The following is a 72,089-nucleotide window of genomic DNA, read 5'->3' as shown; positions in this document are numbered from 1 at the left end:
CAGGAGCTGACAGAGGAGGAAACTGTTTTGTTTACAAGTAGTTTTCCCTCCCCGTCGGAGATCACCGGGCGCCGGCGAATAATCACCGGCCGGGACCCGGTGATTGATAGCCGAGGCTGCGAATGGCGGCGCGGGTAGGGCGTGCGCCAACCAACCTGGAAATGAAAATACACGTGTATACAGTGAGGAACAGAAGTATTTGAACACCCTGCAATTTTTCAAGTTCTCCCACTTAGAAATCATGGAGGGGTCTGAAATTCACATTGTAGGTGCATTCCCACTTTGAGAGAGAGAATTTTAAAAAAAATTCTGAAAATCCCATTGTATGATTTTTAAAGAATTTATTTGTCTTGCACTGCTGAACATAAGTATTTGAACACCTAAGAAACAGCAAGAATTCTGGCTCTCAAAGACCTGTTACTGTGCCTTTAAAAAGTCCACCTCTACTCCACTCATTAATCTAACTTAGATGCACCTGTCTAAGCTCTTTAAAGACACCCCACAGTCAGTCAGACTCCAACTACTACCATGGGCAAGACCGAAGAGCTGTCAAAAGACACCAGAGACAAAATTGTGGACCTCCACAAGGCTGGAAAGGGCTACGGGGCAATTGCCATGCAGCTTGGTGAAAATAGATCAACCGTTGGAGCAATTGTTAGAAAATGGAAGAGGCTAAAGATGACCGTCAGTCTCCCTCGGACTGGGGCTCCATGCAAGATCTCACCTTGTGGGGTATCACTGATGATAAAAAAGGTGAGGAATCAGCCCAGAACTACAAGGGAGGAGCTGGTCTATGACATGAAGAGAGCTGGGACCACAGTTTCAAAGGTCACTGTCGGTACAACACTACGCCGTCATGGTTTCAAATCATGCATTGCACAGAAGGTTCCCCTGCTCAAGTCATCACATGTCCAGGCCCGTCTGAAGTTTGCCAGTGACCATCTGGATGATCCAGAGGAGGCATGGGAGAAAGTCATGTGGTCATATGAGACCAAAGTAGAACTTTTTGGTCTAAACTTCACTCGTCGTGTTTGGAGGAAAAAGGATGAGTTGCATCCCAAGAACACCATCCCTACTGTGAAGCATGGGGGTGGTAGCATCATGCTTTGGGGGTGCTTTTCTACAAAGGGGACAGGACGACTGCACTGTATTAAGGTAAAGATGAATGGGGCCATTTATTGTGAGATTTTGAGCAACAACCTCCTTCCCTCAGTCAGAGCATTGAAGATGGGCCGTGGCTGGGTCTTCCAACATGACAACGACCCAAAGCACACAGCCAGGATAACCAAGGAGTGGCTCCGTAAGAAGCATATCAAGGTTCTGGAGTGGCCTAGCCAATCTCCAGACCTAAATCCAATAGAACATCTTTGGAGGGAGCTGAAACTCTATGTTGCTCAGCGAAAGCCCCAAAACCTGACAGATCTAGAGGAGATCTGTGTGGAGGAGTGGGCAAAAATCCCTGTTGCAGTGCGTGAAAACCTGGTCAAGAACTACAGTAAATGTTTGACCTCTGTGATTGCAAACAAAGAATTCTGTACCAAATATTAACACTGATTTTCTCAGGTGTCCAAATACTTATGTTCAGCAGCGCGAGACAAATAAATTCTTTAAAAATCATACAATGTGATTTCCTGATTTTTTTTTTAAATTCTGTCTCTCAGAGTATGAATGTACCTACAATGTGAATTTCAGACCCCTATATGATTTCTAAGTGGGAAAACTTGCAAAATCGCAGGGTGTTCAAATACTTCTGTTCCTCACTGTATATAAGTGATTTTGCGAACCGCTGCCGCCCTGTAGCAGTATTTCTGCTGGTTAACAAATGGAATAAAAACAAGCAAAATTGCACTCACAAATAGGTAATTGCATCAGGCACATCATCCATCTGAGACCTAAGTGGTCCTTCCACTGCCTCAATAAACAGTCCCAGGCTGTCCATTTATTAATGGTTACTGCACCAGAGCGCTCTCTCTTTTGAGTTTACAGTTACTGGTACCCGCTGGTTTAGAGAGCAGCAAGGCTGTGGGGATCTATGTGTTGACTTTTCCAAGGCTGAACTGTGCACTCATTATGGCAGGTTATCCATGGCACTAGCTCAAGTACTGTACATTCCTGACTTCGTTCTTGAGTCTTCCATACTGTAATCTACTTTCTTCTACCTTGGGTCTGCTAACATCACTCTACTAACAGAGGGTAAAGTTGCATGTATTAAGTCTTGGGCAACTAAGTAGGCCTATTATATTAAATGGAAGCAGTGCTAATAAAGGTGGTGCTACATTTTCCACATGTTTACTCTGACTGGTGTGTCTGTGTTTGGACCTTACACACAGCTGCTACAGTTGTAGGACTGCCAGGGGTGGCATATAGTCACAGAAACATCATGTTACCAAGCAAGCAACAAATTCCTTTCTGGGTTGCAGTCACGGGTGTTTTTAGGTCATTTGGCCACAGTTGTTTTTCCAAATGTTCCCCAAGCCTAGATTTCTTCTGCTTCTGAGCCTCCCTGTGACTCTGCGTACAGATATGCTCCACCTGTATCTCCTGGCTGCTGGCATTGTTCCTGATATGTACTACCTGTCACTCTTAGTTGCAGGAACTGTTTTGTATGCTCCATCTGTCACTCTCGGACATATGCACTCTTCCTGGTTCACTCTACATGTCTCTCCTGGCTGTAGTCACTGCTCCTGGTAGTCTTTGTTTGCCAAACTCTGCCCCTCTAAGCCTTTGAAGATGGGCACTGCTACTCTAGGTACAATCCATTTACTGTGCTGTGCTTCTTTGAGCCTATGCAGCTGAGCACAGTCACTCCTTGTAGGCTTTGTTTGCCAAACTCTACTTTCTAAGCCTCTGTAGCTGGACACAGTTGCTCTACTAAGCCCTTGCAGCTGGGCACATCTGAATATCTCTCTTTGATGCTCTCACCAGCTTCTTCTGTTTCCTCATTAGTCTCCAGGACAGTTTTCTTCTCTGTTTATGCCATGGCACCTCTACCATCAGCCAGTTTGAGCTACATTTCTGTACCCTTTCCTCAGTGCTGGCCTAGAAAAAAATGGCCAGAAGGTCTTTGCCTTCCAACGCTGATGATCTAATTTCTCTCAGTATGCAGTTCGATACCTGCCTCTGGGAGAGGCCCTTTTAATGTTCTTAGCAATAGAGACTGACTACTTCTTACCACTCCTTGGAATCCTGTCAGGTCATAATAATCCAGGTCCCTCTACCAATCAACAGGAACAAATGCAGCTGTGCAAAAACTGCCTCACACCAATGGAACATTTACAAAGAAATTTGAAGTTAACGATAATTGATGATGTCATCCTACCCTCTGGCCCTATCCTCTAGCAGGCTTCTCTGGCTAAGCTAACTATTGGTTGGCTTACATCAAAATGGGTAGAGATGAGTCGAACTGTGCTGAGTTCAGTTCAAGCAGAGTTCAGCAAACTTCAAAGTTCAAATGTGGAACCCAAACTCCACTGAAATAAATGGGAGCCAAATCTGTCTAATTAAAAAATGCCTGATTTCAGGGTTAATAGGCAAAGGGCTATCAAAAAATAGCTAAATACACAAATGTGTGCAGCGCTAAAAAGAACATCTTGAATAATGCATATAAACATTTATAGATAGTAAAGTGCTCAATTAGTATTTCCCTCAGCGTGTTCAATAATCGCTGAGACTGTACATAACACACAATAGTGCAGATAATAAAGTGCAAAGCTTATAGTCCACATATATATCCGTGTCACTATGCCGTGACTAGTCAACAATGAGTGTAAAAAATATCGTCCACAATATCCCAGTGGGTTAGGTGCATAAATGATCTCAAAGATCCCAGTAATATGGTGAAAGGTGATTGTGTATCCAAATTGATAAAAGACTGCACACTCACCAGATGCGCAGACAGTATGCGCATGTAAAAGATTACTCCTCTTAAGGTTAGCCAGGATTCCCTCTGGTGTGTGGTCTGTTCTGCTGCCGATCTCTGCTCATTCAGCTAATCAGCATGGCTCTAACCTTCTTATACGTGGCTCTGTGGGTAGTGGGAAGCTGCTGATCAACAAGCCCTCCCGCAACACAAGCCGAGCTGCGCTGTAGACAAAAAATAGCGTACGGGTTGGGACTGCCCTGGGGAACATGTGTGCCAATGAAATTTTTTTTTAAATGCTTAAAATGAAGCATTAAAAATTCCACATTTCTATAAATAATATGCCTTGGGAACGCTCTAATCCTGCATGTGAATAGGCACATCTCTATGATTCTCAGAAAGCTCTGCAGCAGCACTGACATTTACAAAAGAAGAACATCTCAGATTACTGGAAAATTATATTTTATTGCTGGATTCATTAAAAAACACACACACACCACACACACAGACTCCTTCAAGGGGCTGCTATGCATTTTTGGAGACCATTGGAGTGGTCTTTTTGGGGAGGCAGCAATGAAATGTTTTTAGCTTGCAATTTAAATTATACCTTTTTTTTTCGTAAATGTCACTTTTTCTCTAGGAAGAAAACAAAATGAAGTCTAGATTTTAGTATGGATTTGAAGAGGGTACCCTTAATCCTGGCTGGCCAGGAAAGGGAGAACAAGCATACGTCTACCTCCTGAATCATACCAGACCACATGCCCTTAACAGAGGAGGGAAAATGTTATAAATGATGATGACATTGATTCAGATGTCTCATCACATGTCTCTAATTTGTTTCAATAGCAGTCACAAGGAAATGGTTTGGATTTTGTAAAGCACAGTTGTAAAAGACGTAAGGGTTATGGATATAATTCATGTTTGGGTGATATGTCTGATTAGTTCTATGAACAAATTGCACACATGGGTGTCACTATGCTTGGTCTTTCACATGAAGTATTTCTAATGCACCTCTAACACAAGGAAATCAGGACTGTACACAGTCTAAAATGTAATGTACACAAATCCACAATGATAGAAATACAGTGGTCAAACTACTGAGTGTGGCCCACTTGATTTAACTAACTTGGCATCAAACATCAAATACAACATCCATTTCTTTAAGGGCCACTCAATTACATCACATTAAAGCACAAATGAGTTTGAACCAATTTGCTGCTCACACTTAGTTGGACAACACTGCTCCAATTTTAATAGTGTAACTAGTTTCATGCTATTTTTGTAACCTATGGAATTGAAAATTATTGGATGTTCTTGTGGTCAAAATAATGTGGTGTCATAGACAGCTTGCTTACAATAAATGATTTGCTGTTACTAAATGATCTTTCAGAGTGATATTTATACATTAAAATATTTTGTATTACTTAGAAGCTGTATGATCGCTGTACATGTGAATAATTTCTATATAAGAATTATTTTAAAATTTGTTGCATGTTTTGTCATATGCTTGTTGCAGAATGGTGTTCCTGGTGGTGTTCCCATTGCCCAGTATTACCCAGCATTTGCCGTATTGTTCCCTATTTCTCAGTAGCAGGGAGTAACATTCCATCTGCAGAGGGGCATCTCTGTGGATAATTTCCATGAAGAGTGGGTTATTGAGCCCTAATACTCGAGTTTTATTGAGCTATGGTGGTTGGTTCCAGATCTGGAATATGACGTCACAATGTTTTACATTAGTGCATCAATGTCATGACATATATATGTATGTTGTGACATCATTATTTCAAGTTTTTTGATAGGACCAGACCCAGAAGTAGGGGGGCTCAGACCAATCAAGGGGGCTATAAATGGTGTATTGTTACAATATTGCATATCATCATGGCAGCTTGGAGTTCATTACAGATTTGAGGAGTCTTTATCATCCACATAATTTTGAAAGATATGTTATGATCTTTTTCAATTGATTGCAATAGTTTTTTTTATTGAGCTTTACCTTTATAGAGTAACAAAATTGACACCTCATTTCTTAGATGGACTTTTTGAAAACAATTTTGCCATTGTTACCTTTAGATTATCCCAAACCTAATGTTATTCATATTGATAATTCTGAAGTTTTGTTTGGGTTCTTTTTTAAAAAATTGAAGCATTATCCAATGTATAGTTTGGAGGGCCAAACAGTATATGCCTACTTGACAGTTTAGTAATTTATATGATATTTTATTTGAGAAGTTTATGTGACCTCATGTGGGACTTGAACATTTTACCACCAAGCCTTAAAATAAATACTTTCTATGTTTATAGTGCTATAACCTGGTCTATATTGCTGCCCAATTGGCTGGTTGATGAGGTCCCTCCTCTGTGGTTAACATGCTGGATGACTGGATATATTGACCGTTGGGAATGTTGTCCCGTTTTTACCAGTATGTAAGTGTAATTATTGGGTTATTGCTGTATTGCTGCAGGTAACTCTTGGGCACCCTATACATTATTGTATGCTGCTATTGATGCTTTATTATATAAACATGTTGTGATTTGCATTACAGTATACTATCCCCCAATTTGTCCCGAAGAAGCAAGCTATTTGATATCCTTGTACTTCAATTAAGCAATGGCATGTTGTATTGTGAAATAACCAAATGTAGTTAATCATATGCATTGGGGTATCTAGGGTGAAATGTTATATATGAAGCTCTCATGTACAAGGAACACCATTTAACATATGTTTACCTTTAATACTTTTAATGATAAAAAATAAAAATATGTTGCTATGAATTGGTACCTTTAAAATCCTTTAGTTTTTTTGTCAGTGTTTTCACATACACTATATTCCTTAGTCTAGGATGTGATACCTTGAACAATATTGCAGACATAGACTTGCTTGATGGTGGATGTACATAATGGATTATTTTTTTAATTAAAGGACTTGTCGATTTTTTTTTTATACTGTTTGTAAATTAGTAGGGGTCATACTCATCCACATGGGGGCATCAGGCTGCCCCCTATTGTTAAAGTGGCTTTCAGATTATATTAAACCTTCTACCTGACGAATCCCACAAACACTGGGCCAGGGATGTGGGGAAAAGCCCTTGTCCTGATCAGCATAGGCAATGTATGTTGATGGCACTTACCCTGGTATGGTTCAGGAAAGAAGACCTCATGTTCACTCTGCCTTTCCTCCTTATTGGAGGGACCTCTCATTTTTGCATGGGGTTCCCTCTTAAAGTTCAGAGTTTGGAGGGGAATGTCCATAACAGGCATTGACAGTGGTAAGCTGTCATGTTTATTAGCAGAAGTAATACTGCTATTATGCATAATCTTCAGGTCCTGCTGAACAGATAATTGGTCCAGTGTTTATCCAAATGTCCATACAACCAATGTTTGGTACGAAAGCAACCTGGCTTATCACGAGGAAATTTACCTCCTGATTTTTCCTAAGTCTTCAATCACCCTAGTTCTGGGACTCCTATCATCAACATATCCTTTCATCAACTAGAAAGAGGATAAGTTGATTTAAATGGCTGTCTCTTGTCCATTCTACTCCTTCTGACTGAAGACACACCTACCCTTTGGTTCCTGGCTCCACATTGCCCATTGGATGCACGTAACTTCTCTTTTTGTATTTCAATGGTTTTTATTAATTTTTAACAGTTTAACACAGGAGCAACAAATCATGCCCACTCAGGGGCTATCGATTGCACATAAAAAGCACTTTTGTCCAATTTGTCCCCAAGTCTAAAACCAAGGAGGAGTACATTGCTGAATTTAAAAAAAATCCTCTGCCCCCCTCCATCCCTAGCAGCTGCAGGGTTTTTTTTATCATAAAGAAGAAGGACAGGTTCCTTTATCTTTGTATCAGTTATCAAGGACTCATCACATCACTGTAAAGAACAGATATTGTTTCTGACTCATCTGCAAACGTTTAGACCAATGGGGTCAAAGTTTTTTTTGTGAAGGTCTACTTTTAACACCAGAGATAGGCACTATGAATATATGGCGATGCCCTTAAGGCTATGCAATGCCCTGGTGATCTTTCAACATTTTGTTAATAATGTCTTTAGAGATCTGTTCTAGAAGTGCACACACCTAGTGCATTATCCAAGGTTTATTCAAAGGTATAAAGGATAAAAACATACTCACAGATGAAGCATATATCTAAAGAGAATTTGCATTAGGAAGATGGCCACAATGGCAAGCAAGGTGTTCCAACTGTCAGTGCGGTCAAATGCTGATGCGTTTCGGGGACGAGCCCCTTTCCTCAGAGCTACTGACCAGCCTGTATGAAGGTAAAGCGGTAAATAACCATGGCTAAAAATGCTATTAATGTCTTTCACTAACTAAATAAAGTGTCCTACCTTATCCAGATCTGACCCCAATCACTTTGCCTTCTTGAAGTTGATTTGTCTTTCTTTGGGGCTGGGGGGAGCTCTTTCAAGTTTTGGCTGGCAAAAAAGACCATGTGCCTGTTTTTCAAAAAAATGCTCACCATCCAAATACAACTATTCTGTTGATTGTTGGGGCTTTTAAAGGGGTAGGAGCAATTGCTCTATGCATCATACAACAATTTTTACTGAACCAGAAAAATTTACACAATACTTACAAACTGCCCACGGGTTAAACTTCAGACAAGCCCTATTCAAGATTTAATTTTATTATCAAACACAACTTATTGACTTTACCTCTGAATTCTTGGGCTGATGCACTTTCCAGATATTTGCATGTCGCAAACTCTGTTAGTTTGACCAAGATCTCTACACCACCTCATCCTCACCACTACGTATTTTTAACAAATCAAAGATGCACCTGACCCTTTTTTTTACCTCCTAGTCTGCAGGAAAAAGCAATCCACTATGCCCATGTCTCTAAGTTTGCTGGACACCTGAGCTTCCAATACACGTATCACCTCACTGAAAAATGATTTGCCAATCATAGCCAACAGCTTAATTCTGATAAGGTTGAGCTCACTGAAAAGTCTCTGCCTTAAAATTCCCTCCATCAAGCTTGAGCCTCAGCTTGTTGGTGCTTATGAAGTCTTTCAGAACCAATCCAATTATTTACAAATGTTGGCTCCCTTGTCACCTTCATATTCCCAATTATTTTCATGTTTCATTATTGAAACCTCTGGTACTTAATCTATTCTCTAGATGCATCCAGACGTCCTTTCCTTCTACTGAATCCACAGAAGAATTTGAGGTCCATAACATCCTGCATTAAAATCTCAAATTCAAATATCAAGCTGTACTACTTAATTGATTGGAAGGGCTTTGGCCCATAAGAAAAGTTTTGGGTTCTGGAAATTGACATCTGCACGCCATGCACCAAGCAAAATAGTTTGATTTTAATTCACTTTATTCATGACAAAGAGCTGTCCTATAGTAGTCTTCATTGTTGCTACCCCTGCATAGTTTGTGCATTTCTTTTTCTGGTATAGTGTGCTGTGTAATTATAGTTTACTCCTTTTTGTACTATACACCTGAAACAGAACTGCAAGTAATATATAAAGACTAGTGATGGGCTGAACATATTGAAACACATTATTTCAAATTTGCTGTCATGTAGATTTTAAATACTGAAATAAAAAAATGCTTGGTTTCTTTTGACATACAATTGCTTGACAGCTGTAATTTCTTTCAAGGCAGCTGAGTATGAAAATGAGAATCTGGTTGCATTTTACCAGTTTTACAAATGTTGAGCAGATATATGTGGGTAACCCACTACACGCAAATGCCTAAATGTGTATGAACGATATCCAACTTTGGGTGCACAGTGGTTTTTAGTGCGTCGCTCTACTCTGTTTGTTGTTCTGTGACTGTATGCCAGACAAATCCTTTATTAAAAATGAAAAATTAGTTGAATGTTGAACAGAGAAAACATTGCTTGTGCGAGATTCCTCAGCATTGTGTGTGTGATGTCATGCATCATGACAGTAGTGCACCAGTGTGAAAGAATCCAGTGCTGGTGAAGGGCTCATGCTCAGCCCCAGTATTTCTGTACCACAGCGACGTTATCTGGATAGAGTTCATATGTTTTGCCTGCATGTACTGTACTTCCATGATCCAAAACTATTCTGGCATAGTATTTGCCTTTTACTTATAGAACCTACAAATCGTGTGGCTGTGGGACTGTTGTAGGGAGAGTAGACAGAAAGCTCCATGTGGGCTATGTAAATAGAGGCAATAAATACATGTGGGTATATATTACCATCTATGCATCTGCCAAGTAAAAGCTCTGCTATCTTACAGCAAACACACAATACTGTTTTGTTTATTCCACAGTTTACCAAAGATGACATTTTGCCTTAAGAGCTTTCCCAGCTTTTTCTTTAAACTGCCTATCACAGTGAAACAACTATAGCCATCATCTGTCATGTCTGACTGTTTGATGACATCTAAGTGCCCAACAACAAGATCAGTGTTTCTGAGTATGCCGATGGCTGAACAGGGAAGCATTGTATGAATAAATATGCACTGCAAACCATTTAAAGATGAAAGAAGATATTTCCGCTCAATGAGAACATCTTGGTAGGGGAGATTGTGTAAAATATGGTTTCTTACATTAACATTTGAAAAAACTATCAATCTGACAGATGTGTGAATTGCAGTATGAAAGAAAAGTTGTTAGTATTAGATATTGAGGTTATATTACTACAAACTGGGTTACACTTGTGATTAAGAAGTAGTCTTGATTATTCTCTATTTGGGAGTAGTAAATTAGTGGATGTGGAGCTATGTACCCTTTAATATCTGATTGATTTAAGACTCTATTAAGTCTATCATGTTTCAGTAGAACAAGTGTTAAGAGAATTGACAGTATTCATTTATGATTTTTTGATACACACACGAATGTTGTCAGCTTAAAATGAACTTATCAGTGAACCTGTCAAATATAGCAGTCACAACATGTTCCAAAAGTGCAAAGTTCCCAAAGTGGTGTGCAGAGGTTCCATACACCATACTTTAATTTGTTTCTACGTACTTATCTGGAGGGACCCTTCTGTTGTACAGAGGGTCTAATCTTCTTCACTCAGAAGAGAGGAATCCAATGTGGGAACCTCACATGGTTGCTAAGGCTCTGGCATTGAACTGTTAAGTTATTAAAGTGGGGCTTTGCTCAGGGAGAAACATGTTTAGCTACTGGTCAAGCTAAAGTTGAAGTCCTCTGCATATCTTAAGGTACTCACAGAAAAGAGAATTAAAGCTGAACTTCAGGCACATATAAAAGACATGAATTAATGTAGCGTGATATTCATTAATACATCATTAAATATATTTTTTAAATACCAGCAGTGTATGTATGTATGTATGTGAATGTGGCTTGTTATCAGCTTCTAATCTACTGTGTTGCATTAGTTTTCTTTACAAGTCTTTACAAGTATGCATTTATGCTGGTTGGTGAAATTACCATATGTTTCAATAAACAGTATACAATCTATAGTAACTGACAAAGGAATTAACTTTTCATATTACATTTGACCTTGAATAGAGATAGATAGAGAGATAGAGAGATAGAGAGATAGACAGACAGACAGACAGATAGATAGATAGATAGATAGATAGATAGATAGATAGATAGATAGATAGATAGATAGTGGACAGCACCTGCCCTGCCCTTTATAGTTACCAACCTGCACCATGTAGTATAAATGGAGAAATTAATGCTCAAGTCCAAATAGCTTCATATATTCATGTAGCACTACCCCCTTATGAGTTATTTTCGGGCTCCCTGTCATTCTGGACCCCTTTCTGGAAGCCCAACCCCTGCTGACACCACAGTACTCTTTTGACCAGAGTGAATTACCACCAGAAAGTAGACTCACAGACAGATTGAAGTAAACTAATATAATGTTTATATTAAAGGATAAGTTCACCCTCCCCCCCATCTGTGTCAGGGCCTGGACTTGAACCGGGGACTTCTACTGTGTCAGGCAGTAACTCTTCTCACTGAGCTACCTGGGATGCTGTACAACACTCTGCCTGATCTATTGGACAATCCTGCCTGGTGCCTTGTTTTCTGATGAACCTTGGACTCCTAGCTCCTCCCATGAACTTCCTAATAAAAGCCATGTCCATGCACTTCCTCCTTGCCAGATTATTGTGCCTTCCAGCCAATATCTCGCTTATCCTTACTGCTGCCGTCTATATCGTTTGTGACCGACCCTTGGCTTGTGAGTGACTCCGCTTCTGTCTGATTCCTAAACTGTTTGATCCGCTATTGGTTTCCAGCTTGCCCTTTCCCTGGTGGGGTGATCCTGAGATCTGCAACCTGGTATTCACATGCAGCCAAATCCATCTCCACCATTAGCAGCTCTGGTGAAGACCGGTTAATACTTAGACCCCGCACCTCAGGTGAGCCTGCGTCATTCCCAGGGTGACCCGCTGGTGTACCTATCCTGCTAGTTTCAGGTAAGCCTTACACAGCTGTAGCAACTAGTCTGTGAACCTGACCTCACACCATGACAATCTGACAGATAATACGGGGAGAAGTTTCCCTGTATTATCTGTCAGATTTGAAAACAGCGTGGCTGTGCGGGACTCCACCCACACAGCCACATCACTCATTCACAGAATTCAACTTCAATGTAAGCTTTGTTAAACCACATAAAGTGGGATAGGTGTGTGTAATGGCAATTGTCACTCTTAGCAATTCTAAGAGAAGAAACAATACTGTACATACAGCAGAATCTCAGCCAGTGTTAGCAGGCCTACTTTTCAGAAGTTAACCCAATACCTCCAACCTAAGGTGTTTCTAGTCCTCAGTGAGCAAGGAAACTATCATTGGTTGAACTAGCTCACTTTGGGCCCTCAGAATCTAATGCCAAGATTTAAATTTGAGATAGGAAAAAGATCTATAACTAGGGAAGTCAATGTCCATTTAAGTGCAGTGAGGAATCTTCTGCACACTTTTTGGGGCCCAGTTGGTGCACAATTAGAAAGAGATGAAGGTGATAGTCCCTCAAAGGATTAATGCAAGGAAAGGAAGAAGGAAGGACACTCATTATCCCTTTAAGTGGCACTTGATGTGGGTAGCGTCCCTTTAATACACTGAGTAGGTTACAAACTTTGTGCAGAAAGGTGTCAGAAGTTGGCAGAAGCACTTTCTGGCAAAAGGGCAGCTCCACTCTGGGCTGCAGTAACCAATGGCAATGGTGTCAGAGGTTCCTTTAAGAGGGTAAGCCAATGGTTAAGGGAGCACCAATGTGGTTTTGCTTGCAGAAGGCATGAACTACGTTCAGCTTTGATGATTAGACAATGCTGTAATTGTGTTTAATAGTAACTGTCCGGGAAATAGGCCGCAACACGTGTTATGCAATGTCCGCAACTATATGCAATGTCCGCAACTGTGTGCAGTAAAGTGACTGATTGGAAAGGAATGTCAGTGTTCACTTGTTTGGCTGTTGTATGGGACTCTCTCACCCAATCAGTGGCTTCCAGCAGATCCTGGCAGTCTCTCTCTCTCAGCAGCTGAGGGCCCTCAGTGGTTCTCCAATCCCCACTGCAGCTATTGGTCCAATCACAGCACTCTGAGTCTCTTGCCGATAGGATGTCTGTCTCTTTCTAGGCTGGAGATGCTGGTGGTCAGTGATCCCTCCTTCCTCCTCTCTCCCTCTGTTGCCTTGTCCAGTACTCTGATGGCCCACACACCTCTCTCTCTCTCTCTCTCTCTCTCCACTTCTGCTCTCCAGCTCTCTCCCCCTCTCTTCCTGTTCCTTTTCCTGGGCTTCCACATTTATATGCCTCCGCCCACACGTCAGCTCTTCTGGGAAAAATGTAGTCCCCCAATTAGCAGCCTTCTAACAAAGTCCTGCAGTTCGGCCTATAAGATCCATAAAGCTTCTACCTGAGTGTGGATCACTGAGTTGCAGGACACTGCCATCCTGTGTCTGTTTCAACATACTGCAACTGCCATTGCAGCAGGGTGTTACATACAACACATGAGAACTTGCTAACCCTCTTCTATAGCAAAGTGGTTCTTATATAATGGAGCTTCTTAGTTACCATTTGCAAAATAATTAATGGAACAGAGCATTAAAAATCAGAGTTATTAGTATTCACAATCCTTATTATGAAAGCGATTCTAAACTTTGTGCTTTAAAAAAAAAATAATAAACATGTTATACTTGCTTGGTCTGTGCAATGGTTTTGCACAAAGTAGCCCTGATTTTCCTATTCCCAAGTTTTCTGCCAGCACTTCTGGTTTCTCCTCTTCAGTGCATGCCCCCATAGGAAGCTACTTCCTATGGGGCACTTGTGCAGGCTCGCTCTAAAGCCCTGCTGCCTGGGTCCATAGACACAGAAGAGGAAGGAGAGAGCTTTGCCCTTACAATTATTTAGTTGTGCCCCTGCAGATGGATAAGTTTCCTGTGATGGGACTGGATGTGATATATGTGCTATGTAGTGCACCTTTGTGAGTACATTGAAATTGGTTTTATCTATTAGAGAATTATTATGGCATTCAACCTTCTTTTGCTTTGTAACTATATGGGAGCTGCTTTACAAAGCCCCCTTACACAAACAGTCACGTGATTGACACCACTTGCAGTTATGGTATACAGTGGTGCCTTCTGTCGACCCCCTGTCTGCTGACCGAACAGTAAAAGAGCAGCAACAGACTATGTCATCCCTTTGCTCTCTTTTCTACCAGCATGGTACTTATCAGCATATTCACCTGCTTCAAACCTGATTAATTTCCAGTCCTGCCCTCCCTGCCCCAGTTTGAGTGCTGTTGAAGAGGGAATTGGAAGAAGTTGATACCAAGTCATATACAGGCAATTACACATTCAAAAAACACATTTATTTATTAACCACTTGCCCGCCAGAGGATTTACCCCCCCTTCCTGACCAGACCACTTTTTGTGATACGGTGCTGCGTTATTTTAACTGACCATTGCGCAGTCATACAATGCTGTACATAAATTAAACTTATGTCATTTTTTTTCCCAGAAATAGAGCTTTCTTTTGCTGGTATTTCTTCACCTCTACATTTTTTATTTTTTGCACTATAAACAAAAAAAGACTGACCAATTTGAAAGAAAAAAATTTTTTTTTTTTACTTTTTGCTATAAAACATATCCAACCAAAAAATGTTAAAAATCTAATTTCTTCATAAATTTAGGCCAAAATGTATTCTGCTACATGTCTTTGCTTAAAAAAACCCAATACGTGTAAATTAATTGGTTTATAGCGTTTACAAAAAGCGGTATATACTGTATACTGGAATTTTTTGTTTTTATACTAGTAATGGCGGTGATCAGTGACTTATAGCAGGAATGCAGCAGGCATTCTGACACTGGGGGGAACTGACTAACTGCCACTGACATCCCCAGTGACATTAATACAGTCATCAGTACTAATAAGCAACACTGACACTGAGCAGGAAGGGGTTAACATCTGGGGTGATCAAAGGGTTAAATGTGTGCTGTGCGTGTTTTTACTGTGTGCTGTGTTTTACTAGAGAGACATGCTGTATTGTATCTCTCTGCTGTGCAGAGAGATACAAAACAACATGTCCATTCTGACAGGAGAGATACCTGTGTTGTTTAAACACAGGTCTCTCCCCTCTCAGCTTTACCCAACGATCGCCAATTGCTGGACGGAAATCGCTGGCCGTGACCTGGTGATTGATATCCCTAGCCACCAATAGTGGCACTGGAAGGGCGGCATGCTCATGCGTGCCCCCCTAATTGGAAATGCAAATCACGTGCATATATGTGATTTTGCGCAGCCCTGCCACCCTGTAGCAGTACTTCTGCTATAGGGCGGCGGGAAAGTGGTTAATATATACTGAGCTGTATTAATGTGTGTGTTTATATCTGCTCAGATAATCTATGAATATGCTTTTTGGACAAAGTGACAAAACCCTTTCAAATTCATGTAATGCCATGCAGATAGATCCTTAACCAGGGAGTCAACCATCAGGGTAGTTATGACCATGAAAATTTTAATTTACATCCTATTTAAAAGGTTATTAACCCTTGCAGGCAATGTTAGTTGGCAGTCATTTAGCTTTAGCCAAAGATGACTCAGACCATAGAGGTTTGAGAGGAAACTGCACATAACGATTGCTAAATAATACATACGATAATAATGGAAACACTTCACCCAATTTCAGCCAGTGATGTGAACATCTCTAGAGATAATCAGTATACAAATCCTGGGATCTAGTGTTTGAAACAATAAACCTCCTGCAGCTTTAGTTATTGCAATGTTCTGGTATGCTTAGAAATTTCTGCAATTACAATTTCATTATTAAAGTTAACATCCTTCCTCAGAGAAAGGAAAATCAGCCAGTACCTTGATAAAAATGGAAAGAAATGTTGGGCGCACCTTGATATCATAATGAGTTCACAACCTGTGGCAACCCTATACCTTTCTGAAGCACAGTATTTATAAATGAACATAAAAAAAAAATACAATGCTAAAAAAAAAGCAATAATGGACCATATTTTTAGAGTTGTTATTATTATAGTTCAATTATTTTTATCCAATGACCAAATCAAAGTGCTTATAATTCTTTATTTGGGTTTTGCACTGCAAAACAGAATATTCTTGACCCATGGGCAGCTCAGTGGCTAAATGGTTAGCACTTCCGTCTGGCAGTACTAGGGTTGTTGGTTCAAATCTTAACCATGGCACCACCTGCCTGGAGTTTGCATGTTCTCCCTGTGCCTGCATGGGTTTCCTCCGGGTACTCCAGTTTCCTCCCACTCTCCAAAGACATGCTGGTAGGTTAATTGGCTCCTGTCTAAATTGGCCCTAGTATGTGTATGTATGAATGTGAGTTAGGGACCTTAGATTGTACACCCCTTGAGGGTTAGGGACTGATGTGAATGTACAATATATATGTAAAGCGCTGCATAAATTGATGGCGCTATATAAGTACCTGAAATACATTTTTTTTTAAATAAATTAGATGGTTTGCAAACAAAAATAATTGGCAAAAAGTCAGGGTGCCAACAATGTTTAATTTTTATTTGCCAATGTGAGTCACATAGCCATTGTATTTTGGAGCTTACCAGCCCCCCTTCATCAGGGCATATAGGGGAAAAAAAAACTTTATAGCACACTGGACCAGGATTAAATGGTTTAAAATAATCTATTGTCATGTGTTGGAGGGGTTGTTCAGGGCACCAGTCAGACAGCTGCATGTTAACAATGTTTTACTTATTTTTGCATCAGTGCTACAGTGACCTCTGCTTGGTTCATTTGTTGACAGAGAGCTGGCCTCAGTGTATATGTGTAAATTATTCTTTATACTAGTCCCAGCACTCCACCAATTTCTGGAACTATATGTATGGTTTGGTCATGGCTCACAACATAATCACATTCTTTGTAAAGAAAGATATTGTTGTTACCCATGCAGGGGTGGACTGACAACTCATAGGGCCCCGGGCAATAGGGGATCATGGGGCCCCTGTGTCCTCCCCACACCCAAAAAAGCCAATGAAAGGTACCAGGGGCATCTCATGGGGCCCCCTACTGACCCCGGGCCCTCGGGCAGTGCCTGAGTGCTTGAATGGTCAGTCCACCCCTGTACCCATGGTGTTGGTATAGTCTTACTAGGGTCATACAATATATGTGATTGCACCAGTGTAGGGTGTGTATATAGCCTAATACAGCTGCTGCCTCTGTTGAAATCAGTTAATATGAAACCAATAATCTTCTTGTCACTTCTACAGAAAAGTGATGCTCTGCTGCTGGTGTTAAAGAATTAAAGTAAAATTAGTATTTTATGTTGCGCATTTTATTTTTAAGGCTGTCTTGCAGATGTTAATGTAATTTAATTTTCATTTCCTCTGTAAAAACACGCTGAGCGCTTTTTTATTTTCCCCCACCATACTGTACCTCAGTATCTCAATAGAAATCAGCCATGTATCTGTAAATCCCTTTATTATAGGTCATGGTTTTACTTTGTCAAATTGATCATACTAATCATTCTCTTTGATGCTTTTTATACATTCACAATGTAATCCTCTTTTTTCATCTTGGGAAGCTGATTTTGATTTCCTTTGTGCCTACTTACAACTGCTTTAAAGTCTCACAAATGACATCATCCCAGGTGTTTTAACTAAAAACAATAGGAAGCAGTAAAACTATTATGATTAAACAGTTTCAGGCAAAGATGCATCAGGGTAATAAGACCAGATCAAAATATTTTACTTTTTATGAGAATATAGGAAAAAAAACACTTATATAGTCTGTTTATGCTCTCTGGAAAGAAACATGTTAAAACAAAAACAAAAAACAAAGAGACAGAAAAAACCCCCCAAAAAATTATATATATATATATATATATATATATATATATATACATACATACATACATATATATATATATATGTGTGTGTATACACACATATACACTCACTGGCCACTTTATTAGGTACACCTTTTCAATTGCTTGGCAACACAAATTACTAATCAGCCAATCACATAGCAGCAACTCAATGCAATTAGGCATCTGGACATATTGAAGACGACTTGCTGAAGTTCAAACCGAGCATCAGAATGGGGAAGAAAAGGGATTTAAGTGACTTTGAAAGTGGCATGGTTGTTGGTGCCAGATGGACTGGTCTAAGTATTTCAAAAACTGCTGATCTACTGGGATTTCCATGCACAACCATCTCTAGGATTTGAGAATGGTCCGAAAAAGATATAATATCCAGTGAACGGCAGTGGTAAATGTCTTGTTGATGACAGAGGTCAGAGGAGAATAGGCAGACTGGTTCAAGATTATAGCAAGGCAACAGAAACTCAAATAACCACTCGTTATAACCAAGGTATGCAGAACATCATCTCTGAACGCACAACACATAGAACCTTGAATCAGATGGGCTACAGCAGCAGAAGACAACATTGGGTAGCAAGGTGTACCTAATAAAGTGGCCGGTGAGTGTATATATATATGTATATATATATATATATATATATATATGCTGTTTATGAGTTCATTAAAGCACATTTAAGGTTAAATAAAAAGTCATAGAGTGTTAGGAAAAAGAGATAGATAGATAGATAGATAGATAGATAGATAGATAGATAGATAGATAGACAGGTATAGAGAGATACTTTCTATGGGCGTGTGTATTATATGTATGTGTATATGTGAGTGTTTCCTCCCTGTACATAATCCTTTTGTGTGTCACACCTGCAGAAGCTAGTGACTATGCAGAGTGTCAGCCTTGCTGTTTTGGTCTGAAACCAAGTCAAGCTATGCTATTTGCTATAATGGGTTGACACCTTTCCCTTTACTTAAAGTTTCTGTAAACTTAAAATAATTTTTTTTAGTAAATAAGGGGGCATGTGTAATTATATTCTTCATTTTTTCTTTTTTTTTTTTTTTTTTTTTTTTTTTTTTGTGAATTGCAAAGTTTCTTATCTAAAGATCCAGCTAGTAACAATACGTCCTGTTTGAGGCTGACAAGGCCACTGCATTGAATTTAGCAACAAAGTTTTCAGCTGGTATCCATGCTCCTTCAGGTGGAAGTTGGGCTCATTATTTCTTCACCTGTCTCCTGCAGACCTAATAGGCAGCCCTAAAGACAATTGAGGTCAGGGGCGGACTGACAACTCATGGGGCCCCCGGGCAATAGGGGATCATGGGGCCCCTGTGTCCTTGCCCAAACTCAAAAAAGCCTATGAAAAAGGTACCGGGGCATCTCATTCGGCCCCCTACTGACCCCGGGCCCTCGGGCAGTGCCCGAGTTTCCAAATGGTCAGTCCGCCCCTGATTGAGGTAGTGAACACTGCAAGCTGACAACACTGCTGCTAATTGAGCAGCGTTGTCAGACTGAAACAGGAAGCGCTATTATTGGCAGGATTTCTAGGTAAAACATTTTCACAACAGATTCACAACCATAACATTGTATACAGACATGCTGCCAAATATACTTAAAAAAGTGTCTGGGTTTACATATATTTTAATGATTTAAATAAATAACTCCTCTTTGTGAGACTAAAAATCCAGGTAATATATTGACTGAATTCAACAGACCACGTAAACTTATTAACTTAGGGGTTAATGGGGGTTATTTACTAAGACTGCATGGTGCAAAATCTGGTGCAGCTCTGCATAGAAACCAATCAGCTTTCAGGTTTTAATTGAACAAGCTGAAGTTAGAAGCTGATTGGCTACCATGCACAACTGCTCCAGATTCAGAGTGCTCCATTTTTAGTAAATCTTCCCCTATATATCTGTAATAAAAAACAAAAAGGGTAAGCTGGCAATTCCATTGTGACAAACAGTAGAATCCATAGTTTAAAGTTCATCCAGTTGGTAAATGTTGTAAGGAAGTTCTAATAATGTCAAAATAAAATACAAAGATTTTTTTCTGAAATCTGAAAGTGTTGGACATCTGTCCACTTTACTTTTCACATATTTATGCGATGGAGTTTCAGCACCACCCAACAATGATGGGACTGCATGCTTTTTTCAGGGCTGGTTTCCAAGTGGTCACAATAGTGGGCCATGTCTGCATAGTGTTGCAGTAGGCACTTGCAGTCTTCATTTGAAATCAGTGTGACAGGGTGATAAAAGAGCACAATTAGGAGGCCTTTAAAATGAAGAATAATAATATGCTAAAGCTTTTATGAGATTTTAGCTATCGCCTGTACATGTATGTTTAATTATTAAAAATAAAAAATAACATTCATTTTTATTATACACATTATGTAGGTTTTAATTTTTCTACCTAATATACATTTTTACCTAATTACACAACATCATAATTTCAGTTGGTTTACTAATCAAACTATGGAGAAAGGATATACTTTTACAATTTATCCAAGCCAGAGGGAATAAAGATTTGCTGCCAGATTATATTAGTCTGCGTACAAAATGACCCACTACAACATAACCAAACTAATTCCCATGGGCTGCAAGCAAGATGTGCGAGTCTTAAACCTTGACCTTGTAATAAGGCTTTGTTTGCCAATACCACCCTAATGTCTTATAAATTGTATATTCGCTAATCTGTTATCATTGCCAGAAAATGCTGTTCATAAAATAATTGCATATTAATGAGCCAATCAGTATTTTACAATCATTAACAGAAAAGTGTCTGAGATATTATTATGAAAACATTCAAGAAGAAAAAACTGCCATGTGTAATATTAGTAGGTCGTTCATCCCAAGGCATGACATTTGAGATGTGATGTGAAACTGATACCTTAGGGCCTGATTTACTAAAGGCAAATAGATTATCATTTTGCAAGAGAAGTTGCACATTGCATTGAATTTTCCCCAGAGCTTAGTGAATGAGGCGAAGCTCTGCTGACTTCCATCATCCAATCATGTGCAAGAAAAAATACTGGTTTTTTTTATTTATTTTTTTTTACTTTGCATGATTGGTCATTTTTTGCAAAGTAAACCTTCACCACATTCACTAAGCTCTAGGGAAAATTAATTTGCAAAGTGTGACTTACTGTCAGGAATCTCTTGTTGGCGGTGCTCATTTTCATGCACATGCACAGAGATGTGAGCATAGGTGTGTAACAGGGCATGCAAGGACAATAACAGGTGCACCCATGCATATGCACACATACATCCTGGCGCACATTTGGATGCATGCGCACGCCCACAAATCCTGGCATCTGGCAGCCTGAGGCCTGCCAAGAGTTCTCACTGGATGGTCTTCAGCTCTATTCACTGTGGTCTGTGTTTTGAAATACCTGTTGATCCTGTTACTGGCCTGCCTACATCTGACTCTTCTCTGGATTTCCCTTACTTGCTCATGCTTGCTGCTCATCTGTGTTATAGTCCCCAGCCTAGACTTTTGACTCTGCCTTCTTATTTAGTACTTCACTGCCAGCACATTACCAACCCTTGCATGTTTCTGGCCTAGAAGCTGATATTGATCCTCTACCTATCTGCCTAGCTGTTACCAAACCTGGCTTGTAACCTGATTCCAAGCTTCTGCTCATTGGACCGCAACATTTCCAATCTCAAGTTCACTGATCCAACGTCTTGGCTCCTGCACTCTATCACTGCCCTAGCAGTCCTTGTCTTCACTGTCATGGGTGTTTGGACTGGAATTTCGCAAGAAGCTACCCTCATCATCGCAAACTCTACGGTAAATTAAGTCACACTTATCATGCAAACTGAACAACCCTTACATCTATTTTCTTGTTTCTGTGGACAATATAGCTGTAGCAGAGTATTACACCACAGCATTGGACTTTAAGTTGAAAAAAAATGGTTCCAAAAACCACATATTAATACTCTATATAGAGTAACAAAAAGAAATAGTGAAATACAGCAATTAATAAATTGCAACTATTGCTTATTGACACGACTATTATTTGAGGGTTAAGGGTTATAAATATTAAGCAGGTCCTAAAGGATAACTTCACCCCCATAAGGCGGCACTGCAACCCCCTTCATTCCTATGGGTAACCTGCACTCATGGTGGACTTCAGTGGTCCCTTGGAATATAGTTTAGGAATAAATTGGGTCATTATAAGCACTATCAAGAGGAGCAGGCTGGGAGAAGGTTGTCCTTTTATAAGTGTTATAGGGTTCAACTGCACAAGTACATTGTTTGTTTTGTTTGTTTGTTTTATTGTTTTTATGTACCATTTCTATATTAGAAAAAAGTGTATTGATAATTCAGAATATGCTTAACTAACTTATTATACAAAAGAAAGTGTATTACTGGGTTAATTGCCACATGTGTATGAGGAAGGTTAGAGATCATACTAACAATGTAGCCATATGAAACCGAGATAGAGACCTTTAGTACAGGAGATATAAAAATATGACAGTGGCTCTAACCTTTCAAACACTTTGTCCAAAAATAAAAAAATATATATATAATCATTGGAGTTTGCCTAACTTAACACTAAAGGGAACAGCAGCCTATGCATTTTGGTCTGTGACAAATTTATGGTAAAGTCCATATTCAGTGTTGTGCGAGATTAATTATTTCATTCATCGCAATCAGAAAAAAACACACAAGAAAGAAGAGGTCTTAATTAGGGTAACATGAAAATCTGAACTGTGCACTAACTGGCTTTCTTATTTTTCATAAAAAGAGGGTCAAGGGGAATTGCATAAATCTATAATTAAACTAGATATGCCATATATATATATATATATATATATATATATATGAAATGTTTAACTTTTAAATACTTTCATTATCATCATATTAAGGTTTGAAATGATCCAAAACCTATTTATGTTTGTTAAAATGAACAGTCAGCTCAGAAACATTTGATATTGTTGCAAACTTTACTCCTAATTGACACTGATTATTATGGTGTTGAAACCAGTAAACAACTTAATGAATATTCTGATGACCAGGTCTGACCCCGAGGTCAGATTTCCCTGTAAGTGCATGACCTACTAAATAGCTTAGGATTCCCTTCAGGCATTATCCGAGCCAGCCTTTCACAAAAATAATTATCCAAATGGCGGCTATAATTTACTCCTAAAGACATTAAACAAACTTAAGCTAAACACTGATTTTTAGAATTTATAGTTACTGCAAATTTGCGATGGCAGAACTATATCAATTATTTTGAAAAACAGAGAACTTTCAGTAACAAGTATGCTATGCAAATATATATGAAAGAACTGAATGCACTGGAAGGTAATGTCTTTTCTTTTTTCTGAGTTCATGCTAATCCTCAGACATTACCAGCACAGCTTTAAAGTGCCCTTCTGGTAATTTTTTTTTTTCAGTTTTTGTTAACAAAGTCAGGATGCCATTTCCTATGATTTAATACAGCGGCGGTGACATCTAGTGGCGGTCATGACTTTGTAATACATTGGAAATGCAGGCAAAGTACATACAGTTGGGTTTTTAAAGGTCTTTTAATGGCATATCATGCTTAAAAATACTGTTATAAAATGTGTGCCGTATGTCTATTTTTTGTGCAATTGTAAGTTTGGTCAAAAATATCTTGGCAGTGTTATAATATAATTTAGTTTAATTAAGATGACCTTATAATCTGCAGAACAATTATATATTACCACAATTGTTGTAGTAGATATTTTCTCAAGGGTTCAGCTATAAGGAGAGATCACTAATTACACTACTGTTAATATAATTGGAGCTATTAATGTATATTCAAGCAGTCACAGTTTCTTTATATAAATGTTCTTGCATATATATATGCCATACATAAGACAAAGAATTCAGGTGAAAATACGGTTTACAATCTGGCTTAGAGGTTTTTTCAAAGACAGTCCCCATCTTTACCCTGCTGCTATTCTCTGAATAAGCCAATATCAGATGTATCCTGCCGAAACCTATAGTTTTTAGGTGCCCGTATGGTGGCTTTACTCATGTACTGGTTATCAAAAAATTGGTGGCAAGCACCTTTAGTTGTCAGCAGTGAAAATTCTTTAAACTTGGATTTTCTGATCTGTTAGAAAGTCTCTCTAGGACTCATAAATGACTTTTTGCTTACATGGCAAGAACAGGGTAAACATATGCTAAGCATGTGCTGCAGGTCTCAAATTATGCACATTTAGCACAGAGATAATCATATGTTTCTCTCAAAATCGGTTGGCTGATGGTCAGGGCTTTTTTTTCTCAGGGAATAGGTGCAGGAACTCCCCTCTTCTGAGTCACTTCTTGTCTCTGCCCCCCCCAACACACACCCACTTATGAGTACATTCCCTTGGTTCTACCCCTTACCCACCTCCCAGTAGTGCTTCTTATAGAGAATACAGAGTCAAGTATCAATTTGTGGCACTAAATAACATGTATGGAATTTGTTAATGATAACAATAAAAGCAATAAACCCCCCAGGAACAATGGACCCCCACAACAAAATACCACCCAAGCAACAACAGATCTCCCAGCAGTCAGCATCAATAGACTTCCCTCAGCAGTAGAACCCTACCAGCAACAATAGGCTGCCACACAACAATAGATCGCCTCCAGTGACAATAGATCCCCTAGCAGCCAGCAGAACAGATCTTCTAGCACATCCCAGCACACCTTGCTATTACATACATTTAGTTCTAGAGGCGCGTTCCCTGCTGGTGGTCTTGGCTGAGGACCATACACCACCAATTGCCACTGAATCCACAAGAAAATAGCTAAGGGCAAGCCAAGGGACTCAATTATAAAAAACTAGAGAAAGGCAAGGTGGGGGTGATTATCATAGAAATCAACCAGATTCCATATTTTAGTCCCAGAGAAGATTACAAGCCTAATGTAAAAACTGGGTGAATTCTATGGGCAAAAACCTACAAATAAGCAATTAAAAACAGTGGCTGAAATTGTTGGTGATCTAAAATGGTCAAAACAACTGTTTGGTGCTAATAGTAGTACTAGTATTATGGGATACTGCACCTCTTTATATTATAAACACATTTTGACTCACTAAGGGCCAATACACATTACAAAAACACATTTCGAATGCATTTTTGCTTACACCACACTCTGTTCTGATACAATTTTGATGTGTTTTGCTATGTTCCAGTACAGTTCTATGCAGAAAAAAAGTTCTTTTTTTTTTCTGTACCTGAACGCACTCAAACTGACTGCTCTGGTGTGAACTAGGACCATTGGAATATATGGAAAACACTGTGCATGCATTTTTGATGCAGAATGAAAAAGCACTGGACTGCATCTGGTGTAAACCAGCCCTAAGGAATGGCTAAGGATATTTGGCTCAGTGGCCATACAAATTCACAAGGCTGCAGGACAAATGTATTGATAGAGGACTAGGGGCGGACTGACAACTCATGGGGCCCCCAGGCAATAGGGGACCATGGGGCCCCTGTGTCCTTGCCCAAACTCAAAAAAGCCTATGAAAAAGGTACCAGGGGCATCTCATGGGGCCCCCTACTGACCCCGGACCCTCGGGCAGTGCTCTAGTTTCCAAATGGCAGTCCACCCCTGTAGAGGACAGAACTGTGAAATGCATCCTGATTATAGAAAAAAAATTATTACTTTTTTTTAAATATCAAAGCTAACATACAGACTGAGACAGAAGGATTCCACAAAACACTGTCCCTTTTCAAATGCCTGGCTAAGGTGTAGAGATCATACTGTGGCAATAGGTGGGGCTTAATTTAAATAACAGTACATTTATGGCTGCAACATTTTTAAAATTCTGTACTATACTATTATTAGATCTGTATATCATTTATAAACAACAGATAGAAAACAGTCTGTATTTTTCTATCTAAAATAATGCGTCTAAAGAGTGATTGTTTTTTCTCATAATAGCTAAAAGGCGCTTTCCTAACCAGGAATCATATCAAATCTGCTACACCACTAAAAATGGTGGTGGTAGCATCATGCTTTGGGGCTGTTTTTCTTCAGCTGGAACTGGGACCTTAGTCAAGGTAGAGGGAATTGTGAACAGTTCCAAATACCAGTCAATATTGGCACAAAATCTTCAGGCTTCTGCTAGAAAGCTGAACATGAAGAAGAACTTCATCTTTCAGCATGACAACAACCCAAACATACATCCAAATCAACAAATGAATGGCTGCACCAGAAGAAGATTAAAGTTTTGGAATGGCCTAGCCAGAGCCCAGACCTGAATCTGATTGAAATGCTGTGGGGTGATCTGAAGAGGGCTGTGCAGAGGAGATGCAATCACAATCTGACAGATTTGGAGTGTTTTTGCAAGGAAGAGTGGGCAAATATTGCCAAGTAAAGATGTGCCATTCTGATAGACTCATACCCAAAAAGACTGAGTGCTGGAATCAAATCAAAATGTGCTTCAACAAAGTATTAGTTTAAGGGTGTGCACACTTATGCAACCATATTATTTTAGTTTTTTATTTTTACTTCCCTCCACCTAAAAGATTTCAGTTTGATATTCAACTGAGTTGTACAGTTTATAGGTTACATTAAAAGTGGAAAAAGTTCTGAAGTTATTTATCTTTGTCTCATTTTTTTACATCACAGAAACCTGACATTTTAACAGGGGTGTGTTTTTATATCCACTGTATTTATAACAATAGCCACTTTTTGTAGAACAATCATGTGTTTTAAACACTGCATAAGGGAGGACAGAAGTTTTTCCTTTACTTTTCATATACTTCGGAAATATTTTCTTACATGGAAAAAAATGTGGCTGGTTTTTGAAAACGTATTATCCTTATTGTCCTTTTTTTTCTGGGTTAAATGTGACATTTAAATATTTACCTGTTGTGTTTCATCCACTTTAGCACGTATCTTATATATGTCATTGCAGCTAAAGAGGTCAAACTTTGTCTTAGCAAGTTGTCAAGTAAAGATGGAGTAAACAAAACATTGCGTAGTCATTTACTGGAGCTGTCATACTTTTTTTTTTTTTTTTTAAGTCTCAGAAGGTCTGAATCACACTGAGACCTGTTGCTAGGATAACAGTAATTTGTTTAGTAAATATCTGTATGTGCAATATCACAGGTCAGGAAAGCCATAGATTTGCCTAATGACCCTTATAAAAGATGAAAATGTATTTTCCATAAGAAAAACATTTTATCATGCATGAATGTTAGGAACGTGTGCTTAAAATAAGGTAACTACTTGTTATTTACTATCAGCCATATTTGCTTTCTGAATGTGAATTGCTGCATGGTTATTCACAACAAATTTCACATTTTTACACTGCAGGTTATTGTAGGGGTAAAGTGTTTTATTATGGAAAGGCAATGAGAGAAATTATAGATACTGAGTTTCCAGAGCTGCCTTTTTAAAATATTATTAATAATTTTAAGTGGTGCAACATCAAGGCAGCTACAGCATCATGAATTGATCAGACATTGAGGGATCATAGCTGGGTATATGTAAAATCTCATATAAGCCTTACCATGTTAACATAATTTCAAAAGTAATTTTTTTTATATTTTCAAATTGTTCATAATAATATTATTATTATTGTTATTATTTTTCAGGATTTATATAGCAGTAACAGTTTTCACAGCACTTTACAAAATGGAAAGACACTGTACAGTAACAATACAATTCAATATCAGAGGAATCAGAGGGTCCTGCTTTTTAGAGCTTACAATCTAAAAGGAAGGTTCAAGTGACACAAAAGGTAATAACTGTGGGGGAATGAGCTGCTGAAGAAAGTAAAAGTTCAGTTTATTAATTAGTGGCGGGACTTGCCTCTCTAAAGAGATGGGTTTTCAGGGATCGCCTAAAGGTGGATAGAATAGACAAATTGGGGTATGAAATTCCAGAGGATGGGAGGCACTCTGAAGAAGTCCTGGAGGTGAGTATAAGAGTAGGTGGGAAGAGCGAAGAGGATGATTTGGTTGGTATTTTGATACAAGGTTAACACTATAGCTGGGGGCAGAGTCATGGATGGCTTTATTTTATTTGTTGGGTGAGCAGATGCCAATAGAGGGATTGGCAGGGGGAGTAGCAGACAGTAAACAGATGGTAAGGTGGATGGGTTTGGCAGCAGCATTCATGCTGGACTGAAGGGGGTAGCTTAAGTAAAGGTAGGCCAAAGAGGAGGAAGTTGAGGAAGTGAATTTGTAGCTTAGTGGTGTTGTTTGTTAAAAAAGGACATATTTTGGAAATGTTATGGTGGTTGAGGTAGCAAGATTTGGACAGTGATTTGATTCGGGTCCAAAAGGGAAGTTTGGGGTTAGACCTAACATCTTGCCTTGACATAGATGGGAAAGAAAATATTATGGGGAAAGAAAATATTATGAGCTCAGTTTTGGATAGATTGAATTTGAGGAAGTGGTGTGACATCCATAATAATATGTCCATTAGTAAATTAGTGCTGAGGAGAAGAATGATATGGTGAGCTGATGGGTAGAAAGATAAATAAGGGTGTTGTCACAATAGAAATGGTATTGGAGGCCATCAGCTGACCCAAGGAGGAGGTGTAGAGAGAAAATAGAAGAGGTCCAAGGATGGAACATTGGGAATATAGACAGAAAGAAGAAAAGTAGGGGGTAGAGTTTTAAGTGACATTGAAAGTGCAGTGAGTTAGAAAAAAAGAGAACCAAAAAAAGCAGTCATGGATGTCAAGGGAATCAACTTTTTTGAGAAGGAGGGGGCGGTCAATTGTAACAAACCAGCAGAGAGTTCCACGAGAAAGCTTACATAATAGTGACCATTGGTTTTAGCAGTTAGTAAGGTGTTAGTGAGTTTAAGGAGTGACATTTTTGTAGAGTGTAGCAGACAAAATTCTGAGTGAAAGGGGTCAGGAAGGATACTAGGAGTTTGGAGGAAATTGCAGCAGGGAGATGGGTGTTAGGTTATTAGAAGTGGTGGGTTCTAGCTAGGGCTTTTTTAAGCATGGGAGTGACAAGTGTATGTTTTAGAGGGTTTGCCAGTGGGGATGGAGGGAAAGGGAGAGGGAGAGGGAGAGGGAGAGGGAGAGGGAGAGGGAGAGGGAGAGAGAGAGAGAGAGAGAGAGAGAGATTAAAGACATGAGTTAGAAAGTGTAGAATACAGCAAGAGGGTGACCATAGAAGTTGAGAGGGAACAGGGTCCAGGGGGCAGTTGGTTGGGTGAGCATTAGAAAAAAAGTTTAGTAACCTTCTATACAGTAGCAGGGTTAAAAAAAAGGGAAGTATTGACTGTGCAGGTGGACAAGAGGGATATTATTAAGAGGGATAGACAACTGCACAGTGGAGATCTCATCACAAACTGCATCAATCTTATTTGTGAAGTAATCGGAAACCTCCTGGGCAGTAAGTTAGTAGCTAATTTTTACATAAACAAAAACAACTGCACACTCTTGACTCCCCCTGTGTACAATGGCTGCTGTAATAGACACAATAATGTGTCAAAGCAAGTATAACCCATAATATGCATGAATATAAAGTGCAAAATAAATAAAGTACAAAACAACATATATCCACATGTGAGTCCTATTTATATAAACTTGGAATTGGTGGAATTGCATGAAGTACTTTATTTCACAAAGGAAAATGTATATATTATTGCACTTTATTGTGTAAGAACTGTTGCACTCAATGGATAATGGACTAATTTGAAAGATATACATGAAGCTTTTTATAACTCAAGAAGTCACAAGTTTATATAAATAGTGGCTATTTTTTGCCTACTTTTTAGGCTCACTTATGACACCAGTAGCATTGCAGTGGTTAAATATAACTTAATATGTGGTTTTAGCATTATTATAAATAAGTATTAATTATTGATTATGTGGGATAGATTATATGTTATTTCAATATAATTTAATTAATATATTTTCATATAATTTAGTAATAATATATTGCTGAAGAACAGAAACTGGGAGTAGCTTCCTCTTCTGCCCGTTTACTGGTCTTTATAATGTTCTCCACAGTAGTTAGAGTCTGTGTTCGGGATCTGGGACTTTTGTCAAAAGTCCGTTTTGACAAAACGGATAGGTTGGGGCATGTGATCTGATGTCACCATGCACACATGCTGAGCATCATGCTAGGATGTGCAGTACATGCTGTTGTTTTGCATTTCTTTGTGAGTATCTTTGCAGTATTAAGCTATATGTGGTTTATTTCTCTTCTGACTCAGTTGTGGTACATATTGATGCCCTGGAGCCATTTTTACGAGTAAAGAGCCTTCCTGTGGCATCTACTGCTTTTTTTTTTTTTTACCTTGTGATAAGGGGCATGCACAGTTGACCTCATATAATTGGGGGGTTACATTTTCTGGTAAGCCGCACCTGATCTAAAGGTTTGGAAAATAAGAGTGTCACCTGGCTGCATCTTACATGGTGTCTGTGAAACTGTTGCACATATTAATTTCTTCACTATTTTGGTGGACTTTTTATGTATAAAGGACTTTTCGTTAGACTGTGTTGCTCTTCTCTTAAAAAGACCTTACACCCTTTAGGCCATAACATTGAGGTGGATGTTAACTGCTTCATTGCTAACAGTTGATGGGTTCATGTCTCTTCCCATTGCCATTTTATGAATATGGAGTTCGTTTTAATTTTATTTTGTTATGTATTAATGAGTATTTTTACATCCTGCATAAGGTTGCATTTTTAATGCGTTTTTCTTCATGTGTATGACATTCGTTGATTTTTTATTCGAATATCCATCCATCTTGATTGGATATTACTCACCAGTCCTATGATTATTATTTAAAGTTTCCTTCTGTCCCGTTTTTACCTCCCAATATATGAGTCGGGGAGAGGAAAAATCATGATGATTTTTAATGAATTAATTCTAGAGCTTTTTATCTCTTTTTACTCTCTTTGTTCTGAATGTATATTTGGGATATGTATCTCTATTTTATATGATCTGGCAGTATAATACTAGATAGGTTATTCACTGCCAAGATCTTATATTTTATAATGTTAATTTTTGTGTGTTTTTATTCAAAGTCCTTTATGACTTAATTTTGTGTTACTTATGCTGGGGTATCCTTCATCTTGCCGTGGTCCGTTACTACTACTATACACCAACCACTGAGGGGATCTTTGTACCCTATATATGCGCACAGTTGTTGCTAAGTTATTTGCACCATCACTATATTTAGGGAAATAGTGTTTGCAAACAATCCCCTGGGGTCTGTGGCATAGTCAACAAACGGTACTAGGGATCTGTGTCATGAGACTTCTCTGTCTCTTCCCTGTCTTGTGTCTGATCGCGGATCCACGGAAAAATGGCGCTGCCGTGTGCACGCATGCGCAGTGCTCTCTTTCTCCGGGAAAATGGCCGCGGGTTACTGCGCATGTGCCGATTTCCCTACTTCTAGCACTGACGTCGGTCACGCTCCTGTGCAGCCTCCCCTCTGATGATGTGCCTCTAGCACGAAAGGCCTAAGGAGGAGCTGCGCAGAGCGTGACGTCATTCCACCGCCGGAGCCACGAGGAGGCCCGGCGGCCATCATTACTAAGGGGTCAGTACTGCTGTTTACTGTATTACATGGTGTTTGACATGCATACTGCCCTGCTATATGTTTTAAACGAATAAATACTTTTGGACATACTACACTATCTTTGGCATTTGTGTTCTGGGGCTCCTGTTTGGAGCTATCATCCCCACAGAAATAACACCCTTGCCATCCTGAGAGGAAGTTCTTTCACAAGGAACGCCTGGCTGATCTTAAAGGGATCCCTGTACCTGAGCTAAGAGCCTGTGAGGACCCACCGTGAGGGAGATGCTTGGCTGCCTGACCTCTGATGTACCCATTGCTTGTGATGCATGATCACACATGCGCATAACCCATGCGTTTCCGGTGAGTGCGCATTTCTGTTATTTGACAGAGTGGTAGCCGTGGGAATTCGCATTTGTACAGTGAACTACTGTGGACACTTATTTAGTGACTTTTTTACTTTACTAAGCGCTGCACTCTGTTGTTTTATAGTTATTGATATATTTTGAGGCATTGTGGTTGCCTAAAGTGTTCTAGCTGCTGACATTGAAGAGAGCGCTCACTATCCTTTTTACTATCTCTTAAAAAGATATCGTTACACATTTTTTATGTATAGTGCACTTAATTTTATCTATGTTGGATTTTCTGTTTTCACAAAGTATTAGTTGTGATGTGTCCCATATATTTTGGTTTGATTAATTTTAAAGAGATAGCACTACACATTTTTAATATATTCCTGCCAATTCACCTTCATCAAAAATGTCATACTGTTGGCCAATTTTTACACTGCTTTATCATCTATGGTTTCTTAGTTCCTAATAAGAATTTGATCCAAATTAGCCAGCAATAGAATAGTTTAGCATAAAAAAGAATACGAACAGACTGTTAGCTGTTGTCCCCATTGGACAGATTCCCTGCTCTATTTGTACTGATGACCACTGACACTGAAAAACAAAGTAAGAAAGAAATCTATAATTTTACAATTGTCCACAATACAAGCGGTAAGAAGATATCTTCCAATGGAGACTCCCTATGCTTTGGGAGATTTTTTCTAAGTGTTGTGTGTCTTGGACAGGAAGTGAAAAGAAATTTCTCCATTGATACATAGACAGTAAAAAAAAAAAGCTCCAGCAGGGGTTTTACCCTTCCATATTCTATCCAAAACAAACAAAAATATGTTGGTTATACTAGTGTTGGTTATACTTACACTTTAGGGTAACTGAAGACCCTCAGTGTGTGACTGTACCAAATCCAAAAAAGCAAGAGAAAGGGCAGCTGCTTAGAAACCTACAGCTAACAAAACGTAAATACACTTGGGTGGGGCAATATACATAACAATATTAACATTCCTGCCACTGGCTAGCAAAAATATCTAATCAAACATTTTTAAGATGCAGGCTGAAGACAGAGGTTGTTTAGAGTTTTGAGTTAGAGACCATGGTTTATGTAGGTTCACTGATGCAGCATTGTGGCTTCACATGTATTTTAAGTGTATGTGTTAAAAACCTCTGCTTTTAAGCTATTATAAATGTTAAAAAAGTTGAATTCAATATCAGCTGGACTGAGTACAAGGGAATTTTGTATTCTTTAGTGTATTGTCCTACCCATGTGCAGATTTCGCTAGTTAAGTCATATGAACAGTTGGCATCTATCTATCTATCTATCTATCTATCTATCTATCTATCTATCTATCTATCTATCGTATATAATGTTTATGCAGTATATATACATTTTCCCATTAAATCTCAATTGTTTTAATTAAATATGTAACTTTATTTTGAAATGTAAATGCTTCATTAAGCATACATTGGACATGAAAATTTCCAGAATACATGAAGGGGTGAGAAGATATGGGAAGAAGGAAATAATTGGCAGGTGTCTGTTACACTGGAAAATTGTGTTGGAAGTGTGCTGTCTCTTTTCCAAGAGGCATTAAAAGAGTTCCAAGGTAATGGTGTTTACCAATCCTGTGATCTCTCCCCAGACATAGTCACAATTTTAGCTAATTACGAGAACGATTAGGAAAAAGCTGATCTGTCAGCTACATAGATCCAAGTCATCCTCTGTTTGCACTGATGCTGTGTTACTTCTCCATGGGGCAAAACCTCATTGTTTCTTTCAGGAAAAAATCACTAGAAGCTAAGAGATATCTGAAGATCAGCAATCACACAATTCACTATATAACATTTCTGTTCTTTAAATCAACACTGATTTGCCAGAAAATAGGGTGGAAATCCTTTGCAGTGTATAAAAGGTTCATCTCTGTTTTTGACTTCATGTTTCCAGCTAATGAGAAGTTGTGCTTTGACACTAGAACATGTCCTGGATGGTTCAGATGAGTTTCCCTAATCCTCAAAAGCCAGTCAGGGCCCACTGCACCCTAATTTCATTTTTGCTATTGACACCAATGCATTTAGCCAAAAATACGTTTCTCATGACAAATTATACTTTTATGTCCTGGAATGTGGTCTCACTACCTTTACTATCTGACTTTTAATAAACCAGCAAGATTGGGTTATTTAAATAAATTATAACACAGAGAATTTGGAAACAACAGGAGAAAATAGTATTTTGTGGGTGGCCTTTGTTTAAAGTTTCCAGCCCTTAGTTTCAGGTGGGCATCTTCAGGTCTGGATGGATGATGTAGTCAGCTGTCTTTCAGTCCAGGTAATGAGGCCAGAAATGGCAGCAATCATATTCTTCTCTGGCTGATTGTGCTTACTTTCATTCCAGTACTCTAATCTTCAGTGCTGCAGAGTAGGTACTTCTGGCAGTATTGAAAGCCGGCCATAGATTATTCGAATCTCGGCCAGTTCCTGGATTTGAACCATATATGAGCAGGCTGAATGTACCCAAGTTCACTGATCTATCAAGTTTGCGATTATTGCTAGTGGCTGTTATAGCCTCTAGCAATAATCACTGTGTTCGGGGGATGGCCCCTGACCCGTGGTTTCAAGAAAGGAATTTGCACCGTCTATTGCCTCCCTGACCCAAGTTTCCCTCTGACCTCTTAACACAACTAACTTAACTCCAAAACTGGATATTTACCTTATTGATATGTAAAACATTGAGCCCTGACTAAGAGAACACAATGGCTCCGAGGTAGGGATTCACACAGACAGTGTTGATGAGGGAATCAAACAAAAAGAAATTTGCTCCTTCTAAGTCCTATCCTGACCTGAATTCACTTGCTCCTTTGCTTGCCTGATTACAGAGAATGTGAGTTGACATCAACATGAGGGAGCTGCAACGACAATAATTAGTTATATAAATGCGAAATACGGTATCTAATATTCTAATAAACTAACCCAATATTCATAAGAAACTTTCACCCTTGAAAGTGCCAGTAATCATATAATAATATGAATAAATCCCCAACTTATAAATCCCCACCCTACGACTAGTATCAAACAAATCCTAGGCAATATTCATCCAAAAACGCAAATACAAAAATTATAAATAATATACTATATAAATAAAGTCTCTCAAAAATTTGATGAAATTAATACCCAGTGTCACTAAAGTCCAAAATTATAAGCGCATAAATAAATGTCCAGACTCCAACTTGATAATTCTTAAAGGTGTTGAGCCCTTCCTCTGGCTCCCAGGAAGTTGGAGAATACCTCAAAACAAAAAAAACTCACAATAATGTATTACCTCAATACCTTATATGCATCAAATCAAATATCACTCTTTCTTGTGCAAAAAAAACAAAAAGTGCAAAAATTGTGAAAGGTAAACCAACACTGTGCAAAATCAGTGATGTGCTTCACTCTGTGCAAACAACTCCAGTGGTGTGTCACCTCTGCTGAACACAGCAAATATACCCTTACCAGAAGTCATAAGAGAACACGCCTTGTAAAACACTGTATACCTGGCTGTGGGGTCTCTATACAGAAATTGGAAAATCGTTTTTATATGAAAAAAAGATCGTTTTGCTTCAATAAAATGCTGGTTAATATCTACTAAAATGTGAGTGGTCTGGTTAAAATTCTTCTGAGATTGGAATTTATAACGGTATCACGCTATAGTCTTTTTTTTCTTCTTCCTGATTTTTGGTGGATTCGGTGAGAGGAGTAACCGGAGGAGGTTTCTATGTCTTAGAGGAGGCAATATTTGGAGGTTATAAAAAGGGGGTCCAGGAGCCCTTAATATCCCTGAAAGGCGTTTTACTCACCAAATATCTGGTGAGTGCGGTTCATGTTGGTTTTGCACTGGTGGATGGTGGAGGTATTATTGGCACAGAAGAATCCAATGAAAATACAGTTTTTTCATGGGACTGTTTTTTGAATTTGTCACTGATTTTTTTCAGAAATTTTCTTAAATCACTCTAATTATTACTATTTTTTATGTGTCACAATGTATTTTGATTAATATTATTTATGGGCTGGGTTATTTATTTATATTGCTTTGTGGGTTTTGCGCTGGTTTAAGTAGAAATCAGTTGACAGGTTACCTTTATCCAAACCAGTACAGGGAAAGATAACAGAACCATGTATTAAATAGAACTACATTTCTCCTTTGCTTATCATCCCTCCAGAAATTCAAGGTCTGTGACCTCCTTCACCAATGCCAACATCTGTCACTGGTGTTCCTCTAGATTTAGCATCTTCACCCATCTTGATTTGCCAGGGTAGAGTTCCACTTTTAAAGTATTAGTGGGTCATAGAAAGAAATATAGATTGCCTGTGAGTCGTTGAAAGGGTAAGCATTTGTTCTTTTGTTTTGTTTTTTTACCAGTTCAAGTTCAGCTTTAAACAAAAAAAAAATCTTAGTTATTATGGCTGAAAAGAAGATCAGATCACATTTCACAAGTCATTCATGCAAAAAAAATCTGAAAATTCTTTAGGGGTTACAAGGTTAAATGACACAAATTGCATCTTGGGACATTTCTGACAAAATTATATATAAGTCATGAACTACAGCCCATGACGCAAAGTGGATTAAAGTCTGTACTCTCATTACAAATATAAATGTCTTCCATGTCTTTTTCACGCATTGTCACTTGTGACTTGAGTGAATAATGCTCATTTTCCAGTGCTAGATAATGCTGGAAGGATACACTGGTCAGCAATTTGTAATATAATGCTTGGACCAAAATCAATGTCACACTTGAGCTGTCTTACTCCAGCACACCATTACTCTGGTACTTTCCTCTGCTTGCTTCATTTGATCCCTCAACATCTTCTCATTTGATGTCACTAGCATAGATGAATCCATAGACATATATCTTTGCATTTTGTGCTCCATCAGCCTTATTTACAGAGGGTATTTGATGCTAAGCAATGTGATGATAAGGCTTTTGTCCTAGCAATTTTCCTTGCTTCTATCAAGATAAAATGTCCATTTTCACTACGTTATGTTTTAAAAGCCTGTGCAAAAGAAAAGGTACAGTTATAATGGAATACTGGAGATAACTGAAATGCACAGCCAGTTAAATTCAAATGTATCCAATCTATCTAGGAAGGAAAGTTTAAAATACATATTGGTGCAAAGCAAAACTAAGGAAAAAAGGACAATTGAAAAAGGAAAAGCTAAAATGTTGTAGATGTAAGTTTTTTTTCTAATCTGCCTGGTTGTATTGTATATGTACAATTTAATTCCCAACATACCCGTGGTGTAAAACTATGGTGGTGAGTCCCACAGCCACTCGAACTTGAGAGTGTTCTGACAGGTTCTTATTTGCACTCACCTGGTTTGTAGACCAGTTGATTCAGTCTTTACAGAGTAAAATAACACATATGTGTGCTGTGCTGTTGGTAAAAAATGGATGACAAGAATCTAGAGCACTGGATTAACATCAAGTATTGAGTGAAAATTGACATATGTGACATTGAAACTTTAGCTTTGTTGCAACAGGCTTATGGTGAACATTTCATGAGGAAATAAAGTGTTTTTTAATTGCATAGGCAGTTTAAGGAGGGAGAGGAAGATGTCCATGATGATGCAAGAAGTGGGCAGCCAAAAACACAAAGAATGAATGTAAATGTGGACAGAGCGTGTACCCTGGTACACACAGATCGAAGACTGAGTGTGTGAATAATAGCAGAAGAATTGAACACAAACAGTAAAAGATTGTGGCAGATTTTAATGGATGATTTAGGAGTGAGAAAGATTTCCACAAAGATGGTGCCTCAAACCTTTAGAGAAGATCAGAAGAACATCATCTTCACTTTTCATCCAATGAAGAATGAAAAGTTATGTTTGACTTTTGTTTACATTAAATTCCTGGAAAGTAAATTGTCACACCTTGTATATGTAAACTCAGTCTGTAAAATCTTTATTAAAGTGGTAGTAAACTGCAAACAAAAAAAACCTCTCCTTGCAAGTTAGGAGCATAATGGGCTAGTATGCATCGCATACTAGCCCATTATGAAAGACTTACCTGAAGACAAAGCTCTCCAGCGGAGTGCTATCTCATCTCCCCGGGACTTCCATCTTCAGCTGGTCTTCCTTCCATGTTCACAGGCTGAGGCCGTTTGACCGGCTGAAGTGCGATGACGTCACTCCCGCACATACGCAGGAGCTTTGGCTGCTTCATGGTTCTCTCATTGGACGACATGTGCATACACTGGTGACATCACTGGCACAGCTAAAGTAGATATCTCCTAATAGGGTGACAACTCACTGCCCTTGTCTATCAGTTGTTTTCCTGTGTTGTTGCCTTGTCACATTTACTACCAATGGAGACTACAAACATCCATGCTGAGTCCCATTACACAAGCATTTTTCACTGTTGTCTCTGTTTGGAAACCCCCCCTGAGAAATGACATACAATTGCTGAAGTGCATGCATGTAGAGAGAGTGGCAGCTGTTTATGATGAAAATGGGTTGATTTACTAAAGACAAAAAGGCTGTTCGCTTTTTAAGGTAAATTTCACTTTGGAAGGGAATTTTCCCTTAGCTTTGTGAATGAGGTAAAGCTTTGCCGACCATTATCCAATAAAGTTCAAGCAAAACATCTGGGTTTTTTTTTTATTTTACCTGTACATTATTGGGTATTCATTGTAAAGCAAATTTTTACCACATTTACTAAGCTAAGGGAAATTTACATTGTAAATTGAATAGCGTATTTAGTAACTCAACCCAAAAGTGATTTAGCAAACATCATTTAGTTAGGCTTTACATGAACTTTAACCGCTTGCCATCCGCCCAATAGCAGAAATACTGCTACAGGGCGGCACAGATGCGCAAAATCTCATATATATATATATATATATATATATATATGTGATTTTGCTGTTTCGGGTAAGGGGGCGCACGAGAGCCCTACCCGTGCCGTATAGCAGAGCCATACAAAGCAGTGTGCTTACAGTGAAGCACACACACAGCACATAATGTGAAACAGCACACAGTTAACCCTTTGATTGCCCCAAATGTTAACCCCTTCCTGCCCAGTGCCATTAGTACAGTACATTAGTATCACTGTATTGGTGTCACTGGGGATGTCATTGACACCAAGTCAGTTCCCCCCCAGTTTCAAAATGCCTGCCGCAGTCTTGTAGTCCTGCTATAAGTCACTGTTTGCCGCCATTACTAGTAAAAGAAAATTTCCAGTATATATACCGCCATTTGTAAACGCTATAACTTTCACGTAAACCAACTAATTTACTTACTAATTTATTTTTTTTTAGCAATGACATGCAACAGAATACATTTTGGCCTAAATTTATGATGAAATTTGATTTTTTGATTTTTTTTTTACTGAACGTGTTTAATAGCAAAAAGTCAAAAATGTTTTTTTTTTCTCAAAATTGTCAGTCTTTTTTTTTTATAGCGCAAAAAATTAAAAACGCACAGGTGATCAAATACCACCGAAAGAAAGCTCTATTTGTGGGGAAAAGGGGCGTACATTTCATTTGGGTGCAGCTTTGTATGACTGCGCAATTGTCAGTTAAAGTAACACAGCGCCGTATCGCAAAAAATGGCCTGGTCAGAAAGGGGATAAATCCTCTGGAGGGCAAGTGGTTAAAGCAGTAGTAAGCTGCATAAAAAAAATTGGCCCCAGCAGGATGATGTCATAATGTGCTAGTGTGCATTATATCCTAGCACACTATGACACTTATCTTAAGACAAAGCCCTACAGAGGCACGCTGTCACAGATGATAGGACTACCTTCTTTATCTTCCTTTCAGGTTTGTGGGCTCCGAAAAAAAGGTTCCTCCCCATCTGTGCATTTTTGTATATTTGTTTATCTGAAGTTCAGTAAAGTTCAGTAATTTTAAGGGTTAGAGTATGGGTTACAGCAAACATAAATTATAAAACACTTACTTAATACAGTGTTACATGCATATATGAGGCACCTCCATGTACCTGCATGTCAAATCCATTTTCATTGTAAGTACACCCTGTTTAGATCAATAGGATAAATTGGACTTATTTATTTTTATCTTTAAAAAAAAATGTACATAATAAATATATATATATATATATATATATATAAATTACTCTTAGAAGACAATTTAACCAAAGGAAAATAAGATGTGGATATTTTAGCGGCTTTTAATTGCTGTCTTTGGGTTGCAGTTTATGTATAATGTCTACAGTTATCTTAAGTAATATTCACTTTTTATTTAAATACATTTAATTGCATGCCTTCAGAGGATTAGGTTAAGTAGCTAGCTTTCCTGTATCAGCAAGGAAAATTCCATAAAAATTATAGATCTAAGGGAATTCATTGAACCTTGTATAGGAATATAACTGGGTTTCAAAGGCCTGCTTTAATGCTGTCTCTGTAGTGATACACCAGAGGTCTGCTTGAAGCCCAAAACAATTTCAGATGCTCTTCTGTCTGGAACAGTACTATGAGAAGATGAAATTACACTTGAGATAAGATTTAATTAGCATTTACACCTTTACAACACCTTTAGAGAAGTGATACTTAAAATGATCATACATTCATACAGGAAGGTTATTAGATGAAAGCAAAACAACTCTTTATGCTGTATATCTTAAATGTTATAGTTTTATTAAAAAAGATACAAGCACTCATCATATGAAGCATTTTGGTATATTAATTTCAAGCAAGATGAAGTTAAAGTTCAACAATATGAACAGGGTATTATACCCTGAGAGATCTTTTTCAATTTATTGAGACAGTTGAGCTCAATAGTTGGTAACGCGGTTGCTAGAATTGCATCATCCGAATACAATGTGAAACTCACGTCATCTGAGCTTATTTAAGCTATAAATCATAGCAAGGTAAGCATTAATAACATCCCACAAGGCAGTGAAGAGTTATTAAGACAGGGAATACAGCTAGAATCCAGAGCACATGTTTCTTGTTGTCTTTCTGGCCATCAAAACATCCACTATTGCATCAAATTGATATTCTCACTGCACAGTGGCAAATTTCTTGCTCGTATATCTAAGCTGTGATCCTCAAGGCTCTAGATAACACAGTTGACAATGACATCATATTTTTTCAGCCTGTATTCAAAACTTTCTATCTGAAGTTAACTGCTACAAACCATTTCCAATGGCTTCAACGTGGTCAATATATATTTTATATAAATTCCAGTCATCTAAGAAAACCCCTTTTTTGCAGCTATAAAGCCCCTTGATTACTTGTAGAAACTTTTTGTTTTTGATTTAAAAATCCATATAAGAAAGCCTCAAACAGGTCTTTGTTTCATCATCCTATTACATTACTTTCTAATATGAATTTGTTAGGCTAACTGATATAAAGTAAAATGCGATCACCTATAGAATATAACAAATCATGTTATAACAATGTTATGTGAAGCCATATGACAACAACAGTCTGTGATTTGTGCCGCATAAAAAGTGGCTAAATTGTGAATGTTACTGAAATCCTTGTAGAATAGGCTTTGGTTTTCCATAGATATACATAGTCAGATTGTTTTATGAATGAACTGGGATGGGTTTTTTCAAACCATCTTATTGTTTTTTTCAAATATTATTTGCAAAACAAATGATGTACATACATAAGAACATAATAACACTGACTAACTTTAGAGGAAAAAAGGAAGGAAACCAAGGAAAGAGGATAACCTTCAGTAAAGCTGAACTTTATGACATTATAAATTTATGGTGTCTGCAATCTCCTTGGTGGACTCTCAGGCCAATCCAGGAGATGTGGTCTCATGACCCAGTCTGATTTATAGATAGTAGATAGTATTGTCAGTTAATTTGGATAGGATGTCCGTATGGTTTTCCAGTTTATGTTGTTACCATGCACGGTTGATGTGAGAAGACATAAGCCTGGCGAAGAGAGAAAGAATAGTCTGTTTTAAGCATTTGTAATTATCTAAAGTCCCTCTAACAGCCTCTTCTGAATTCCAAGTTTAGTAATGGAATGGCTAGTCAATTGCCATTATTTCTTAAGCACTAAATGAGTGGGTTGTAAATGAGCATTAACTTTTGAAGAATGTTTCTCTCAGTTTGCCTTTTGTTTAGTTTTTTTTCTCTTGATAGCTAAAAAAAGGCTTGTTAGGGTAGATGGCAAACTGGCTATTGACCAAACAGTTTGCCATTATCTCTCTGCTCGTCAGCAAAAGATGTGTGTACCCAGTCCATCCAGTAGACTGAGCTTCTGCATATGATTTCAATATTTGATAGTTTTGTCCTCAAATTTTGAGACATTGGGGCAAACCAGCAAACAATTTACTAGAAAAGCTCCCATCTTGCCACCCTCTGGGAAGTTTTTGAGATATGAATAAGAGGCCTTTACTTTTTAAGAAAGTTAAAGGCATAACAAGATCTGTATATGATCCTAGACTTGTTTTCATCCAGATCATTTTAATATTTGCAAGTAACCTTCTAAGATCTTCCCACACATATCTTCCAAAGGAAGAGTGTCATTTAGGTACTTGGTTCATGGTATGGTTCTCCTTACTGGTGTGGTGAATTTGGCATTAGGGTGAGGTTAAAGTGCACATGTGCATTTTTGTTGCAAGGTATCTAGCATTTGTTTTTAACCACTTGCCGCCTGCTCACAGTACATTTACTGCAGGCAGGAGACAGCTACAGGCTAAGAGACATACTGGTACATTGCTGAACACATGCGCACTGGCTTGCCTCCAAGGGCGTGCAGTAACTCGATCCCATGACTGCTGTGTCCATTAGACCTTGCTGTTGTAAGTAGCTGAGGTATCATGTGATTGCTAATCATAGTGATCACATGATTACGTACAAACAGTCATGAATGGTTTCCATTCATGGCAGCTTGCTTACTGTTGTGATGCTGTAATTGGACCACAGCTATCACATGTTACCTGGCACCTTGGATTAGCTGTAGCCAGTCACAGCATCATAATAGTAAGCAAGCTGTTATGAATGAAAACCATTCATATAAGTAAAAACTATTGCTTATAACAGTGATTATCACTGTTATAAGCAATAACAGTGTAAAAAAAATCCCTGATCACCCCCACCCCTGGTATTACAGTGTCACTATGGCGACACTGAACTACTCTGATGACAGTATGTAAAAACAATAGTGAAAAAAGAGAAACAATGTTTAAAAAGAAAAAAAAGATTTAAAAATAGAATAAAAAATTATTAACTTTTTTTTTTTACATACTGTCATTAGTCAGTATTCCTGATGACCACCATATCAGTCATATGATGACACTGCAGTGCATTGGTGTCAGTATGTAAAAAAAATTGTAAGGGAAAACACAAATTTTATTTAATTCCTTAATTTTCCAAAACATTGTGATAAAAAATTACAACTCACCATGCCTCTTACTAAATACCCCGGACTGTCTACTTTCCAAAAATGGGGCCTTTGGGGGGTATTTGTGCTATTCCATCTGAAAAAAAAATAAATAAAAGTCAGCAACCTCCCTGTAATGTCTACCTTTATTTTGTAAAGTGCTGCGCAAACTGTTGGTGCTATATCAATCCTATATAATAATTACAAAGTCATTGAAAAATCTTGGGGTAAACAACCCCCTAACACCATTAAGATAAGCAGCTCAGCCACCCCTGTCAACATCTAGTGAAGGTGTCCATGTTCTTCTTCTTTATGGTCCTTCACTATCAATAATTTGCTGTTGTTAGATTACTCATTACCATATACAATATTCATGGGTTAAAGATATTGACAGGGGTGGCTGAGCTGCTTATCTTAGGCTGCTTTCACACTGGTTCACCTCAAAAACGCTTGTAAAATAACTAGCGCTTTTGGAGTGTTTTTGAGGTGTTTTTCAGGTGGAACATCCCTGACATGTGACTTACTTTTGTAGCTGAAATTGGGCAGATTTGCACATTTGAATTCACTACAAAATGCTACTAAAATACCGCATTAGTTATTTTATCAAGTCAAGTGGTATTTTAGTAGTGAAAACCATGTATTAATGTTTCAGCTGTCAGCGGGGTTCCCCAGTGACAACTGAATGTAAAAAGAATTGCCAGAAATTAAAAAATTATTTTAAAAAATGGCATGGGGTCCCCCCCCTCCATCCATTCCAAGCCCTTTGGATCTGGTATGGATTTTGAAGGGAAACCCATGCAAAAAAAAAATGGCATGGGGTCACCCCCAAAATCCATACCAGACCCTTATCCGAGCATGCAGCACGGCAGGTCAGGAAAGGGGGGGGTGAGCGAGAGCCCCCCTCCTGACCCATACCAGGCCACATGCCCTCAACATGATAGGGGGTGCTTTGAAGTGGGGGGCTCCCCCCCAAAGCACCTTGTCCCCATGTTGATGGGGGCAAGGGACTCTTCCCCACAACCCTGGGCTGTTGTTTGTTGAGGTCTGCATGCGTGGGGCTTATTGGAATCTGGAAGCCCCCCTTTAGCAAGGGGGCCCCCAGATCCCACACCCCCTATGTAAATGAGTATGGGGTACACATACACAAAAAACTACCCATACACAAAAACTGTAGTGTTAAAAAAAGACAGGAGACAGGCTTTGACAAGTCCTTTATCAAAAGAAGGAAAATAAAAGAATGTCCCCCAAAGTAGATCCAAAGTCAATCACGATGCCCGCCGCCGACCGGAAAAAAAAAGACGGCTTCGCTCCAGACGCTGGCTCCCGGCCATCTGACTACTCTGCTGGCTTGATAGTTCTTAAATATGAAACAGCCAGACCTTCCCACATGTGAGGTGCATTTTTGGAGCGGTTTTTAGCGTTCTTGGAGTGTACCATTCATTTTAATGGAAAGAGGCATTTTTGAGGCGTTTTTTTTAACTCCCCAAACATGCCTCAAAGATGCTGCAATCAGGAGTTTTTACACTGCACCGCAAGCACAACGTCTCATTGTGAAAACATACATTGATATACATTCACATACACAGGGAAACAGTTTTCTTGTGCTTTTCAGGTGGGTTTTTTTACGTAAAAATGCTTCAAAAACTCCTCAGTGTGAAAGCAGCCTTAATGGTTTTAAGGGGTTGTTTACCCCAAGATTTTTTTAATGACTTTGTAATGAAAGTTTTTGTTTTATACCCTGAATGATTTTGTTTCCCGAGTTGTATCTCTGAAGTTGTATCATTTTTCTATTTGTACATTTTCTATGCATTTCTGGGATTACCGTAGGTGTTGAGTAAGTCAGCTGATTCCATTATGTATATCAAATATATAGCAATCTTTCAGAAAAACTGAAAAATGTTGTTAATCCACCAGGACCAATGAATATGCGAAATGAATGTTGAAGATTCGAAAAGAAATCTGAATATGAATCAGTTCAACATAACGAATATTACTAAACAATCTTCTGACATTTTAGTGGGGTTGTGGTCAATTTCTTCCTTCAAGCAGGAATCATCTGGTGTCAAGGTCCTACCTTTCCTCAGGGCTTGTGCTGCTCCATGTGCTGGCATCCATCTTAGGTTTCTGCAAAGCAAGGTGGGAGCCTTTATGCTTTCAGGCCACTGCGGCTCCTCCTCCAGGATGGTGTGGCTGATCACATTTAAGCCTGCTGTCTGCAGCTGCTCTTTGCATTCGTGTCCTGTATGTTTCATTGCCGCAAGCTCTTGTTCAGCTCTCGTTGCTCTACTGGAAACCGACCTGGCTTTGTCAAGACATTTCTCTGCCTTATCCCATTACCTGACCTCATGTTGCTGAACCCGGCCCGTGACCTAAGTATTCTTGCCTACCGTCTTGTACTATCTGCTCCGCTGTTATCAACCTGGCCTGTCCGACCACGCTATACGTCTTCCCATCTGGCTCCCACCAGCTATACGCCATTGGCGGCAGCCGGTACCGCAGCTGAGGTTACTCGGGGGTCGTGACCTGGTCTCAGGCTGCGTCAAGTCCATCCCCACCATCAGGTGCCCTGGTGAAAGGCTGCCTGGGGCTTAGACTCCATGCCCTGAGGGATTCCGGTCTATGGGTGATGGCTGTCGCCAGTCGGTGCATGACCTTACAATAAGGCCTGCCTGTCCATTCCCCCGCTCCTGCCCTGACATCTCGCAATGCTAGCAGTTTGGTGGGCTGATATGCCAACACAGATTTTTGTTTCCCACTTTGCACCACATCTTCCCTGCATTTTCTGGCATTTCGCACTGGCTTGAAGGACATGAGCAGATTTTAAATGCAGGTTTTAGATCCTGGGGAGCTGGAGCCTACATAAGATGGGACATCTGCAATAAAAAGATAAAAATTTAGAAAAGTGAAACTTTTTTTAATAAAAGCAACAGCCATGGAGTATAATAATCTGGTGATCATGTTTTACAGATTTAGGATTTCTTTGTCATAAAATAGGTGAAATGATACAGATTTAAAACACAAAAAAAAAGCCAAAAGGCAGGCCAGAATAGAGAAACAGAAGGTCAGTCAAAGTGCTAGCCCAGGTGCCTGGTCAGTTCAAGAGTCAACTTGAGCGATGCTGAAAACACAAAGACAAAAGGGCAGGAGGGCAGATCTGATCCCCAGTCAGATATTTAGGAAAGGGTCAGCAGAATTCTTCAAATTATTTGGCACCTTACCTTTCGGAAATCATATGACTGCTGCTAATCAAATACCCCAAAGATGTATAGCTTGCTGAACCTTTGTACACAACCAAACAAGTTAAGGGCATATGGACATAAAAAGTTATAGTCAAGATGCATAGATAAATGAAGAAACAAGAGACTAGAGAAACCAAACAATGAGACACAAGTCAGTAATTAGCAAACAGGAACACTGGCAGAGATGGATTTAGCATGGCAGAAAGGAATATGCTAATAGAATGGGATCGGAAGCAAGTAAATGTGGGCAGCAAACAAAAGAGACTACAGTGGGGTGTCCAGTTTCTGGGGGCATGTCAGGGATCCCGGCCGCTCGGCAGTGCGCGCATGCGCAGATCGCCGATTCGTCCGAGTCGGCGAGCGCAGAGATCTCGGCGATCGCGGCGGCGGCCGCACATGCACACTAGCGATCGCGGCCGCACCAATGGGAGAACAGGGCGCCCTATTTAAACCTGCCCTGTGCATCTCCAAATTGCCACAAGGTCTTGTTCCTGTTCCTGTGTTCCTGTCAAGTACATTTCCTTGTTGCCAAACTCTGCCTGTCCTGATTTATGCTGACCCTCTCCTGCTCTGACCCCGGCTCGTCCCTGACCATTCTTCTGCCTGTAGTTATTGTTATTTTGGACCCTCTGTTACTGAACCCGGCGTGTGACCTGGCTACTCTTTGCCTGCTGCTTGGTACCGCACTTGTCCCCACTGTTACCGACCTGGCTAGTCTGACCTCGCTCACTCCTAGCAGTCATCCATCCATCCTGCTCAGATCAGGACCTGTCAGCCCCTTCACAGCAGGCTCATCCCGGGCACATACCCTCAGCGGGACCCCTCTACCACCGCCGGGGGTGCCCAGGGGCGCGACCTGGTTCCAGTCTTGCACCAAGTCCATCCTCACCATCAGGGGCTCTGGTGAAAAGGCAGACTGGGACTTAGACTCCGCGTCCTGGGAAATCCCGTGCTGTGGACCACTAGAGATCCCGTTGGGTGGAGCCTGACAGGGCATCACCACTTTTAGAAGGTGCACTCTGTGATGTTAATGAGTTGTGGCCAGGCAACATCACAGATAGCCTCCTGTTTGTAAACATTGGATTCTGTGGGTCAACGCTGGATCCAGGACTACTGAATAGCATGCTACTGTGATCTAAACTGGCAGTTGCAGATATCCCAAGCCTAACAAAGCACTTGTTTCTGTCATACACTGCAATCTGCACATTCCATTTAGGGTCCAGCTTACTTTTATGTCTCCTCCACCCCACACTTTCTTTCCTGTCTGCACTCCAGGAAATGTTATCCTCACTTTCCATTCCCCTCAGTGTTTCTTCACCATCCCCTAGCCCCGTCACCATTAATCACTTTGCACAACTTCTGTTAAGCACCACTACAGACTTGCATAAGATCTCACACATTTTTTATCAGCTGATCATTGTTAACTTTCAGCTTATTTTTGTCTTACAGCGCCACTTTAGCCCCAGTCCATACTATTTAGTAAACTCTACCTTGATTAACCATTATGTTATTTCTTTCTGTTTTTTATTATATATTTTTACATACATCCATTTTCTCTCTTCCTTTTATCTGGCTTATTAATATAATTTACAGTTTCACAAAATGTTATGTATAATTTTATAATTATGGTTTCATTATACTGTATGAGTCTTACAATACGGAAATTGGAAGCATTTGACACAGCAGCAGTATATATGTTTGAGTGCTTTCAGGTTTATTTCATGATGAGAGAGCTATTTATCTAAATGAAAAAGAGCACACACGGTCCTAGGCAACCAGCCGTATTATTCCTTTCAAGTGTCAGAGGCCACTCCCTCATATCTCATATTAATGCACTTTTTACATTATGCTGTACATTAAATAATCTTGACCAAAGGATTCTTTTTCTCAGCAGTTGCTGGCTCTAAATTCTTCTTTAAAGAGTAACTCCACTTTTGCTGAGAAAAAAAAAATTCCCTTCTAGGTGATATATGTACATTACAAGGATTTTAGCAAACTTTGTTGCAGATTCCTAACTTTTGGTATTCTGAAGGAATAGCTGTTTATTTGTTTGTGTCCATGCGCAGAGTGAATCTGTATGGGAGTGTTTTTATATTTATCAATCAGCTGCTGCACCAGCAGGGCTCTAATGAGGAAATTGGCAAGGTCTTCATCCCTTTAGACGGGATCTCCCTTTGGAAGTATGTCACCACAAATTGTTTGTTGCAGGGGATGCTCAAAATCTGATTTGTATCTTAGTGCAGACTTATGGGAAAATCAGTGAGCCAATCACACAAGCAGAAAATTACATATCTGGGAGGTGTTCTGAATACCATCAGTGTAGCAGTTGAAGAGTTTCATTTTTGGAAAATTTAAGTTTACAGTTGCAAGAAAAAGTATGTGAACCCCTTGGGATTATGTGGAGTTTTGCATGAATTGGGCATAAAATGTGCTCTGAACGTTATTTAAGTCACAACAATAGAAGAACACAGTCTGCTGAACATAATACTACACAAACATTAGATGTTGCCATGGTTTAATTGCACATAACATGTAAACATTCACAGTGCAGGGAGGAAAAAGTATGTGAGGCCCTAGCTTAATGACTTCTCCCAGAGCTAATTGGAGCCAGGAGTGAGACAACCTTGACTCCAATCAGTGTGATGATATTGGATGTGTTGCTGACAGCTGTCCTGCCCTTAAAAAACACACACCTGTTTTGGGTTTACTGGTTTCAAGAAGCACTGTCTGATGTGAACCATGCCTCGCAGAAAAGAGCTCTCAGAAGACCTATGATCAAGAATTGTTGACTTGCATGAAGCTGGAAAAGGTTACAAAAGTATCTCCAAAAGCCTTGATGTTCATGTGTCCACGGTAAGACAGACTGTCTACAAATGGAGAAAGTTTAGCACTGTTGCTACTCTCCCTAGGCATGGTCGTCCTGTAAAAATGACTGCAAGAGCACAGCGCAGAATGCTGCATGAGGTAAAGAAGAATCCCAGAGTGTCAGCTAAAGACCTACAGAAATCTCTGGCACATGCTAACATTTTTGTTGACACATCTACAATAAGGAAAACATTAAACAAGAATGGAGTACATGGGAGGACACCACGGAGGAAGCCATTGCTGTCCAAAAATAATATTGCAGCACATTTGAGGTTTGCAAAAGAGCACCTGGATGTTCCACAGCACTACTGGCAAAATATACTGTGGACAGAGGAAACCAAGACTGAGTTGTTTGGGAAGAACACACAACACTATGTGTGGAGAAAAAAAGGCACAGCACACCAACATCAAAACCTCATCCCCACTGTAAAACATGGCAGAGGGAGCATCATGGTTTGGGGCTGCTTTGCTGCCTCAGGGCCTGGACAGATTGTTGTCATTGATGGGAAAATGAATTCCAGAGTTTATCAAGACATTTTGCAGGAAAACGTACAACCATCTGTCCGCCAACTGAAGCTCCGCAGAGGATGGGTGATGTAACAGGACAATGACCCGAAGCATACAAGTAATTCAACAAAACAATGGCTGCAACAGCACAGAGTACGCCTTCTGGAGTGGCCCAGTCAGAGTCCTGACCTCAACCTGATTGAAATGCTGTGGCATGACCTTAAGAGAGCGATTCACACCAGACATCCCAAGAATATTGCTACACTGAAACAGTTTTGTGAATAGGAGTGGTCCAAAATTACTCCAGATTGTTGTGCAGGTCTGATCTGCAACTACAGGAAACGTTTGGTTGAGGTTATTGCTGCCAAAGGAGGGTCAACCAGTTATTAAATCCAAAGGTTCACATACGTTTTCCTCCCTGCACTGTGAATGTTTACATGTTATGTGCAATTAAACCATGGCAACATCTAATGTTTGTGTAGTATTATGTTCAGCTGACTGTGTTCTTCTATTGTTGTGACTTAGATGACGTTCAGAGCACATTTTATGCCCAATTCATGCAAAACTCCACATAATCCCAAGGGGTTCACATACTTTTTCTTGCAACTGTATGTGTGTCTGCGACACTGTCACTTGTGGCACAATAACTAGCAGTATTTTTGTGGGCACAAGGATTGCAGTATACATGTGCAAGGTATTAAGTAAATAGGCACCGGGTCTATTTACTTATTACCCTTTCAATCTGTTTAATCAGCCACTCTCGCCATTAAGAGCAATCTTGCCATACCCATTATTCACCGTAGCATTCTGTTTTCTACCCCAGAGGGTCTTTTCCTAATCCTAGTCATATTCACATGCTGTCACACTGCTTTGACTTTGTAACTGTTAATCTAAGTAGATTACCTTAATGGGTATCAGTAATGTTTACATCTTGTTTAAATAGTCATGGAAATGAGGCCATAATTTTGTGGGTATGGTTAAAACTGGGCATGGTCATTAATGTCTATCTAGATTTCATTTTTAAAATCTGATCACCTTAGATAACAGACATGTAAGACATACAAGACTAATGCATGAAGATTCTCTCAGAGAGTTTGTTGCATTAGGCTCATTGATAAGAAACGGGCTCTGATATATAAAGCTTTTGGGTTCAAACACAATTAGCATTACCTCCTTAAGGGCTGCTGGTAATAGCTGGTTCTTCCCTTCCCTACAGCCAGCTCTGGATTATTTCCAGGTCCTCAACTCTGGCACAACTGAGACCTCTCAGAAGAGCTACACAGTCCTTAGACTGCCTCAGGGCAGCAGATCTTGAGGCTTTGGAACCCTCCTGGAGAAAAGAAACAATCGCTCCAGATCTTCAGACAATTTATCACCTCACCAGCCAACCTTTGGACACTCCCTCTTTTCTGGAAGCTTCTTCCAAAGGCAACTGGAAGCAATTAGACTCCCAGCCTGTGAAACCCTGAACAGACCAGAGCAAATAATCACTGCTCCCTTAACTACAGATGAAGCCAAAAACTAAATGTGCCTAGCATCCTATGCCAGAAGGGTGTTACACATACATAGGACCAGTAAATTAACCAGTTGATTCTATGTTTGCCTATATCATACAGCTGCTGCAAGCTAATAGCTGAAAAGAAGAGAATGCACACAGATATCAACATTATAATAATGTTTATTGCATTCTGTAAACCAGACTTAAAAAGCATAGAATAATCTTCTTATTCTAAGAAAAAATATGTTATTTCCAGCTAGTTAAATTTGGCTCATTCTCCCTGAAATCCACTGGAGACCATAATTTATGGGCAATTGAAGCTGTAGAAACATCTTGTCTAAGGAACAGAACAGATCCATAGCAACTAATCTTTAGGGGAATATTAATCCCCAGCTTTATGTAGTGCTAAGTGTACAATAGTAATCAGAAGTTCAGTAGAAGCTGCTAATCATTAAGGGAAAAGGCTATATAAAGAATTCATAATGGAATTACCCTGCAGCAAACAAAGTCAGGCAAAATTAAATCAGCCATCAAATTGCACCACGAAATTTTAATTTACAGGTTAATGTTAGATTACATAACTAATCACTGGTAACATTTTCATTGAACGACCAATAAAATTATTTTTTTTTTAGGGTATATACTAATGATGTGTAGCAATGGAATTTGTTGGCAAAGTGAAAAAATGCTTGGGATATTTAAAATGATGAAGCCACGGTACAAATAGAATACAAAATGGTTAGAAACAATTAATTAGCATAAAACTTGCATTGCTGGAGTAATTGAAAGAACTAATCAGTACCAAAAAAGATTTTATTTTTGTCTAAATGGGTAAAATTATTGTTGCAGAAGCTTCAACTGTTGTTTTTTCTCTCAGATGGATAAATTACATTAAATAAGTAGTAACACATTCTAAACTAATTTAAATGTTCTCGGCTTCAATTTTTAAATCAGAGACATTTGGTGTTCTTTGACATTCACAGCTTTTAGTTTTTAATTGCAAATGTTTTAAATAAAAAATAGCAAATAAAATGAATAACATCTTGTATCTCAACAAACATTTTATTAACCAAAACTATTAAAAAATTAATCATCCTTTTTTTCCTGGCAACAGTATAAAAATGAGATTGTTCTTAATCAGGCATGGGGTTTCCAACTCTAGTTTCAAAGGGCTGAAGTCCCTACATTTTTTTTTAGGATTCCTCTGATTAAAAGATTCACAAATAGAAGGATTGCCAGATCGAATGATAAAAGAGTTCAAATTAATTTATTAGTTTGTACAAAAATAACAGCCAGTCTGTTTCAGAGGGTCAGAAAAATTCCCAGTTCGTCAGCACTTCAGTTTAAATAAAAACCTTGAATGGATGTTTTCTGTGTTAATCTGTGCAGGGAAACTAAATGCTGGATCAGGAAAGTTACTGGCCAGCAGTATCTGGTGAGCAATCAAGTTCTTGATTGTTCACCATGATACTGCTGACCAGTAACTCTTCTGATCCAGCAATTAGCTTCCCTGTACAGATTCAAACAGGAAAGATCTATTTTGAGTCTATTCAAGTTTCTTATCTTAGCTGAAGCCCTGAGGAAGTGGGAGTTTTTCTGACCCCCAAAACACATTTACTGTTTTTTAATGCAAACTAATAAATTAATTTAGACTATTTAATCTTTTGGTCTGCTGCTCCTTCCATTTGTGCATGTTTTTTTTCCCATTAACCTGCTGGGTTACCCACTGGAGGGTAGCCTTGTCTGTTGTGAGCAGCCTAACCTGAGCCAGTGAACTCTTCAAAAATGTTTTACCTCCCATGAACTCATATCAAAATCCCAGGGCATCTTGGATGCTTTTTTTCATTGGAGTCTAATTAAAAGATAGCAGAGAATGAAGTAAGGTTGAATTCTCTAGGCAAAATATCCCAAATGCTTTGCTCATCTTACATCTCAAACCCATCAAGGTTCCATAGTAATCTGACTTACTTCCTTTTCTATGGTCTATAACAGGGATGTTTTCTGAAAGAAGTGGGCCTGTGGGGAAGATCGTAATTTAGGCTCCATTGCTTGAAAGACAATAAATGTGGCATACGCAGCACGTTACTCCATAACGTTGCTTTAGTTTTCATTCCGCTGAATATTGGGCATATTTTAAAGAGATTTGATTAAATAGGGTCCATATCTTGCCACTGCAACCCCCATCTCTAACCTCTGTACCCATCTTTCACCTCTGCATCCCTTAATCTCTAATTTCTGCAGTTAGCACCCCCCTTCACATCTCACACTCCTGCAGCCAGCTCCCACTCCACCACCACAGTTCTGACCACTGTGGCCAGCCCCTCCCTCCTAAGCTCCCACTTCAGTCGGTTTCAATTACTCCACAGTTCTTACCTCTGTAGCCAAATACCACTCCTCCACAACTCTTACCTCCATAACCATCCCCCTCCCCTCCTCCACTGCTCTTGTCTCTGCAGACGCCCTACAGTCACAGCTTTCACTATTGCATCTAGAGATGAGCGAATCGAAGTATCCGAAGTGGAATTCGAGTCGAATATCGGAAAAATTTCGATTCGTGCCGAATCCGAAAAACAGCCTAATTCGGACGCGCGAATCGAAATTTTTCCGAAAATGGCGGCTGACATGTGCGGCGACGGAGCGGGGATGTCGGGGAAGGCGCGCAGACAAGGCGCGCTGCCCCATAATGCATTCCTCAACGACATGTGATCGCATCAGCCAATCAGCAGCCAGCCAGCCAGCACTGTGTAATGGTCGAGGTATATATAGCGGCCATTTTGGAAATCTTCATTTGCCTGCAGTCATTGAACAGAGGCAGACCGCTCTGTACTAGGGACAGGGACAGAGTTAGGGCCACAGAAACGAGAATTGGGGACAGAGAGAAGTTACTTAGGGACAGAGAACCATTACTCAGGGACACAGACTTGTTAATGAGGGCCACAGAATCGTTATTTAGGGACAAAGAAACGCTAGTTAGGGCCACAGGATTCATACTCAGGGACAGACAGAATTTTCACTCAGTGCCAGAGAATTGTTACTTAGGGCCACAGAAACGTTATTAGGGCCACAGAATTTTTACTCAGGGACAGACAGAATTGTTACTGAGTGCCAGAGAATTGTTACTCAGGGACAGACAGAATTGTTACTGAGTGCCAGAGAATTCTTACTCAGGGCCACAGAATTGTTACTCAGGGACAGACAGAATTGTTACTCAGGGACAGACAGAATTGTTACTGAGTGCCAGAGAATTGTTACTCAGGGACAGACAGAATTGTTACTGAGTGCCAGAGAATTGTTACTCAGGGACAGACAGAATTGTTACTGAGTGCCAGAGAATTGTTACTCGCACAGACACAAAATTGTTACTTGCACAGACACAGAATTGTTACTCGCACAGACACAGAATTGTTACTGAGTGCCAGAGAATTGTTACTCAGGGACAGACAGAATTGTTACTGAGTGCCAGAGAATTGTTACTCAGGGACAGACAGAATTGTTACTGAGTGCCAGAGAATTGTTACTCAGGGACAGACAGAATTGTTACTAAGTGCCAGAGAATTGTTACTCAGGGACAGACAGAATTGTTACTGAGTGCCAGAGAATTGTTACTCGCACAGACACAAAATTGTTACTTGCACAGACACAGAATTGTTACTCGCACAGACACAGAATTGTTACTCAGGGCCACAGAATTCATACTCAGGGACAGACAGAATTGTTACTGAGTGCCAGAGAATTGTTACTCAGGGACAGACAGAATTGTTACTGAGTGCCAGAGAATTGTTACTCAGGGACAGACAGAATTGTTACTGAGTGCCAGAGAATTGTTACTCGCACAGACACAAAATTGTTACTTGCACAGACACAGAATTGTTACTCGCACAGACACAGAATTGTTACTCAGGGCCACAGAATTCATACTCAGGGACAGACAGAATTGTTACTGAGTGCCAGAGAATTGTTACTCAGGGACAGACAGAATTGTTACTGAGTGCCAGAGAATTGTTACTCAGGGACAGACAGAATTGTTACTGAGTGCCAGAGAATTGTTACTCGCACAGACACAAAATTGTTACTTGCACAGACACAGAATTGTTACTCGCACAGACACAGAATTGTTACTCAGGGCCACAGAATTCATACTCAGGGACAGACAGAATTGTTACTGAGTGCCAGAGAATTGTTACTCAGGGACAGACAGAATTGTTACTGAGTGCCAGAGAATTGTTACTCAGGGACAGACAGAATTGTTACTGAGTGCCAGAGAATTGTTACTCGCACAGACACAAAATTGTTACTTGCACAGACACAGAATTGTTACTCGCACAGACACAGAATTGTTACTGAGTGCCAGAGAATTGTTACTCAGGGACAGACAGAATTGTTACTGAGTGCCAGAGAATTGTTACTCAGGGACAGACAGAATTGTTACTGAGTGCCAGAGAATTGTTACTCAGGGACAGACAGAATTGTTACTGAGTGCCAGAGAATTGTTACTCAGGGACAGACAGAATTGTTACTGAGTGCCAGAGAATTGTTACTCGCACAGACACAAAATTGTTACTTGCACAGACACAGAATTGTTACTCGCACAGACACAGAATTGTTACTCAGGGCCACAGAATTCATACTCAGGGACAGACAGAATTGTTACTGAGTGCCAGAGAATTGTTACTCAGGGACAGACAGAATTGTTACTGAGTGCCAGAGAATTGTTACTCAGGGACAGACAGAATTGTTACTGAGTGCCAGAGAATTGTTACTCGCACAGACACAAAATTGTTACTTGCACAGACACAGAATTGTTACTCGCACAGACACAGAATTGTTACTGAGTGCCAGAGAATTGTTACTCAGGGACAGACAGAATTGTTACTGAGTGCCAGAGAATTGTTACTCAGGGACAGACAGAATTGTTACTGAGTGCCAGAGAATTGTTACTCAGGGACAGACAGAATTGTTACTGAGTGCCAGAGAATTGTTACTCAGGGACAGACAGAATTGTTACTGAGTGCCAGAGAATTGTTACTCGCACAGACACAAAATTGTTACTTGCACAGACACAGAATTGTTACTCGCACAGACACAGAATTGTTACTCAGGGCCACAGAATTCATACTCAGGGACAGACAGAATTGTTACTGAGTGCCAGAGAATTGTTACTCAGGGACAGACAGAATTGTTACTGAGTGCCAGAGAATTGTTACTCAGGGACAGACAGAATTGTTACTGAGTGCCAGAGAATTGTTACTCGCACAGACACAAAATTGTTACTTGCACAGACACAGAATTGTTACTCGCACAGACACAGAATTGTTACTGAGTGCCAGAGAATTGTTACTCAGGGACAGACAGAATTGTTACTGAGTGCCAGAGAATTGTTACTCAGGGACAGACAGAATTGTTACTGAGTGCCAGAGAATTGTTACTCAGGGACAGACAGAATTGTTACTGAGTGCCAGAGAATTGTTACTCGCACAGACACAAAATTGTTACTTGCACAGACACAGAATTGTTACTCGCACAGACACAGAATTGTTACTCAGGGCCACAGAATTCATACTCAGGGACAGACAGAATTGTTACTGAGTGCCAGAGAATTGTTACTCAGGGACAGACAGAATTGTTACTGAGTGCCAGAGAATTGTTACTCGCACAGACACAAAATTGTTACTTGCACAGACACAGAATTGTTACTCGCACAGACACAGAATTGTTACTCAGGGCCACAGAATTCATACTCAGGGACAGACAGAATTGTTACTGAGTGCCAGAGAATTGTTACTCAGGGACAGACAGAATTGTTACTGAGTGCCAGAGAATTGTTACTCAGGGACAGACAGAATTGTTACTGAGTGCCAGAGAATTGTTACTCGCACAGACACAAAATTGTTACTTGCACAGACACAGAATTGTTACTCGCACAGACACAGAATTGTTACTGAGTGCCAGAGAATTGTTACTCAGGGACAGACAGAATTGTTACTGAGTGCCAGAGAATTGTTACTCAGGGACAGACAGAATTGTTACTGAGTGCCAGAGAATTGTTACTCAGGGACAGACAGAATTGTTACTGAGTGCCAGAGAATTGTTACTCAGGGACAGACAGAATTGTTACTGAGTGCCAGAGAATTGTTACTCGCACAGACACAAAATTGTTACTTGCACAGACACAGAATTGTTACTCGCACAGACACAGAATTGTTACTCAGGGCCACAGAATTCATACTCAGGGACAGACAGAATTGTTACTGAGTGCCAGAGAATTGTTACTCAGGGACAGACAGAATTGTTACTGAGTGCCAGAGAATTGTTACTCAGGGACAGACAGAATTGTTACTGAGTGCCAGAGAATTGTTACTCGCACAGACACAAAATTGTTACTTGCACAGACACAGAATTGTTACTCGCACAGACACAGAATTGTTACTCGCACAGACACAGAATTGTTACTCAGGGCCACAGAATTCATACTCAGGGACAGACAGAATTGTTACTGAGTGCCAGAGAATTGTTACTCAGGGACACCTAATCGTTGAATTAAATAGTATGTCAGACAACATGCAGAGGAGTGGCAGAGGAGGCAATGTTTTAGGAGCGAGCAGACGTGGCAGCAGAGGAAGGGGTCGAGGCAGCAGTATTCGCAGCCAGAGGCCAGTGCTCCCGGTGTCATCCAGCGGTCGTGTCTCCACCGACAACCCTGCCGTCATTGATTGGTTGGCTCGGTCGTCTTCCTCTTCTCAGGTCACCTCTGACACCTACAGCCAACGGTCGGTGGGTACGTCAGACACAACCGTTAGTTGGCATGGCCCGGGAGCAAGCCCACTGAAATCACGTGTCCTCTACCTGCCCCTGTCCTTTGCTGTTCCCTCACCAAGCGAAGTATCGCATGCTGTGGGCTCAGCCCCACTGTACAGTGAGGAAGAGCTAACAGAGGGCGGTCAGGAACGGGGGGAGACATCGGCCTTTTCAGCAGCCAAGCGAACAAGTACTGGCGAGGAGAGTGGCTCGGTAGCCGGTCTAGAGACAGGTCTGTCTCCTGACCCAGACGCAGCCGAGGGGGCTAGTAGTGAGGCGGAGACCCTACTTGATGATGAGGAGGTTGATCGCACTTGGCAGCCTCGTCGTCATCAGGCAATTTCTTCCGCATCATCAGGAGAAGAGGGTGGCAGCTTGGCAGCGAGCAAAACAGTCGGTGGGTTGCCCAGGAGACAGCAGCAGGGTCGCATCAGTGTCAGTGGAGCCAAACGTCCACGGAGTAGAGCACCAGCTCCACTGCAGCCTACCACCACGGCCAGTAGTGGTGCCGGTGCGCACGGAGGAAGTAGCAGTCAGCCAGTGAAGAGTAGCGGGGGCAAAGTTTCCTACTCGGTGGTGTGGCAATTTTTCCTCAAGCCGCCCGAGGAAGTAAATGTAGCCGTATGTCGACTATGTGGCCAGAAATGCAAGCGTGGCCAGGGGGCCCATGTTGGGACTACAGCGTTGCGTCAGCATATGCAGCGTCACCATTCGGTGGCCTGGGAAAACCGTGATAAACATACGGCGGTTCTGCCTGCCCCAGCCCCCGCTCCATCACCCGCTCCGTTACTTGCTCCGTCACCCGACGTCGTCAATCGCCCTCTATCAGCCAGTCAAGGCTCCAACACCTCTGCTGAGGGGAGTTGTCGCTCGTTGGCATCTTCCGCTCGTTCAGATGCTCCTTCTCCTGCTACTCCTCTTCTCGGATTCCGTCAACAGTCTTTCTTGGAATCCGTATCCAAGAGACAACAGTTTGCGAGCACGCACCCGACGGTGCAAAAGCTGAACGTCCTCCTGTCCAAGTTGCTGGTGCTGCAGTCCCTCCCTTTCCAACTGGTGGACTCAGCACCTTTCCGAGAAATGATGGCTTGTGCCGCGCCGCGGTGGAGAGTGCCAAGCCGTCATTTCTTTGCCCAAAAGGCAGTGCCAGCCCTGCATTCACATGTAGAAGAGATGGTGGGCCAGTCTTTGAGCATGTCGGTCTCTGCCAAAGTGCACGGCAGCGCCGACGTGTGGAGCTGTAACTACGGTCAGGGACAGTACATGTCATTTACGGCCCACTGGGTGAACGTGGTGCCGGCACAGCCGCACCAGCAACTTGGACAGGTCACGACGCTTTTGCCTCCACGTTTGCACGTCCTTGGTCCAGCAAGCATGTCCGCCTCTACCACCTCTTTTTCCGCCGTGTCCTCAGCCGCCACCCCCGTGCCAAGTCCCATTACCCGACCGGCATATCACATGTGCAGGGCGCAACGGTGTCACGCTGTGCTGCACCTGGTATGCCTTGGCGAACGTAGTCACACAGGGGAGGAACTGCTGAGTGTAATGAACAGAGAAATCGACAGATGGCTGTCTCCGCGCAAACTAAAAATCGGAACCATGTTGACTGACAACGGAAAGAACATGGTGTCTGCTCTGCGTCAAGGAAGGTTGTGCCATGCGCCATGCATGGCTCACGTGTTCAATCTGGTTGTCAAGCGGTTCCTAAAATCCACCATCCCACTGCAAGACATCCTTAAAATGTCACGTAAACTGTGCATGCATTTCAGCCATTCCTACACCGCAAAGAACACCCTCATTGAGCTGCAGCGGCAGAACGGAATTCCACAGCATCGCCTGATCTGCGACGTTGCAACAAGGTGGAATTCAACCCTACACATGTTAGACCGCCTTTACGAGCAGCGAAAGGCCATCACCGATTTCCTGATGTTACAAGCGGATAAAGGTACTCCCCTGTGTAACTTAGATGTCAGCCATTGGCAGCTCATGCGTGACACCTGCCGCTTGCTCAGGCCCTTTGAGGAGGCCACGCTATTCGTGAGTCGGCAGGACTATGGGATGAACGACGTCATTCCTCTGTTGCACGTCCTGGAACAAATGCTGTTAACAATGGCTGGTCAGGGTGCGGTAGACGTGGCGCACAGATCTCAACGCCACATGACCCCTGTGGGGGCAGGACAGGAAGAAGAGGAGGAGGTAGAGGAGGACATTTGTGCTCAGGAATTATTGAGTGAAATGGGTGGTTTTTCCACTCAGCGGACAGGAGTGGAGGAGCAGGAGCATCTGGTAGAGGAGGAGGAGGAGGAGACAGAGGACCCAGACGCACCGTGGCAGTATGCTGTGGAGATGGAGGCAGGGAGTCCCTCGCATTCCTTGGCACAAATGGCCCATAGCATGCTCGGTTGCTTGCGTAGCGACAGCCGAATAATAACCATCAGACAGAGGGATGACTTTTGGCTGTCCACCTTGTTGGACCCTCGCTACCGGTCCAAAATGGTGGCCTTTTTCACACCTGCTGAGAGGGAGGCCAAAATTACGTACTATAAAAACCACCTATGTAGTCAGTTGGTCTCTGCCTTTGTGCGCCAACGTCCATCCTCAGACACTGTGGGCCCTGTGCACTCGCGTTCCGCTGGCATGGCAGCAGGGGAGGGGTGGGGTGGTAGGAGCAGTGGCAGCTCCACCAGCAGCGGCTGCCTCAGTCTGCAGTCGATGATGAGTAGCTTTCTTCACCAGCGCAGTGAGGAAACTACTAACCAGCCGCAGCAGCAGCAGCAGCATCAGGTGGACCTGGAGCAGGAGCTCAAACAACAGGCTTGGGCCTACTTGGACAGCACCCTGCCAACCGAGGTAGACAATCCCCTTGACTACTGGGCAACGAAACTTGACCTTTGGCCCCAACTAGCTGAATTTGCCCTTGAAAGGCTGTCATGCCCGGCCAGTAGCGTGGCATCGGAGCGCGTGTTTAGTGCGGCAGGAGGTATTGTAACTCCGCGGAGGACACGACTGTCCACCCAAAGTGTGGAGAGACTCACGTTTGTGAAAATGAATCAGGCGTGGATTAGTCTGGATTTCAAACCACCAGTTCCTGACACAACTGACTAAATCCGCCATGAATCATGCCTCAAACATGTGCCACTTTCAGGTCTCCTCACACTGCTGGTGTGTTTAATTTTTTGACATAGGGTGCTGGCAGATTACGGGCCTCCTATAGCTGCTGCCAGGCCCCTAATCTGCCATAGGCCCCTATATACCGCCTCCTCATGCTGCTGCTAGGTCCAGAGTCTCTCATGGGTCCCTGTACGGCCTCCCATTGCTGCTGTCTCCATCGCCACACTCTGCTGCCATGTGCCACTTTCAGGTCTCTTCACACTGCTGGTGTGTTTAATTTTTTGACATAGGGTGCAGGCAGATTACGGGCCTCACATAGCTGCTGCCAGGCCCCTAATCTGCCATGGGCCCCTATATACCGCCTCCTCATGCTGCTGCCAAGTCCAGAGTCTCTCATGGGTCCCTGTACGGCCTCCCATTGCTGCTGTCTCCATCGCCACACTCTGCTGCCATGTGCCACTTTCAGGTCTCTTCACACTGCTGGTGTGTTAAATTTTTTGACATAGGGTGCTGGCAGATTACGGGCCTCCCATTGCTGCTGCCAGACATGTAATCTGCCATGGGCCCCCGTACCGACTCCTCATGCTGTGACGTTGCAACAAGGTGTAATTCAACCCTACATATGTTAGACCGCCTTTACGAACAGCTAAAGGCCATCACAGATTTCCTGATGTTAAAAGCGGATAAAGGTACTCCCTGTGTAACTTAGATGTCAGCCATTGTCAGCTCATGTGTGACACCTGCGCTTGCTCAGGCCCTTTGAGGAGGCCACGCTATTCGTGAGTCGGCAGGACTATGGGATGAATGAGGTCAAATCGGCCATGGGCCCCCGTACCGCCTGTTCACGCTGATGCTGGTCCCACAGTGTGACCTGGGTCCCTGTACGGCCTCCCATTGCTTCCACTCTGCCATGTACCTCTTTGAAATCTCCTCACACTCCTGCGGTTGTCCATTTTGTCATAGGTTGCTGGCAGATTAGCGGCCTTCCATAGGTGCCGCCAGGCCCCATATCGACCATGGGCCCCCGTACCTCCTGGTCACGCTGCTGCTGAGCCCACAGTGTGACCTGGGTCCCTGTACGGCCTCCCATTGCTTCCACTCTGCCATGTGCCACTTTGAAATCTCCTCACACTCCTGCGGTTGTCCATTTTGTCATAGGTTGCTGGCAGATTACAGGCCTTCCATAGGTGCCACCAAGCCCCATATCGGCCATGGGCCCCCGTACCGCCTGGTCACGCTGCTGCTGGGCCCACAGTGTGACCTGGGTCCCTGTACCGCCTCCCATTGCTCCCACTCTGCCATGTGCCACTTTCAGGTCTCCTCACGCTCCTGCTGGTTTCCATTTTGTCATAGGTTGCTGTATGGCCTCCCATTGCTGCTGCCTCCACCGCCACACTGTGGCTCCAAACACTGGTTTTGGCCCCGTGACTGGCCAAAGGAGTGAAGTGTGCAGTGATTCTAAGATCGACGGCACTCATCTGCATGTCATACTGACAGACAGTATTATTTCTCTTCCCCAGCAGACTCCAAGGGCATTTAAATTAAAGGTACAGTGTTCTGCACTAATATTAAGTCTCTCTGAAGCCTAGAAACACCCTTTTTTAAGTTAAATTCACAGCGAATTTATTCGACTCGAATCGAATATTGTCCACGAATTCGCCGAATCAGTCGAATCGAATTTTTCATTTCTTCGCTCATCTCTAATTGCATCCATCTCCCACTCCTCCACAGCTCTCATCTCTGCAGCCCTCCACAGCTCCCACCTCTGCAGCCAGCCCACTTCACAGCTCCCATATCTGCAGCCAGCCCACTTCACAGCTCCCATATCTGCAGCCAGCCCACTTCACAGCTCCCATATCTGCAGCCAGCCCACTTCACAGCTCCCATATCTGCAGCCAGCCCACTTCACAGCTCCCATCTCTGCAGCCAGCCCCCTCTCCCCGACCATCCCCCACCCCCCCAGTTCTCACCTCTGAGCTTTGCTGATCTTATATTTCAAGCCCATCAAGGCTCACACGTTTTACATAGTTACATAGGTAATCTAGTTTAAAAAAATACAAAAAAGTCCTTCCTGTTAAACCAATAGAATTTATCTGACTTACTTTCCTATGGTCTATAACAGGGGCATTTTCTGAAAGCAATGCATCCCCCAACAAGTGGGTTTGGTTTCCATTGTACTGAACATTGAATGTTGCTTAAAGTGTCAGGATCATAGGGGAGAACATACTCTTGTCAGACAGTTCTGGAAATTTCACTTTATTTGTCAGCAAACAGAAGCAAGAGGCTTTGTCTTCAAATCCAACTCAAATAGTAAAGCCTCCTATCAGTACAATTCCAACTAAAAGGCAGGCTCACCAAGCAGGTAAATGTCAGAGAATTGAGTCTTTCTAGGCTGCATGCAGGTCTCCTCTCTGTAGACAGCAAAACTGACAGCAACCCCACTCTCTGATCAGCTGATTAATAAGCAGGGCTGCCCTGTATAATTAACTCCTTCTTGGCCCTGCCCGAGGCTGACTCTCTGCGAGGGGTTTGGTTAAACAGGGTCCATTTCTTACCTCTGCACTCCCATCTTCACCCTCCCATCTTTCACCTCTGCATCCCTCCATCTAACATCTATACAACCACCCCCCTTCACAGTTAAAACTCCTGCAGCCAGCTCCCACTGTTCCACAGCCTCCATCTCTGCAGTCACCTTCCTCCACAGCTCTCACCTCTGCAGCCATCTTCCACAGCTGTCTGCAGCCAGCTCCTTCACAGGTCACACCCCTGCAGCCTCCAAACTCTGCAGCCTCTCCTCCCTCCACAGCTCTTACCTTTGCAGCTAGCTATCACTCCTCCACAGCTCTGCAGCAAGCACTCCCTCTCCACAGCTCTCAGCTCAGCTGCAGTAAGCCCCCCTCCACAGATCTCAATGCAGCCAGCCTCCACTCCTCCACAGCTCACACCTCTGCAGTCCCTCTCTACAGCTCTCACCTCTGCGGCCAGCTCCTATTCCTCCACAACTCTCACCTCTATGCCCCCCCTTCACAGCTCTCACCTCTGCAGCCAGCTCTCACACCACTACAGCTCCCACTTCAGCAGCCTGGGTGTTCCATAGCTCCCACCTCTGTGTCACCCCTCCCCCTAAAGTGCACAACTCTGCAGCCAGTCCCCTCCACAGATCTAACTTCTGTGGCCGCTCTCCCACTCTCCACGGCTCTCACCTCTGCTCTTACCTGTGACCAGGGGCAGACTGACCATTTGGAAACTCGGGCACTGCCTGAGGGCCCGGGGTCAGTAGGGGGCCCCATGAGATGCCCCTGGTACCTTTTTCATAGGCTTTTTTGAGTTTGGGCAAGGACACAGGGGCCCCATGATCCCTTATTGCCTGTGGGCCCCATGAGTTGTCAGTCCGCCCCTGCCTGTGACTTTACAGAGGCTGCAGCCAGCATGACTATATTAGGTGGGTGGGGCCTATTTATTTTTCAATACAGTTATATGGGCACACTGACTCATGACTTTGCCCAGGGCTGCTCGGCCTGTCAGATCTGAGGCATTGAAGCAAGGAGTAGTTTTGGAGCACTTCCTGAGGTTCTTAACTACAAGCAGCAGGTTGGCAGGCAGAGAAAATGTCAGCTGCCAAAGTGGCATGTAAAATAAAAAAAAGTGGGCAGTCTCAAAGTTAGAACCTTCTGAACCACGCACCCAGGAATCCTGTGACACAATCAGCAGCAGAGAGTGACAGGTGTGGCTGAAGCTACCTTACTCTGAATCCTTCATGTTGTGCAGTGTGTGTCAGAGCACAGTGGGGTCCACTTCCCCTCAGTGTCTGTGTGCTTAGCACACCTTTCAACCATGGAGGATATGCCACTAGTCTATACACTGAACCAGTCCTCTACTTTATCACTGCAATTAGGTGATAAAATCTCTCACCTGTGCATCATATTGGATTTAGATATTAAATAATTTTCTTTCCTTATTTAAAGATCTTTGTTAAACTTGATTACTCTCAGGACTCATGGGTTATGGTGTCATGTTCATTTATTGCAGGCACTTATATAGCACTGTTAATTTACGCAGCGCTTTACATATATTGTACATTCCCGTCAGTCCCTACTCCTCAAGAAGCGTATAATCTAAGGTCCCTAACTCACATTCATACATACTAGGGCAAAATTAGACAGTTGCCAATTAACCTACCAGCATGTCTTTGGAATGTGGGAGGAAACCCACATAGGCACAGGGAGAACATGCAAACTCCAGGCGGGTAGGACCATAGTTGGGATTCAAATTTACAACCACAGCGCTGCTAGGTGGAAGTGCTGCCCACTGTCTGATATGTTTTCTTCAAATCTCTTTCAGTCTTTCTGTGGCAGAACCCGCTGAAGAATACAGAACCTTCCACTGAGAGAGTAACCTTCCTAGCCTAGTTATGGTGGCATCTGTCAGGACCTTGTTGTCATAATTATCTAGTTTCAGTTTCTGAGGTGGCCCAAAACTGGGGTTAATTTACTAAAGGCAAATGGGCTGTTCACTTTACAAGAGGATTTTTATTTTCCCATAACGTAGACAATAAAGTGCAGCTCTGATGACTTCCATCATAAAGCATGTGCAAGCAAATATACTGTTTTTTTTTATTTTATTTGCATGTGATTGGGTATTTTTTGCAAAGTGAATTTGTCATCACATTCCCTAATCTAAGGGAACATTCACTTGCAAAGTGATCATCCTATTTGCCCTTAGCAAATCAACTGCAATATATTTGACTCTGGCTACCCTGTCAATGATGATAAGTAAGATTTTGGATCCAGCCTATAGTGAATGATTAATCAAAGGTGGGCAAAGAAAGAGTTGGTTCAATAGGTGACCAAGTTTGTTTTATGTGTCCATAGAATAAAACATATATCCTAATTAACTGTGGTTACCAACAACTTCAAATGTGTTCTTTTTTGTATTTTTTAATTTAACAGCCTCATTGCAATAGGAGGAGACATCAAAAGAATATTTCTCCTGTTTAGGACAAGATGGTCCATGAAATCCTGTTTGCAGAGATTGGAGGAATTATTGAGATTAATTGAACAAGAACAACAGTACACAGCAAATGTGTTGATGTATTTTGCTTAACAACTACAGCTCCAGCACTTAAATGCCCTTTGTGAAACAGAGTCATATTTTCATTTCAGTAAGGAACTATTAATTCAGCAATAACTTTGTCATTACTTTTAAAACCAAAATAATGCAAGTCGATTTTCTACAAACAAGGCTTTCTTTTGGCAATACTGCCTTGCAAAATTATTTAATTTTCTATTCAACTTATCAGTCAAAAGACACAAAAACATTATAAAAAAAACCCAAAACTTTTTCTTTTCTAAATTGACTGCAAATGGTAATTATAGGGCTATATATTGTGCAATTGGTGCTGGATTACTTACCAATCCCGCCCCACCAGCCTTCGTTAATAATCATGTGTACCTTATGTTAGTGGTCAGTACAGAGATAAACCCTTCATATTGGTAGTTGGCATGGAAGTGGTCAGTGTAGGTAGGAGAGTAATCTGCTGCTGTTTTCTCCTTAATAAACCCCTAGCAACCTCTGGAGGAGTCTTAGAGTTCAACTGAACCCTGGTTGAGGAAGGTTGCTAGAGAATAATGAAAGCTAGAATTTGATTTAATGCTAGGAGTCCCATGTACTTTTAGAATAAGTTATGTGTGAAAGAAAAAAAGTTATTTAAATACGGCATATTTTATTTAGGCCTAAACAAAGTCAGTCTCCTTTTATTAAAAACTAAATGTACAATTTATGGGCACTTCATCCCTATACCTAATTGTTAGCCATGGAGTTTGTTCCCTTTGACAGACTCATTGTAAAATGCACCTTCCAAAAACATTATAGTGTCAATTGCACTACCCTTCAGCAATCCTATAATAACTTTATTCAACCATTTCTAATTATAATTATATTTTCCGTTCCTTTTAGCTATAGAAACTCTTTATCAATCAGAGCACAAGACAGAAAATTACTTTATTACAGCTACAGCTCGTTAGTCTGAGTGCTCTTAATGAAGCAGTCTCATAATCAGATGAAAATCATGCCACAGAAAACTTGCATCATTAGTCTAGGCCTTAATTACCAAGAAATATAGTCGCTAACAATGATACTCCATTTCATGATATGGTGCATGCACCTTCAACATTAGTTGCAATTAATAATTTTACAGACTGCCATGGATTCCTTCTATTTATTAATAACAATGTAGTGGAAAAATTCCAAATTTAATTGAGCTGCTCAGATTGCACGTTCCCTCAGATTAAAATGTCAAAAGGCTAATATTCTACCTTACACTAATTCATCATTTTAATTATGCATTTTGTATGGAAGAATTGTCTTTTGTCTGCTTTTCTTGTTTCTGAAGTTTACCTTTTATTATAGCGCATGTGTGGCTACTGGAATTCTTCATGTAACTCTGGACATACATGCTCATCCTGGTGTCATTATAATCACTTTGCAAGCATGTAACATCTCTGCTGTTTTACAGTTTGGATAGATAAAAAGGTGTGACTATTATTATCATCACATAAAGCATCATCATATTCCACAGAACTGTAGGGCATGCAGTAAAGGTACATACATTATTAGGAATACAGAACAATTACATTATGAAAATGAATGTTATGAGGTCCCTTTTTGAGCTTTGATTTAACAGTAAGCAGAAAGAGATAAAAAGTCATAAAATCTTCATTGGGAAAAAGTACACAAATATTGGGGGAGATTTAATCAAACTGCAGCACTCAGAATATCGTGCAGCTGTGTATGGTAGCCAATGAAATTCTAACTTCAGCTTGTTCAATTAAGCTTTGACAATAAAACCTAGAAGCTGATTTGTTACTATGAACAGCTGCACTGGATTCTGTGTGCACCACTTTTAGTAAATCTCCCCCTATGTCTCTAATAGTTTGCTTGGCAGACAAGGTTAACATGTCCTCCCCAGAATTTAACTAATGCCTTGTCTTTACCAGGGCCCTCAATGGGTAAATTTTGCCTTCACTAAGCATCGTTTTCTAGTCAATGCTCTCAGATCTAACCTAATGGCGACTGTTAGCAGGTAGTCTACCAAATCAAGGGGGGCAGAACTTAGCCTGTGGCAGGAGTCACAACAGGTACCATAAAGGGTAAAGTAAGAGATCAGGACAGACACTAAACAAAGTAAACAGCAAACCTTATAAATCAAACTAGGGTCAAAACCAAAATGACAAAAACAATGAGAGCATAAGAAACAAATGCTTAACCATCTCAATATAACAAACATAAATATCATATATGGGCATTATAACAAGAACCGCTGTGCTTTAAGATATGTAAAACCACCTCCTAATTTGTGGGTGTAACACACTGCTACAAATTGATGCAGGATGTTAAAACAAACGCAAGATGGCAGTGTCCTGCAGAACAGTGGCATTCACACTCTGTAGTGCAGCCCCATGGAACTTGTATGCTGAACCGCAGGACTTTTCTAAGGAACAGTGTGGTAAAGAACTACATTTCCCAGAGGAGTTGGCATGTGGATGGAGGCGTATATACTGTATATGAAAGATGAGACAGGAAGTGAGAGGGGATAAATCTGAAGAGAGGAGTGCATTGACTGTGGAAGGACTGGACCAGGCCATGGAAAAAGAGAAAGAGAGGATTGAAGGAGAGTCTGCTGATTGCTGGTGACCAGATGAGATGCTGCAGTGTGTGGAGTCCTTATTGAAGGAGAGAGATATAACACCAGAATACACAAGATGCCATCTCTCGGGTCCAAAAAATGATCAAGGACAAGGGACACTGACACCTGCTCCACCTTTGCTTTTTTCCTGCACACAGTTGCGGACATTGCACATAGGTCTTAAAGTTGCACCCTAGTTACTTTAGCCGCTATTGTCTGACTACACTTAGCACAGCCTTATCATCAGAACTGATAGCAAGGCAGTTGGTCCACAGGCCAAACCACAGCTTTGTCACCATCGTCATCAATTCACTTTGCTATTGAGGCCATTTCTCCATTGTGCCAAAGGTCTTGTAGTCCAAAGAAGAGTTGCCCTGTGCCAACAATCACTTTAACCAGATTGGCCACTTGTTGCTTTAGATTTGCTAGTGACTAGTGCCTTAAAGAAACATTACATCTGTAAAATTGCTGCTTTGCAGGCAGAGAGTAGTTCTTCCCTCTCTTTATTATACTGTTCCTTAGAGAGTTACAGTCCACACTTCTCTTCACTGTGCACCAACTGGGCCCCATCACGTGTGTAGAAGACTCTTCATTGTCTTTAAAGAACATTGGTTGTTTTGGAGCAAAGAGCAGGGAAGCCGAAAATAATTCAGCAACTCCTAAGGGGGTATTGCTACATGGGCATAACTGGGAAAATTTTGAAATTTAGGCCAACAAATGATGAAAAGCTAATGACAGCACACTTGGCAGAGAAGAGAAGAGACCTTCCAAAGAGTCAGCTAGCAGCTCTATAGAGCTACCAGTTACATTGTCTCAGAATATAACAAATGTAGGGGTTTTGAAGACTGTTCCTGGTTAGTGGAGCTGTCATTAAAACTACTGAAAATCTGCAGTTAAAGTTAGTAGGGAAACGTAGGGGATCATGACAGACAGATAACTAAGGAATATAACTGGAAGCAGTGTTTTAGGGTGTGGGTAAAGCATTACATATTAGTACACAAAAAAAATAAATAAGTGTAGAAGTGGAAATATATCTAAGAATTTGAAAAGCACCTTTTGACCCTACAGTGCCACCTTAAACACTACTGCAAGGGATCCGGAGTCTGTGCGTGCCATTCTGCTGCTTGTGGAAGCTTTTGACAATCATGGCAGCTCCCCCTCCTTCCTTCACCACATAAGCAGGGTATGTCCAAACATACAAAGTTACATGATACTGGCATTACCCTACATAATGTTGTATCACATATGTCAATGAGTTTACACTACTTACTGATTTACTAATACATAACTTAAAGTGGTTCTAAAGGCTCAAGATTTTCTACCTGCATGCATTCTTTGAACATGAACACACCAGCATTTGGGTGGTGTGTTCCGGCATGTGTGTCTTATTGCCCATGCAGGAAGTGACCATACCGGTGCCATTCTATGGTGCTGGTGGGTAGGTTCCGTGGGAGTATATATTGACTGGTCCTGGGCTTCATTTCCTCTTCCTCTGCCCATGTTGCATGTTCTTGATGGTGGCAGTGGTGGTTTAAAATCTTTTTGATATTCAAAGGGTTTAACAGCTTGTTCTTTATGGTATGTATACATTATTCCATCTTGTATGTATATCTTAGTATTTGCCCCTGGGGTTTGATGGCTATCACACATTTCTTATACTGAATTATGGGGTCAGGTTTTTAAGGGGATATTACCAATAAATTTGGTGTATATATTGGTAAATACCTCCAGAGATTGGGTGCAAGTGGTATTACATAGTATCTGTGTTTATAATAAGGGATGCACATATCATAGTATTTTGCTGCATACTATTTATTTATAGCACGATGTAGGATACGTTGCAAATGTTGGAGGTTGGTGGGGTGGTGGCCCTGTCTGTCCTAGTATGCTCCAGTGGTCTTGCTTTGGGGATGGGACATAGTCTGGGGATGTCTTTCTTTCACTTGGCGGCTTTGGGCTGATGGATATGCCAGGATAACCACATGCATCTTGGGTAAGAGAATGATCTGGTAAAGAGAAAATTTTATGTATATTTGTATCTGTTAGAAATTGTCATTGTACATACTTACTGTTTTTTGTTTTACAGATTGTAATAGATTCTGATATTTACTGCTCCTGATGAAGCGGTTTGGACCACGAAACGCGTAGAGCTCAACGGTGACCCTCTTTCCTCCCTCTTTGTATAAAATATAATTATAGTATTGTACATGGTCCTTATTTAGACTGCAATTGGCTATCTTGATCTACAAATGTAATATGGTTATAGAGGGTTGGATATTTGTTTCGGGTGCACCTAAATTCTTTTCCCTTTTTTATGTGTTTTATATATAATCCTTTTTTTATTGTGTAAAAATGAAACTTTGTATGCTATGTAAGTTGTCATTATTTGATATCTGGTGCCTTAAAAGCCCAAATATTTTGGAATTTTGTGACACTTACTGTACACACTTTATTAGATGCATTTTTATTTGCTTTGCGTTTGCTACATTAAATATATTGGAGACTTTGCCAGCAAATACAAATTGTTTCATAGTAAAAGTTAGAATTGAAGTGAAACATTGATGGCACTGGACAAAATGACTGGGCCTATTTAGTATTAGAAAGTAGAAATATTGTAAACAAATGCCAAGCTGTTGGCGTTATATCAATCCTGTATAATATTAATAATAATATTAATAATAATAAGTGTGCATGTGGATTAGTGGTTTATTGGCAATGTTTGTGGGAATTGATCCTCATGTGGTCATGTGTGGTCCTCGAGTGTTATATTTTCAAGATTTTTTGGTGACTCATGCAACAAGAGAAAGAAAAGAAATAAAAGAGGGTGATAGGACTCATGGTATATTGAAAAGAATAGACCTGGGGGCATCAAACACCTTAATACTGAATACAAAATTAGTCTATTTGCAGACGACATCATATTATTGATTACCAACCCAACCAAATCCCTCAAAACAATACGCACACATCTTCAACAGTACGCGACGGTCTCTTACTACATACTTAATGAACCCAAATCCTCAATCTTAAATCTCCACACACCATATCAAACCCAGACACTACTTGCTAAACAATTTCCATTCTTTTGGGAAAAAAATAACATCCC

The sequence above is a fragment of the Staurois parvus genome, unplaced genomic scaffold (assembly GCF_062004578.1).
Source record: "Staurois parvus isolate SC_StPar_1 unplaced genomic scaffold, SC_StPar_1.0 ptg000001l, whole genome shotgun sequence".
Lineage (NCBI taxonomy): Eukaryota > Metazoa > Chordata > Amphibia > Anura > Ranidae > Staurois > Staurois parvus.
The sequence above is the reverse complement of the archived record's forward strand: the minus strand, read 5'-3'. Positions refer to the sequence as shown.